Source organism: Chanodichthys erythropterus, chromosome 14, assembly GCF_024489055.1.
Source record: "Chanodichthys erythropterus isolate Z2021 chromosome 14, ASM2448905v1, whole genome shotgun sequence".
Lineage (NCBI taxonomy): Eukaryota > Metazoa > Chordata > Actinopteri > Cypriniformes > Xenocyprididae > Chanodichthys > Chanodichthys erythropterus.
Window position 1 is genome coordinate 1488732 of NC_090234.1, and position 72089 is coordinate 1560820.

Genomic DNA, 72089 nt, shown 5'->3' on the forward strand with positions numbered 1-72089 from the left:
GGTGGGTTCTGAGCGTTTCAGGCGTAAGGGTGGGTTCTGAGCGTGTCTCAAGCGTAAGGGTGGGTTCTGAGTGTGTTTCAGGTGTAAGGGTGGGTTCTGAGCGTTTCAGGCGTAAGGGTGGGTTCTGAGTGTTTCAGGCGTAAGGGTGGGTTCTGAGCGTGTTTCAGACGTAAGGGTGGGTTCTGAGCGTGTTTCAGGTGTAAGGGTGGGTTCTGAGCGTGTTTCAGGCGTAAGGGTGGGTTCTGAGCGTGTTTCAGGCGTAAGGGTGGGTTCTGAGCGTTTCAGGCGTAAGGGTGGGTTCTGAGCGTGTCTCAAGCGTAAGGGTGGGTTCTGAGCGTGTTTCAGGCGTAAGGGTGGGTTCTGAGCGTGTCTCAAGCGTAAGGGTGGGTTCTGAGCGTGTTTCAGGCGTAAGGGTGGGTTCTGAGCGTGTTTCAGGCGTAAGGGTGGGTTCTGAGCGTTTCAGGCGTAAGGGTGGGTTCTGAGCGTTTCAGGCGTAAGGGTGGGTTCTGAGCGTGTCTCAAGCGTAAGGGTGGGTTATGAGCGTGTTTCAGGCGTAAGGGTGGGTTCTGAGCGTGTTTCAGGCGTAAGGGTGGGTTCTGAGCGTGTTTCAGGCGTAAGGGTGGGTTCTGAGCGTGTCTCAAGCGTAAGGGTGGGTTAAGAGCGTGTTTCAGGCGTAAGGGTGGGTTCTGAGCATGTTTCAGGCGTAAGGGTGGGTTCTTAGCGTGTTTCAGGCATAAGGGTGGGTTCTGAGCGTTTCAGGCGTAAGGGTGGGTTCTGAGCGTGTCTCAAGCGTAAGGGTGGGTTCTGAGCATGTTTCAGGCGTAAGGGTGGGTTCTTAGCGTGTTTCAGGCATAAGGGTGGGTTCTGAGCGTTTCAGGCGTAAGGGTAGGTTCTGAGCGTTTCAGGCGTAAGGGTGGGTTCTGAGCGTGTTTCAGGCGTAAGGGTGGGTTCTGAGCGTGTCTCAAGCGTAAGGGTGGGTTTTGAGCGTGTTTCAGGCGTAAGGGTGGGTTCTGAGCGTGTTTCAGGCGTAAGGGTGGGTTCTGAGTGTTTCAGGCGTAAAGGTGGGTTCTGAACGTGTTTCAGGCGTAAGGGTGGGTTCTGAGTGTTTCAAGCGTAAGGGTGGGTTCTAAACGTGTTTCAGGCGTAAGTCAGTCAAGTCAAGTCAAATTTATTTATATAGCGCTTTTACAATTGGTAATTATTTCAAAGCAGCTTTACATATTAGAAGCACAGAAAAAAAGGGAAGTGGTTAAAACTGTACAAACAAGCGTGGTAATATGTAACATATACAAGATGGTGCTACATTAAGCCAATGTCGGCTGACTTCCAGGGGTGGAAAAAAACCCCTATGAGAAAAACCCAGCGTGCTAGCACTGGGAAAAAAGTCCTAGGAGGGAAAAAACCCCTTGGAAGATATATATATGTAAATGTATATGGAGATCAAAATCTGAATTGTACATTTTTATTATAGAGATTAAAAATCGATTATATATAAATATATGTAAGCGGATACGGGGATTAAAAATCTGAATTATAGATGCAGCCAGAATTGGATCTTTAGGCCCATTGTCTCCTGGGCTACGTTGTAGTCAGGTCCAGACGCAGGTTCTCCATCTGACCTGGATACGGCCTGGATCCAGCACCCGGCAAACCTCAGGATAAGCAGAGAGACAGATATTAGCGTAGATGCCATTCTTATTCTGATGTACAGGTATATCTAGTGTTATAGGAAATGTTCTCGGTTCCGGCCGACCTAATTATTGCAGCGTAACAATCCTTTAACGGATTTGAAAAATGTTAATGTATTGATAATGTGTTATGTGTATGCAAGAGCAAAGAGATGTGTTTTTAGTCTAGATTTAAACTGACAGAGTGTGTCTGCTTCCCGAACAATGCTAGGAAGATTGTTCCAGAGTTTAGGTGCTAAATAGGAAAAGGATCTGCCGCCTTCAGTTGATTTTGATATTCTGGGTATTATCAACTGGCCTAAATTCTGAGATCGCAATAAACGTGAAGGACTATAATGCATTAAGAGCTCACTTAGGTACTGGGGAGCTAAACCATTTAGAGCTTTATAAGTAAGTAGCAAGATTTTAAAATCTATACGATGTTTAATAGGGAGCCAATGTAATGTTGACAGAACTGGGCTAATATGGTCATACTTTCTGGTTCTAGTAAGAACTCTAGCTGCCGCATTTTGGACCAACTGTAGTTTGTTTAAAAGCCGAGCAGAACAACCACCCAGTAGAGCGTTACAGTAATCTAGTCTTGAGGTCATGAATGCATGAACCAACTGTTCCGCATTTTTCATTTAGAGCATATGTCGTAATTTAGATATATTTTTTAGATGAAAGAAGACGGTTTTACAGATACTAGAAACATGACTTTCAAATGAAAGATTGGTATCAAAGAGCACACCCAGGTTCCTAACTGAGGACGAAGGTTTAATGGAGCACCCGTCAAGTGTTAGAGAGTATTCAAGGTTTTTTCGTGAGGAAGTTTTTGGTCCAAAGATTAGGAAATCAGTTTTTTCTGAATTTAATAATAAGAAATTTCTTGTCATCCAGTTTTTAATGTCAGCTATGCATTCTGTTAGTTTTGTGAATTTGTAGGTTTCGTCAGGGCGCGAGGAAATATAGAGCTGAGTATCGTCAGCGTAGCAGTGAAAACTAACACCATGCTTCCTAATTATCTCTCCTAAGGGCAGCATGTACAGAGTGAAAAGCAACGGTCCTAATACTGAGCCTTGTGGTACCCCATATTTAACCTGTGATCGATACGACATCTCTTCATTAACTACCACAGACTGATAACGGTCAGATAAGTATGATTTGAACCATGCCAAAGCAATTCCACTAATGCCAATATAGTTTTCAAGTCTTTTTAAAAGAATGTTATGATCGATAGTGTCAAAAGCAGCACTGAGATCTAATAACACTAATAGAGAAATACAGCCACGATCGGATGATAGGAGTAGATCGTTTGTAACTCTAACGAGAGCAGTCTCAGTACTATGGTATGGTCTAAATCCTGACTGGAAATCCTCACAGATTCCATTTCTTTCTAAAAAGGAACACAGTTGTGTTGAAACTGCCTTTTCTAGTATCTTTGACAGAAAAGGTAGATTCGAGATTGGCCTGTAATTTACTAAATCTCTCGGATCTAGTTGAGGTTTTTTAATAAGAGGTTTGATAATAGCCTGCTTAAAGGTTTTTGGCACGTGTCCTAGTGTTAAAGATGAATTAATTATATCAAGAAGTGGACCTACGACCTCTGGAAGCATTTCTTTCAGTAGTTTAGTCGGCATTGGGTCTAACATACATGTCGTTGATTTTGATGATTTGATAAGTTTAGATAATTCTTCCTCTCCTATAGCGGCGAATGATTCTAGTTTTACCTCAGGGACACTACAGTGCACTGTCTGAAGCGAAACTGTAGACGGTTGCATGTTTATAATTTTCTCTCTAATATTATCAATCTTGCAAGTAAAGAAGTTCATAAAGTCATTACTGCTGTGCTCTATGGAAACGTCAGCAGTTGAATCTCTGTTTCTAGTTAATTTCGCCACTGTGTCAAATAAATACCTAGGATTATGTTTGTTTTCTATTAAGAGATTTGAAAAATAAGTAGATCTAGCATTTCTTATGGTTGTTCTGTACTCAATCATTTTTTCTTTCCACGAAAGGCGAAAAACTTCTAGTTTTGTTTTCTTCCAACTACGTTCAGCTTTTCTAACAGCTCGTTTTAGAGCCCGAGTGTGCTCATCATACCATGGCGTTGGATTAGTTTCCTTAATCTTCTTTAGACGTAAAGGAGCGACTACATCTAATGTGCTGGAAAAGAGAGAGCCAATAGTTTCTGTTGCAGCATCGAGTTCTTCTAAGTTGTCAGGTATACTAAGGCGATGAAACTGCTCGGGGAGATTATTTATAAAGAAATCTTTAGTTGCAGACGTGATTGTTCTACAATATTTATGGCTGGGTGGTGGTTTTGTAGCCTTGGCTAATTGTATTATACACGAGACTAAATAATGATCTGATATATCATCGCTCTGCTGTAGAATTTCAACAGCATCAATATCTATTCCATGCGACAGTATTAGATCTAGGGTATGATTACGACAATGAGTGGGTCCTGACACGTGTTGTCTAACTCCAATAGAGTTTAAAATATCTGCAAATGCCAATCCAAATGCGTCTTTATTATTATCTACATGGATATTAAAATCACCAACAACAAGGACTTTATCCGCAGCCAGTACTAACTCTGATAGAAACTCAGCAAATTCTTTGATAAAGTGCCCTGGTGGCCTGTATACAGTAGCCAGCACAAATGTCAACTTACATAATGTTACATAAAGCACCATCACTTCAAAGGAATTATATTTGAAATTCTTTTGAATGATTCTGAATATATTACTATAAATTACAGCAACACCTCCCCCTTTGCCTTTCTGTCGAGGATTGTGTCGATAATCATAACCTTGAGGACTAGATTCATTTAAAGTAATGTAATCGTCTGGTTTTAGCCAGGTTTCTGTCAAACACAGCAAGTCTAGTTTATTGTCTGTGATAATTTCATTTACAATAAGTGCTTTTGAAGAAATAGATCTAATATTCAGTAACCCAAGCTTTATCATTTGTTTATCTGATTTATCTGTGATTTTCATTTTTTGAACATCAATTAAATTTTTACCCTTAAAAGGTTTCGGAAGTTTTTTGTATTTACTAGTTCGAGGTACAGACACAGCCTCTATGTGATAATATCTAGGTGAAAGTGTTTCTATGTGCTGTGAATTATCTGAGTTCTGTGACGTGAGGCGGCTAGCAGACGGTCGGTTTAGCCAGTTTGTCTGCGTCCTGATCTGGGCCCTGGTTTGTCATGTTTCAGCTCTAAGACTATTTGCCAAATTTCTAGAGAGAAGAGCAGCACCATCCCGGGAGGGATGAATACCATCTCTTTTCAACAGATCAGGTCTGCCCCAAAAGCTTTTCCAATTGTCTATGAAACCTATATTATTCTGCGCACACCACTTAGACAGCCAGCCATTGAGTGATGATAACCTGCTAACTATCTCATCACTCCGACGATCAGGAAGAGGGCCAGAACAAATTACTTTTGCTGACATTGAATTTGCGAGTTCACACACCTCTTTAATGTTAATTTTAGTGATCTCCGACTGGCGAACATCATTTGTGCCGACGTGGATAATGATTTTAGAATATTTACGTTTAGCATAAGCCAGCACTTTTAAATTTGCTTTGATGTCAGGTGCTCTGGCCCCCGGCAAACATGTGACTATGGTGGCTGGTGTCTCTATTTTCACGTTCCGTGTAATAGAATCGCCAATTACTAGGGCACTTTCAACAGGATTCTCAGTGGGTGCGTCACTGAGTGGGGAGAACCTGTTTGATGTTCTAATCGGAATGGAAGAGTGGTGTTTGTTCTTGCCATTATGCCGCCTCACAGTCACCCAGTTAGCCTGCTGCGTGGCTTCTACAACCGGAACCGAATGTGTAGTGTTTACTAGGCTAGTCGCATCCAAAGCAGTATCTAAGGCCCTTTCATTCTCACTATCCTCAATTAAAGTTTGGATGCGTGTCTCTCATTCTGAGATTCTCTCTGTCAGCCTGACAATATCCCTGCATTTATCACATGTGTAAGTCTCACTGCTGACAGAAAGAGCTAAGCTGTACATGTTGCATTTACTACACATGATAATCGTCGGACATGACTGACCGTGAGTTTGATGAACGCCGTCCGAAAAACTGCAACGCACACGGGACTCGCTGGCTGGATGTCTCGGTCGCTTGCCGGTGCCTGGGGTGAGGGTGATGTGCGGGACGCTGTACCTCGTGGTGGATCGATGAATGCCGGGCAACAACGTCTCCACAGCTTCCCGATCTGGCGAGGACAGATCAGAATAACATACATCGGATAAATCCGCCATTCAATCGACAAGGAAGGTTGGTTTAGAGGAAAAAAAGAAAGTAGACGGTAGCTAGCAGGCTATGGCTAACACTAGGAGGTTACGCTGGTGGATTACTAGTAATAGATCGTTCCGTTTAGTAATACTATGCAATAGGTTAAGTAATATAGTGAAAAATAAGAAAGTTATATTATGTGAATAGGAATAAAGAGAAGGATTTAGGATAAACTCCACGAAGCTCCGAGCGTAGATCAGACAGCTGGCAGGCAGCAGCGTTGAACCGGAAGTCCAAATCTCCAAGGATGTGACCACAGTCACAAGGGTGGGTTCTGAGTGTTTCAGGCGTAAGGGTGGGTTCTGAACGTGTTTCAGGCGTAAGGGTGGGTTCTGAACGTGTTTCAGGCGTAAGGGTGGGTTCTGAACGTGTTTCAGGCGTAAGGGTAGGTTTTGGGAGGGTTTCAGTGCAGTCTGTCATAAAAAGATGAATATAAGAAGTAAATAATAAAGAATTAGGTATGAGGGTTGAGTCTTCTTGATGCACAAAGTTAATGATGAAGCGTGATTTTCCCCCAAACCACTTCACAAGAAATCCCAGCCTGCAAGTAATTGCATTGTGATGGGTAGGTTTACATCAGTGTTTGGTAGGAAATCAGTGTCACCAATAAAATCTGCAGCTGCAGGGTGGCATTACTTGCTGATGTCACACTTGGATGATGCTCATCTCAGTCCAATGCAGTGACCGCAGGCTGCAGCGAGCCCTACTTGAATGACACTGCAAGTCTGCTGCCAGACCCCCCCCCCCCCCTTACAGGAGTGAATCTGCTATTTAGTCACAGACAGTTCTGTCCAGTGCAGTCGACAGCAAGACGCAGTGCGAGTCTGACAGTGCAAGTCTGCATCCAGATCCTTCTCGACGGTTCTGTTTCCTTGTGGAAAGGTAAGGATGTGTTATTGTTCTCTGTGTCATCTATTTAATTTTTTTAAATTATATTGGCCAATCATGCTAGTTAAAGAAATATAATGTTTATTTATGTATATGTTTGCTTATTTTTGATGAATGGTTTCGTATTTGTAATATTATTTAATATTTTGTAAATTCATCTGACATTTATCTTTATTTGTCATATGTTCTAGTTAATTTTTTAGTCAGTTCCATGTGATTAGTATTCATTTAACTGCAGCCACAACTATATTATTTCCTTTTATAATTTGCAGTGCACTGTAAATCTTTGATCTTGATTGGTAACTTATTCTGCTTACACATGATCGAAAATTTGATAATTCCCACTTCTGAAGTCGTTATTACGAGCTCAGTGCATTCATGTTTCAAAATGGGAGGGCGTTCATGGACACTCTGATGTCGTGTTTACCACTTGGAAGTTCTGAAATAATTTTGATACCCAAATTGCTGGCCATAAACTTTAAATGGTGTTTTATTGGTCCCACTTTATATTAAGTAGCTTTAACTACTATGTACTTACATCAAAAAATAAGTACAATGTACTTATTCGGTTCATACTGAATTGCAAAACACTTTTGCTGCTATTGAGGTGGGATACGGGTAAGGATAGGGAAAGCTTTGTTGATATGGGTAGGTTTAAGGGTAGGGGTAAGGTGTAAGGGATGGGTCAACAGTGTAATTATAAATGTAATTACAGAAATTAATTATAGATGTAATTACATGCAGGTGTTTTTAAAATATAAGTACAATGTAAAAACATGTATGTACACAATATGTGCATTGTATCAAATGATTAATTTAAATGTAAGTACATAGTAGTTAAGGCCACTTAATATAAAGTGGGACCGTTTTATTTCCCACAACAGCTAGATCGTCTTGTCTTATCATTAATGTAGTACATCTAGATACAGAAAAAAATGTTTGTGAATGTTTATATGGTTGTCAATGCCTATAATATTGGTTTTAATAGGATTTTCCCAATAAACAGGCAAGAATAAATCTGGTGTCCTCCATGATTCCTGTTCATTCCGACAACAAAGCAGTTGAATAGAAAAAGAGCTCGTAATCATGACTTCTGAAGTGGGAATTATGAAATTTTGCTGTGTCCTTTGAATGTGATGAATGTGGGAGATGTTGCTGATTGCTGTTTGCCGCATAGTCTGTCGCCACCCATTAACCCCCAACCCCCCAACCCCCTCCCTCCTCCCTGCCCCGCCTCGCCAGGCCCCGCCCAGTCCCAAGACCAGAGCCTTATATGATTTTGTGGGAGTTATGAATAAAAAAATAAATAATAGAATTATTCACATATTCTCATCTCATTTGTCTTATCCTATCCTTATCCTAGAATGAGTAAATTAAGGCTAATGCTAAATTTAGTTTAGACTTATGCTAAATAGCAGGCTAACCAAACTAAATATTTATTTATCGTAGAGGGGCTCTAACTCTGACGCTTCCACTACCAACATCTACACAACTCGGAAAAGACGCAGCTTACTCTGCATTAGGTAGGCCTAAGATGTTTTTTACTCTTTGTCATTCATTATAAATTTTAAATGTTGAAGATATGATACATATAACAGTATGAAATGTAGAGTATATGCTGTAACCACCACAGACATTTAGAAGTCTCTCCAAAAACAATTGTGATGTTGATGTTGAGGAAACCCCATTCTCATTCAAATCAGAGTTGTGGCGGCTTTCCAAAGACTAAAAATGATAGTGGTGAGGTGGTAACAGACAAAACAAAAACTGTTTGCAGACACTGCAAGAAGATGTTAATATACACTAACAGCACAACGGATATAATGCAGCACATAAACCGTCGACACAGTGAAAAGCTCACAGCCGTCTGTATGTAAAAAGCTATTAATAAGCCAAAGCACACTGACCGGAGGAATTGCAGCCCCACTTGCAATGCTGAGTCTGAGAGCTGCGGAGACTCACCTGCAATGGTGTTTTCATGGCAAAAGATATGAGGCTGTTTTTTGTCATAAAAAAAAAGGATTTTGGCTAACAGTGAACACACTGGAACCCAGATACGCCATCCCATCATCTACATGACATCGATACTTTGGATGGCTCAGACATCCATGATGCGGACGACATAGTGAGGCTTCTTAAGCCACTAAAAATGGCCACCACTGTGCTGTGTGATGAAAAAAATCCAACTGCCTCTCATTGTGCCCTTGAAGGATTAGTTCACTTTCAAATGAAAATAAGCCCAATCACACGTAAACATTCAGCCATGCTTCAAAAAAGGGAGTTACATTTCAACATTATTAATTAAGCATTATCATGTGAGCATAACACATCAAGGACAAGGAATGACTGTGAATGAACTCCGGTCCAATGGCATATGGATTTTAGCATGCAGTAGTGCAGTCTCTTCTCATATCTATAAATGTTTGAAATGCAGGAAGTTCAGAATGTGTACAGAAGAACAAACAATGGTTGATCTCCCTGAAGATCGCACGCAGATGACTCTGCCTTTTCTGTTTTGTGGGATGGATTCTTTTGGCCCATTCTATGTCACAGATGGTAGAAGAGAACTCAAGTGTTATGGCTTGTTGCTAACTTGCCTATGTTCCAGCCTATGTTGAAATGCTTGATGACTTATCTACTGATGCATTTATTAATGCCCTACGTTCCTTCATTGCTGTTCGTGGAACTGTTCGCCAAATCCGATGTGATCAAGGCACAAACTTTGTTGGTGCAAACCGAGAGTTTATGGGTGCAATAGAAGCAATGGATCAAGAGCAGTTGAAGAAATTAGGATGTGAGTTCATTATGAATGTCTCATTTGCAAGTCATATGGGTGGTGTCTGGGAAAGACAGATACGAACAGTAAGAAATGTCCTGACCGCTGTTCTTGATCAGTCATCTAAAAGACTTGATAGCACCTTCCTGCGAACTCTGCTGTAGGAAGTTATGGCTATTGTGAATAGTCGGCCCTTGACTGTTGAACATCTAAATGACCCACTGGATCCAGAGCCTCTTACACCGAATCACATCTTGACTATGAAGTCTACGATTATTGAGCCACCCCCTGGAGAGTTTATTAAAGAAGATCTTTATCCCCGTAAACGATGGCGTAGGGTGCGATATTTAGCCAATAGCTTCTGGTCACGTTGGAAGAAGGAGTATCTTTTAAATCTTCAGCACAGGCAGAAACGGAGTAAGAATCGAAGGAATGCTAAAGTAAATGATATTGTTATCTTGCAAGATGACATCACACCACGTAACAAGTGGAAATTGGCCAAGGTGATCCCAGGAAATGATGGCAGAGTGAGAAAGATGAAGCTTTTAATGAGTGACTCTTCCCTGGAGGAGAAGGGTAAACGTTCATCTAAGCCTAGCTACCTAGAGCGTCCAATCCAGAATACAGTTACACTCTTGGAAGCAGACTGAAGATTAATGAAGTTTTGCCTATGTTCTCTATCATTCCATGGCTTAGTTGACATTTCATGGTTATATTTCAAGTGTTACTTAATACCATACTAGTTACTATAAAGAAATCACAAGTGATTGGTGGAAGTGTAACAGATGTCTAAATATGGTCATGAGACACCATTGGTTAAGCGGAACTAATCATGGTGTTACCGGGGGCCATAAACAGACGCAATATAACCAAGAGGGTCATATTGAGAGGTTAGCACTCTATAAATATTGCACATGGTGGGCTCCTCTGTGGATAGTGGGTGGTTTTCAGTTGTTATTGTTATGACCACGGACGGTGCACGTGTGCATGCGCCGAACGCGTCTTTCTGCGCTTACGGGCAAAGGAGTTTCTTTGAAAGGCTCACGCGCGAGACTGAACGGAATGCGGTATACCAGGGCCCTAAATTGTAATGGACAGGAGCTCACGGTTCACATCGAGAGAAATGGGAACTTTCGTTTCACTTTTAGATATCTCTTTTATAGATGCCATCAATGCTTTTAACTTTCTAGATGTAATTACCGAAATCAAAACAGTCCATAAATTACAAATCCTCACGAAAACTTCAGTCAAGCCAGCTCGCACGTCAACCTGAGAGATCAGCCTCCTTACCTTAAAGTGCCAAATTTCTCGGTTTCTAAATGGACGGTTTGGCTTGACTGACAAACTCTAACGTTCGGCCACAATTTATATACCATCGACCTGTCCTAAAACGTTAGCACGCTCTGATCGATTGCTTGGAGATCGCGTGTTTCTCCGTTCGAGAGCACATTTCATGTTCACATCTGCGACAAAACAGTTGATTATTTACGAATAAAAGCTCACAGAAACGTGAAAATGGTCTCATTTGAAAGAAAATATCCTAAGCAAAAAGATGATATATTGTGACTGATTGAAGCAGCCCTTATCAACTGTGCGGGGGAGAATGTTGCCGATTTCTCCCTGTACCAGTTGTGGGGTCTGTCCATAGCGCTGTTTCAAAGCTTGCATGGCTCTTGTACCATGCTTGGAACTTGAACTGGCTGTACAGTGGAGGGGAATGGTGCAGAATATGACTGGCTGAGGTATTGCGTCTAGGAGTCTGGTAGGTCTATAGCACTGTGTGTATGGAACTGAATAACTTACAGATTACAGTGGGGAGGTTACTGAGAACTGAGACATCAGAGGCTGCGCTGGAGCAAATACTGGTAATGACTGTGTGAACTGTGGTTGTATGTAATTGGGATTCACTTAGGCAGTCAACAGCAGTCCATCCAGCAACATATTGACAGCTTGCCTCTTCTCTATGCAGACACTAGACCAGGTTCACAAAGCCCTGAAAACATAGCAACATACTCTTCTCAAATTATACCTGCACATTCATCAACCACAGCATTACTTTAGCTACACAGTAAGCCTCCAGTCCAGCTAACATCAGGGTTATTGCCTCAGGCTCAACAGTCCTTGTCTCGTACAGCATCTGTCCCTGTTACAGAGCGTCATGTAGCACAACATGAGTTGGTAGGCATGGTAGTAGTCCTGATGCATGCGTAGTGAACCTTTGCCTTGCTCAAGAGACATATGTAATGTGCTTTCTAGTTCCCTGATTTGCTCTTGAACATTCCAAACACACTCCTCCACTCTACGTAACCTTGTAGTCTCAGTGTACTGCTCTGTCCAACGTCTGTCAGGTGTAGAAGTTCTATAGTCCACATCTGGAGCAGAGACAGTCATATCACTAATATGCATATGCTGTAAATCCTCTCGCATAGAGGGTGGAATGAGTTGCCGTGATTGGGAAGTAAGAACAAAGTCCTCCAGATGTCCAGGAATTCTTCAGATCCTGCTAGGACAGAGACTCTGTTGTTCTTCAGTGCAATCTCATGATGCTGCCATGAGGATGAGATGTTGAATCCAGCTCGAAGGACGACTTTGTTAAAGATGCATGTGCGTGGCTGCACTGGCTTGTCAACATCTATTCCTCAACTTCGATCAGAAAGTTTACAGGCAAAAGTTCACAACAACTTCTGTTTCTAAACATTGACTTATTCCTATCAATCTTCAAGCAATTTGTTTTGATACAGTGTATATGTGTGGTTTCTGAAATAAAAGAATAACAATGAATAAATAAAACTTCTCAAATACTAAATGCAATGCTTGCAAATATTTATCACAATAAATAAAGCAACACTGAATTGGGAACTGAGGAATACAGATTGAAATTACACTAATGCTAATAGAACGATCACCACAACATGATGCTGGGCACAATCAAATAGGCCTACTTGTTAAACATCTTGTAAACAACACAATCAAACTGTAATACTATTATAATAGCAGCACAAATATTCCAGCGATCCATTTCAGCATCATTAATGTATGTATTTGCAGGAAACACAGAACTTTATCACGTATTTGTACATCTGTTAATATAAATATCATGGCAAAACAACAATATATAGTATATGCACACGTACATCTATATACATTCACATGGCAATGTTTTAATCATGTAAACTTACGTTGTCAAGAAAGCACACACACTAAAACAAACTATGATCTGTCTCATTGTAGTGGCAGAACAGTCTTTGAACTGAACTTGTTTGTGCATGACCCTGACTCTGCCCATATGTGATGTGACTAACTAATTCAAAATAAGAGTTCAACAGGGATTTTATACAAGACAAGTATACCTAAGTGCAAATTTAAGTATATTCAGTGAAGTACATAAAAAGTAAAGTATAAATTTTTATTTTTAGTTTAAAAGAAGTATACTTATAGCACATTTGAATAAACTAGGGATATAAAGCTGTTTTGGTAAATCAGTGAGCTCAATCTATAGAAGGACTTTAATAACAGCTTTCATTGGGTGTGGAGATTGAATCTTTATCTTATTTCTGTGTTGCAGGTTCAGGCACGATGAACATCATTATTCCCAAGAGCAAAACAAAAAGCACTGACATCTGTGGAGCGGGCAAATACTATTATATAATACGCTCTGATCTCGGATGCTATATGAAGATAGGTAGTGTCAATAGAGGTTCAGACATCTCTGTTTTCAGCCTGCACCCTGCCTGCAAAAATGGAGACCATTACCTTGGAGGTGAAGATGGCTCCTTTTACATCATCAAGGGCAATTCCTACCGCAGAGTCACCAACCTGACGACAGACAGCAGTGCTAAAGTTTACAGCCTTCATCCCAACTGTCAGGGTGGAGACCACTACTTCTCAGCCTCTGACAAGTTTTTCATCATCTTCCAGGAAAGGGGAACTTTTCGAATAACAACAGACATGAATACAGACTTGGATGCTGAAGAATACAAGCTGCATCCCAACTGCAGAAACGGGCTCTATTACTGGGGCCTGTCAAACGACTGCTTCTTCCTCAAGCCAGTCTCAGAGTGGGGAGTTGAGTATTACAAATGTACCGACCTCGGCGAAGATGAGTGCATTGGTGTCTATTCTGTTCATCCTGATGTTCTTAACTTCCTTCCTGGTGGGCTGACAGTAACTATAGGCCCATCCTTTGGCAATTGGGAGAATATTAAAGCTACTAATGACAGCAATACACCAGTGACATGGCAAAAGAAAATCAATAAAAAGGTGGGATACAATAAGGAGCAGATGTCCCAGATCACGCACAACTGGAAGTTAGGAACATCAGCCTTGATTGAATCTGGAGAACATGCAAAGTTAATTTTGAAGTTGCACCTCTTCTTTTTTGGAGATTCTCATGTCAGCACTAAAAAGGAAAGCTGTAATGAAATGATTGAAGTGGAAGAACAACTCATATTTGAGCTGAAGCCAAATGAGTCTGTATATCTGTGGCAGTAAAAAATGGGTCTTGGTGAAGAAGCAGTGTTGTTCTGCCATGATTTAAAGATTGACGATGAGCCAAACCCTCCAACTGAAGTCCCGCTGCCACCCGCACAATCATGAAAACACATCAGGATGCTTTAACTCCAAGGATAACCAAGTGCTTCAGTTAAATGCCTTAATTATAACTTCTCTAGTGATTATTTAGAAATCTGCATGCATTGCTTAAAATGAGGCTGGAATTGTGTAATAGCAAAGAGATTTTTCAGTTAAAGTCAATTTAACTACAAATGACAACACTATCCATTATGGTATTATTGAAACTTGGTGTTTATGATTAAAAGAAACTGACAGAAACCTACTTTAAATCTCATGAAATTTCTTCTTAAAATCTCACACATGCAACACAACTGCTGATCTTTCAATGTGGAGTACATATAAACAAATAAATCCTTTACCCCGATTCACAACATTAGGTTTATAACAAAATCTGAGCTGTCAGATTTCACAGAACATGTCCGTTTCATGCTTCTTTCTTAGGAGGGGCGAGATTCTGTAGACGCGTCTGCTATTCTCATACAAGTCTCAAAATCACAGCTGATGTATTTGTCACTAGGTTCTTTCAGCTTAATATGAAACAGCTCTGGTGACCTTCATCCACCAAGATTTACAATGTGCACAGCATTTCTTGTGGTTTGGTTATAACTTTTATGCCAAACCCTTGTGAAAAAGAAGTGCACTTTAGTATACTTTTTTAAAGTGTACTTATTGCACAAATAATATACTGTAAAAGAATTGAATTAAATGTAATGTTTTCACCACTTAACAGCATTTTGTTTGTAATTAATTTAAAATTTATCACAGATTACGTTCATATTAAATGCACTTAGTTGAACTTTTGAGTGATTTTTTTTAAAACCACTTAAGTGGGACTTTAATACAACTTTATTTATACATTTATAATTGCTTTTAATGTATTTAAAATATAGTTAAAGTGTACTGCTCAATGTACAGACAAGCAATTAATGTGAACTAAAATATACTTTAATGTCAGTTAACAATACACTTAAAGGATTAATTCACTTCTGAATTAAATTTTCCTGATAATTTACTCACCCCCATGTCATCCAAGATGTTCATGTCCTTCTTTCTTCAGTTGAAAAGAAATTAAGGTTTTTGAGGAAAACAGTGTCTGCATTGTCGGAATTCTACAAGAAGAAGAGGAAGAAGAGAGCAGTGCAAGATGAGCATTTGTGGTTAAAACGTATATAATTTGAATAGAAAATGACAGATCGTATCTCTAGATAAGACTCTTATTCCTCGTCTGGGATCATGTAGAGCTCTTTGAAGCTGCACTGAAACTGACATTTGGACCTTCAACCCGTTGAACCCCAGTGAAGTCCACTATATGGAGAAAAATCCTGGAATGTTTTCATCAAAAACCTTCATTTCTTTTCAACTGAAGAAAGAAAGATATGGACATCTTGGATGACATGGAGGAGAGTAAATTATCAGGACATTGTCATTGAGAAAGTGAACTAATCCTTTAAGTATTAATTCAAAGTAAGGTTTCAACTAACTAAATACATTTGTAAATGCATTTAGTTAGTCGAAATGTAAATGTATCACAGATTAAGTTCATATTAAATGCAATTAGTTGGAACTTTTGAGTGATTTTTTTAACCACTTAAATGGGACTTAAATACACTTTTACATGTACTTTAAAATATGTTTAAAGTGTGCTTCCAAATGTACTGACAAGCAAATTAATGTGAATTAAAATATACTTTAATATCAGTTACATGTACATTATTATACAATTAAATACATTTGAAAGTGCATATTTTCTAATGATGAATTTGCAATTTAGTACATTTCAAATGGTATTTAAAAAATCTCTTACCAAGTTACAATCAACACAAATGCAAGTTGAAACCCTCTTCATTTATTGACAAAACAATTTCTAAAACAAATACACAAAAACCTTTTTGTTGATGCACAAACCCCCCCAAAAAACACTATACACAAACAGTTATAACACTTTAAATCTCCTTTAGAAAGAGTCTGGAGGACAATGAGGATTATGTACAAATCATTTTCTCCCTCACATACAGGTACCTAAACTTAAGCCTACCCATCACACAAAACTTTCTGCATTTGGACATTTTCAAACAACATTCTGTATGTCTTATGTATTATGATTTATAAGACTGTTTCCTCGTGGAGACCTTAAAAATGTCCCTACAAGGTCAACATTTACTGGTATTACTATACTTGTGGGATAATACCAGTATGTAGGGAATAGCAGTACACACACACACACACACACACACACACACACACACACAAAATCATAGAAGCAAAAACACAGTACCTCACTCACACACACAACCCATCAATTAATACAAACAAAATGTAAAGAAAAGTATGATTCCATGTACAACACTAAGATTCAAAACTTAAATGCTTTACAATAAGGTACATTTTATTAGTTAACTACTTCAGTTAACAAACTAAGAATGAATAATACTTTAAGCATTTATTAATCTTAGTTCATGTTAATTATAACATTTACTAATGCATAATTAAAATCAAATGTATATAATTGTTTGTCACCAACTTTTTTGAAGTTGTTGGAAAGTGCTGTTTGTGTCAATATCCCATAAGCTCTCCATCAGCACAACTTTAAATGTCTATGAAGCTGCACACCATCTCTCCACATTATACAGTATATGTCAAGTAACCTTTATTTATATAGTACTTTTTACAGTGCAGAATGGACATGTATAATATGTGAATGGACATGTTCCAAAGAGGGAGGAAAGTCAGAAACACCTTGAGGGGGGAAAAAAACAGAAAGAAAACAATTGTGTATAAAAACTGATCCAGTCCATTAACATCTCATATTCTGTGTCGTCACACATCTAAGAAATGATCGAAAGATCTAATTTAGGACGCTTTCCTCATTTTATAAATGAGGTCCCTGGATTCCACTGACCACACATCTTCACTGACGCTGGCCTTTAAAAATAGATTTTTATAAATGTTTTTATTCCTACTTTACAGAGAATTAAACATAACTTATTTAGATTCTACACTGTTGCATTGTATCTCCAATAACAAATTTGGGTAACACTTTATAATAACTGCACACTATGAAGCATTAGTTAAGCATTAGTTAATAGTTATTTCATCACTTATAAAGCATTAATAGACATTTGTAAGTAGTTTATAAATACAGCTATAATTGCTTTATTCTTGATTTATAAGCATATCTATAATGTGTTTAATAATTGTATTTTCATACTTTATTAATAATCAATGTATCATTTCTAAATTAAGTATTACATTATTTACAAACCAGTTATTTGGGAGTTGTCAGTGGTTCATTTAGGAAGTGTAAGTAAATGATTAATAAACTATTTAAACATTCATTTATACATCTTATTATTTAGACACATAGTAATAGTTACTTAGTGTGTTTTATTAACACACATTCCTACTGCAATTCATGATTAATTCAGGTAATTATAAAACATTTAGAAGTTGTCAGTTAACTATTTTTGTGAGCTCATCTAAAGTGAGGACTATTTATGCTCTGTAAAGCTTTTATAAATTAGATTTAAAGGTTCAGTGATCTTCTGCACTGCTGTTCTCTAATGTTTTAAAGTTAGTACCGTGGAAGTTTTGACACTAGGAATATGTTAATAAAGCATTTATTAACACACTAAGTAACTATTACTATATGTCTAAATAATAAGATGCATAAATGTACATTTAAATATTGTATTAATCATTTAGTCACACTTCCTAAATGATCTTATGAACCACTGACAACTCCTAAATAACTGGTTTGTGAATAATGAAATACATAATTTAGAAATGATAAATTAATCATTAATAAAGTATGAAAATACAATTATTAAACTCATTATAGATATGCTTATAAATCAAGAACAAAGCATTTATAGCTGTATTTATAAATGGCTTACTAATGTCTATTAATGTTTTATAAATGATGAATTGACTATTTACTAATGCTACTAATGCAGGTGAAGAGATGAGATGGTTGAAGCTGGCGGAGACACTCACACACACAGGCAGGTAAGCACACAAGGAGAAGGGGAGACGAAGGAGATGGAGGAGACGACTGGAGCAGGTAAGTATGGCGTTTGGAGTCCTTAAGGTAAGCATACATAGGTAGTAGTGCAAACGAGACCGGACAGTGAGTGTGTGTGAGTGTGGCGGCTTTATACTGGTGCTGATTGCGGTGCTGATGAGTCACAGGTGGCGGTGATCAGTATGCTGGTGATTGAGTGCGTGGGTAAGGGAGTGAGGTGGAACCTGACGTGTCTGTGACAGTACCCCCCCTCCCACGGCCCGCTCCTGAGGGCCGCGGACCCCGACGTTGTGGTGGTCTTCCTCTAGGGCGTGGGGCAGGTCTGTCTGGGTGGTTGGCGTGGAAGGTCTGTAACAGGATAGGATCAAGGATATCATTCTTGGGAACCCATGAGCGTTCCTCGGGACCATAGCCTTCCCAGTCGACGAGGTATTCTAGCTGACCACCACGGCGCCAGGAATCCAGGATTTCATGAACCACGTAAGCTGTGCCGTCCTCCAGGATGAGTGGAAGGGGGGGCTCGGCGGCTGCCACGTCAGGTTCTGTGGAGGGAACAACAGAAGGGTGGTGAGGCTTAAGCAGTGATACGTGGAATGTAGGATGGATTCTACTGTACTGTGCTGGGAGTTGGAGACGGTAGGTGACGGGGTTGATCTGCCGGATGATGGTGAACGGGCCAATGAAGCGGGGACTCAGCTTCTTGCAGGGCAGACGCATCCTGATGTCCCTGGTGGACAGCCAGACCTTCTGCCCCCGTTGGTAGACAGGAGCTTCGGAGCGCCGAAGGTCGGCAGTCGTTTTGCGTCTGCGCAGGGCTCTCTGCAGTTGGTGATGAGTTGAGTCCCAAACCCTCTCGCTCTCCCGGAACCAGTAGTCGACTGCGGGGACGTTGGAAGGTTCCCCATCCCAAGGGAACAGCGGGGGTTGGTAGCCGAGTACGCACTGGAAGGGTGTCAGTCCAGTTGTGGCTTGGCGGAGGGAGTTCTGTGCGTACTCGGCCCAACCCAGGTACTGGTTCCAGGAGTTCTGGTGGCCGTGACAGAAGGTACGCAGGAAGCGGCCTATCTCCTGGATCTTGCGTTCCGTCTGCCCGTTCGACTGAGGATGGTATCCAGATGACAGGCTGACGGTCACACCCAGGAGGGAGAAGAAGGCTTTCCAGACGTGGGAGACGAACTGTGGTCCTCTGTCGGAGACTATATCTTCAGGTATTCCATAATGACGAAAAACATGATTAAACATCAACTCAGCAGTGGCCATGGCGGTAGGTAGACCCTCCAGGGGTATCAGGCGGCAGGACTTAGAGAAGCGGTCTACCACCACCAGGATGCATGTATTACCGTCAGACTCAGGGAGATCTGTGACGAAGTCCACTCCCAGGTGTGACCAGGGTCTCTCAGGAACGGGCAGAGGTAGGAACTTGCCGGTGGGAAGATGGCGAGGGCTCTTGGAGATGGCGCACTCCCTGCAGCCCTGCACGTACCTTCTGACATCGTTGGCCATGTTGGGCCACCAGAAGCGTTGTTTGAGCAACGAGAGGGTCTCATTGACCCCCGGGTGACCAGTGCCAAGTGAAGAGTGGGTATTGTGCAGGAGTGGAGTGCCCGAGTGACGTATTGCAAGCCTTGGGGGCAACCCGGCGGAGTGCGTGTGGAGGCATTGGAGGAGGGAATGGTTTCTTCGGACCACTGGATGGGGTTCACGAAGATGGACTCTGGCAGGATAGTTTCTGGATCTTCGGGCTTTTCCTCAGGGGAATGGAGGCGAGAAAGGGCGTCAGCTTTAGTGTTCTTTGAACCAGGACGGTAAGAGATGGAGAAATTGAACCTTGAGAAAAACATGGCCCAGCGAGCTTGGCGAGGGTCGAGTCTTTTGGCAGCCTTCAGATATTCAAGGTTCTTATGATCAGTGAGAACTTGGAATGGGTGAGCAGCCCCCTCGAGGGCAAGCTTGACGGCCAGGAGTGCGCGGTCACCGATGTCGTAATTGACCTCCGCCGGGTTGAGCTTGCGGGAGAAGAAGGCGCATGGATGGAGTCTACTTGGTGTCCCCTGCTGCTGCGATAGGACCGCTCCCACTCCGGTGGTGGAGGCGTCCACTTCCACGATGAATGGGAGATCCGGGTTAGGGTGGACGAGGAGGGGAGCGGTGGTGAAGGCTCTTTTGAGGGTCTTGAAGGCGTTGGTGGCTTGTAGGGACCAGGACAGAGACTTGGGCTGATTACGGAGTAGGCTGGTGAGTGGACTGACGATAGTACTGTAGTTCTTGATAAAACGGCGGTAAAAGTTGGAGAAACCTAGGAAGCGTTGGAGTTCTTTGATTGTGGATGGAGTGGGCCAGGACTGGATGGCGGAGACCTTCCCCTCGTCCATCCGGATGCCACTGTGATCTATCATGTACCCCAGGAATTGGACGGAGGGCTGGTGAAAGGAGCACTTTTCAGCTTTGAGGAAGAGTTGGAATTGCCGTAAGCGTTGGAGGACCTCCGCAACGTGGTGGCGATGTTCGGCCAAGCTCCGGGAGTAGATGAGGATGTCGTCAATATACACCAAAACGAACTTGTGGAGAAACTCCCGGAGCACCTCGAGTATGAAATCCTGGAATACGGAGGGGGCGATGACCAGGCCATACGGCATGACGAGATACTCGTAGTGTCCGGTGGGCGTGACAAAGGCGGTCTTCCACTCGTCCCTCTCGCGTATCCGGATGAGGTTGTACACGCTGCGGAGGTCCAGCTTGGTGAACACAGTGGCACCACGGAGATGTTCCAGGGCCGCTGGGACGAGGGGAAGCGGGTAGCGGAATTTGACTGTGATTTTGTTGAGAGCACGGTAATCAATGCAGGGCCTCAAGCCTCCGTCCTTCTTCGCCACAAAAAAGAAGCTTGAAGCAGCAGGGGAAGTAGACGGGCAGATGTAACCTTGGTTGAGGGCCTCTTTGATGTATTCCTCCATGGCCTTCTCCTCCGGTATTGACAGGGGGTAAATGCGTCCCTTGGGCACTGGTTCACCCGGTAGCAGATTGATGGCACAGTCCCATGGCCGGTGTGGAGGAAGCTTGGAGGCGCGTTGCGGGCAGAAAACGTCACTGAAGGGGGCGTAGTCCGGGGGAACATCCACTGTGCGCTTCTCTACAGGGCTTTCGATAGAGGTGGCGTTGATGGAGAGAGACTTGGAGAGTGGAGACTTCTGAACAGGAAGCGTCGGGAAGCAATCTGGAAAGCAGTGGTCGCCCCACTTCAGGACTTCGCCCGTGCGCCAGGAGATGGTGGGATCGTGTTGTTCAAGCCACGGGCGCCCTAGAACCACGTCAGCGGTGGACTCCTCCAGAACCAGCAGATGTATCTTTTCTGAGTGAAGAATGCCCACGCAGAGTTGTGTGGTCCCACACAATGAAGGATGTTTCTACGGCTCAGGGGTTTGCCCGTGATGGAGTGGATTTGATAGTTAACCGGAGACGGGGAGATCTTGAGCTTGAGTTGTCGACAGAGGGCGCCTGAGATGAAATTTCCTGCTGACCCTGAGTCGAGGAGCGCCACCACTGGAACAGAGGTATTTGCAGCAGTAAGAATTACAATAGTCGTGAGTGGTTTCATTTTCTGAATGGAGGGGAAAATAGCACTCACCACGGGCCGAGGAGGACGGGTTGGGCATGTGGAGATGACATGCCCCGGAGATCCACAATATAGGCATAAGTTCAGGGTCAGCCTTCTCTGTCTTTCACTTGAAGTGAGGCGTGAATGGTCAATTTGCATGGGCTCGGTGGCTGGTTCTGGGGAGCTGACGGGTTCTGACCGGCGGAGGAGATTGGTGGTAGCTGACTGGCCCTGGTGCTCAAGGAGACACGACTGCATACGAGAACCCACGCGGATGGCGAGTTGGATGAAGCGTTCGAGTCCCATTGAGTCCTCGTATGCAGCGAAATGCAGCCGCACGTTGGGTTCCAATCCCTGACGGAAAGTGGTGATGAGGGCTTGTTCATTCCATCCGCTGGTGGCGGCTAGCGTTCGGAACTGCAAGGCATATTCATTGACTGAGAGATTTCTTTGCTTTAGATTATAGAGTTTCTCACCAGTGGAAGAATCCGTCAGAGGTTTCCCGAAGACCTCACGGAAGTGAGAGACGAACGCCGAATATGACTGGACAACAGGGCCTTTCTGGGTCCACAGGGAATCTGCCCATTGCAGGGCCTTACCTTGCAGTTGCGAAATGATGAACGCTATTTTAGCCGTGTCGGTGGTGTAGAGGTGCGGCTGCATCTCCAGGACCAGTTCGCATTGGAGAAGGAATTCGCTGCATTCCTCCGCCGATCCTGAGTAGGGCGCCGGTTTGGCCATGGGACTGGCGGTGAATGATGGTGAAGGAGCGGTGATGGAGGGTGCGGAAGCTGCAGCGTTGGAGGATGATGGTGACGATGGTTGTGGTGTGAGTGCTCGGCGCAGTGCGTCCACGAGCTCTTGAAACGGGTCGTTGGTGCTCATGCTGTGAAGTTGTTATGGTCCGGTCTTCTGTTACAACAGAGACACGGAGGCAGAGGTATAAACAATCCAGGTGAGTTTATTTACATTAAGCAGAGCACTGGGTTATGGTAAGCAGATAAAGAGTTCTTGAGAGATGAAGGGAATATAATACTGTCCTAATTTTGTCTTGCAGATGCAGGTGAAGAGATGAGATGGTTGAAGCTGGCGGAGACACTCACACACACAGGCAAGTAAGCACACAAGGAGAAGGGGAGACGAAGGAGATGGAGGAGACGACTGGAGCAGGTAAGTATGGCGTTTGGAGTCCTTAAGGTAAGCATACATGTGTCGTAGTGCAAACGAGACCGGACAGTGAGTGTGTGTGAGTGTGGTGGCTTTATACTGGTGCTGATTGCGGTGCTGATGAGTCACAGGTGACGGTGATCAGTATGCTGGTGATTGAGTGCGTGGGTAAGGGAGTGAGGTGGAACCTTACGTGTCTGTGACACCGACAAGCAGCGCAGCAGATCCAGCTGGCGATCCAGTGCTCTACGAGCGGATTTCAGCACTCTGTTCATGAATCACCTACAGTGTCTGCAAGCAGCTGGTTCACAAGTCCCCTGCCACCATCCCGCAAAGAGCAAATTTCACGGCATTGTTTCAAATGTCGCTCCACTCCTTCACCTAACTAATAGCCAATCATTTTTACAGTTTAGTCTGTTTAAAATTTAATGTATTTTAACTTACTCTGATTTCAAATTAATTTTGTTTAGATTTGATAAACTTTTGCTTACAATTAATGTAATGGAATGTGTGGAAAACACATTTATTTTAGGGTCATTGTGAGCCAGATACCCGTGTCAAGACAGAAGTGGGTTGAGTTTGCAGACGCAACAGCAAGTGACAGCATATTTCAGGAAATCATTTGTAAAATAAACTCACCTGGAGATGAGAAGCTACCAAGCCCATATCAGCATTTCAGAGATGAGCTTTCGGTCATTGACAGAGTTCTTCTAAACGGAAGTAGGATTGAAGTCCCTAGTACAAAGAAATAACAAATGACTGAGCTTGTACATAAGGCCATATGGATATTGAGAAATGTAAACGGTGTGCCTAAGATGTGATGTACTGGCATTATATGAAGAGAGACATACTGTAGAGACGCAAGTACAGCGCTGTGAGATTGGTCAACAACACAGATACAAACAGCAAAAAGAGCCACTGTTACCTCATTTAAACCATGTGAACCTTGGAGGAAAGTCGGAGCTGATTTGTTCCAGCTAAATGGGAAAGATTACCTGGTTGTCATGGATTACTTTTCCAACTATCCAGAGTTTGCATTTTTGATAGACACCTCCACAAACCATATGATCTCATATTTGAAAACAATTTTTGCGAGACATGGAATCCAGTTACTTTAGTTAGTGACAATAGACTTCAATTCAGTGGGTTGACATTCAAAGAGAGTCATGAACAAAACTCATGTGCCATTTAAAAAAAAACAAGTTTAAAAGATTGTCAATTAATTCCTTTGTACTCACCTCAAGAAAGTAATTATTATAATGAAATGTTTGGTTATATGTTCAAATAATTGATAATTGTGATTATCAATTCACTTTATATTAAGGCAAGATGCATTTTAATAAAAACCTCAAAGCCATTGTTTCATTTAAAAAAAGACAGAAGTGTAGAGTTAAGTGGCTCTAACTTAACAAATAAACACAGAGAGACATATCCAATGTGTGCTCTCTAAGCATGACTTTATTACAGTGCCTGGTTCACCACTTCCCCACCTAACCACAAGGGGGCAACGTCAGAAGAAGAAGAAGAAGAAGAAGAAGAAGAGGGAGAACAGATAATAAAGCGTATGTGACACATTGTTAAGTTAAGAATGTTAAAATAATAATAAAAAAAAAATGTTGAAAGAAGTTTTATTTCATTTACTATAGTTGATTATTACATGGGAACATAAAAAAGAAAAAAGAATAAAGAAAAAAGGGAGATGTACTGATGAGTGCCACTAGGTGGCAATAATGATTTAGTAATGCAAGTGCAACTGTTCGAGTGAATAAAGCTGCACATGGGTGTGGAAACTATGCAGGAGTGTCAGTGGTCTGTGCACAAGATAGATGAAACAGTGTATTGGTCAATCTCAGGCAACTTTATTTAATCTTTTACAAGGTTTCTAAGCAGAAGTTGGAAGCATGTTTTCTCAGTCCTGTTACCAAAACTCATGTGCCATTTAAAAAAAAACAAGTTTAAAAGATTGTCAATTGATTCCTTTGTATTCACCTCATGAAAGAAATTATTATAAAGAAATGGTTGGTTATATGTTCAAATAATTGATAATTGTGACTATCAGATCAATTATATTAAGGCAGGGTTTATTTAATAAAAACCTCAAAGCCATTGTTTCATTTAAAGAAGACAGAAGCCTCAAGTTTATCATTTTTTTAAATTATTTAATTTATTTAACAACTGTATAAATGATGGGCCAAACAAAACTGATAAAAACAGTGGTTTAACTTTATTTTTTAGTAAAAGAAATGAGCGCTTGTTAACAGGAATGAACACTGGGTGACAGGAATGTGTGTGTGTGTGTGTGTGTGTGCGTGAGAGATTTCTGTGTTGAAGGGATGTGTTGTGTAGTACTTCACAGTGAAGGGATGGAAATAGAAAGAAGGAGAGCGAGGAGAAGAGAGAGGGAGGGAGAGAGAGGGATGACACTAAGCAAATTCTAATGACTTATCTAAAGTTGATATTTTTTAAATAAATAACATCTAAGAAATAATGTCGGTAACAGGACAGTACGTTGAGATTCACCTTCTCAGTCATAGCTACAATTTCATCAAATATAATTAAAATGAGACGGCCATTATGGCCATGAACGTATCACACTGCAAATGAACAGATACACTTGGTGCATAGATCATAAACCATCAGACTATTACCCGCCATGGTGCCCACGGCCTCTGATCCGCCATGGCTACCCGAACTCCTAGACCCGCCCTGAAGACCTCCGTTCCCGTCCGCTCCTCTCCCTGCACATCTGCACTCCCTTTATAATGGACACACTCCCTGCACTCCTTGTCTGATCTACTGTTTGCATAGCTTACTTATGTGTGATTGTTGCTTCTGGTCTCCTTGGTCAATTAAAGTACCCGTTTTTGTGGAAGTCCGTGCTTCGACTCATCTCTGCAGCACTCACCGTAACAATTATATGAAATATATTATTTCATTTTATTTTAATTGATATATTATGTAAATATGTTGTATATTTTATCTCAACAGACTGCTAGAGCAAGAAGCCGTTCAGAGGTGAGAGTGCTTTAGTGATGTTTCTGTTTTATTATTTTATTGATAGCTGATAAAAGTGATCGTTATGTATGACTTTAATATCTTAAATACATGTCAGATCTGGTTTCCTGGTTGAACAGATGGAAAGCTGAGTCCTATAGCAGAATGCTCTTCGTGGGATTTCTGGAGTCTGAAGCTGGATCACAGACAAAGAACAATATGCACTGCAAAAAATGCTGTTCTTACTTAGAGTTTTTGTCTTGTTTCTAGTCAAAATATCTTAAAGTTCTTGAATCAAGAAGCATTTTCTTGACAAGTAAAAAATATTTTCTTGTTTTCAGGAAAAATAAGTCAAAATTGAGTGAGTTTTTCCTTGAAACAAGCAAAATAATCTGCCAATGGGGTAAGCAAAATAATCTTATTTCAGACCAAAAATAAAATATATAATCTTGTTTTCAGTTTGGATTAAGATTATTTTGCTTACCCCATTGGCAGATTATTTTGCTTGTTTTAAGGAAAAACTCACTTAATTTTGACTTATTTTTACGGAAGAGGATTAGGGCCTGTCACAGACACGTCAGGTTCCACCTCACTCCCTTACCCACGCACTCAATCACCAGCATACTGATCACCGCCACCTGTGACTCATCAGCACCGCAATCAGCACCAGTATAAAGCCACCACACTCACACACACTCACTGTCCGGTCTCGTTTGCACTATGACATGTGTATGCTTACCTTAAGGACTCCCAACGCCATATCTACCTGCTCCAGTCGTCTCCTCCAACTCCCTCGTCTCCTGTTCCCCGTGTGTGCTTACCTGCTTCTGTGTGTGAGTGTCTCCGCCAGCTCCTTCCATCATCTGCATCTGCAAGACATAATCAGGACAGTATTATATTCTCCTCATCTCTCATCATTCCATTATCTGCTTACCATCACCCTGTGCTCTGCTTATACGTGAATAAACTTACCTGGATTGTTATTATCTCTGCCTCCGTGTCTCTGTTGTAACAGAAGACCGGACCATAACAACTTCACAGCATGAGCACCAACGACCCGTTTCAAGAGCTCGTGGACGCACTGCGCCGAGCACTCACACCACAGCCCTCCTCACCATCACCATCCACCGCTGCAGCTTCCGCACCCTCCGTCACCGCTCCTTCTCCAGCATTCACCGCCAGTCCCATGGCCAAACCGGCGCCCTACTCAGGATCGGCGGAGGAATGCAGCGGATTCCTTCTTCAATGCAAACTGGTCCTGGAGATGCAGCCGCACCTCTACACTACCGACACGGCAAAAATAGCGTTCATCATTTCGCAACTGCAAGGTAAAGCCCTGCAATGGGCAGACTCCCTGTGGACTCAGAAAGGCCCTGTTGTCCAATCATATTCGGCGTTCGTCTCTCACTTCCGTGAGGTCTTCGGGAAACCTCTGAAGGATTCTTCCACTGGTGAGAAACTCTATAATCTAAAGCAAAGGAATCTCTCTGTAAATGATTATGCGCGTGGGTTCTCGTATGCAGTCGTGTCTCCTCGAGCACCAGGCCCAGTCGTCTGCCACCAACCTCCTCCGCCGGTCTGAACCCGTCAGCTCCCCAGAACCAGCCACCGAGCCAATGCAAATCGACCATTCACGTCTCACCTCCAATGAAAGACAAAGAAGGCTGACCCTGAACTTATGCTTATATTGTGGATCTCCGGGGCATGTTATCTCCACATGCCCAACCCGTCCTCCTCGGCCCGTGGTGAGTGCTATTTTCCCCTCCATTCAGAAAATGAAACCTCTCACTACTATTGTAATCCTTACTGCTGCAAATACCTCTGTTCCAGTGGTGGCGCTCCTCGACTCAGGGTCAGCAGGAAATTTTATCTCAGGCGCCCTCTGTCGACAACTCAAGCTCAAGATCTCCCCGTCTCCGGTTAACTATCAAATCCACTCCATCACGGGCAAACCCCTGAGCCGTAAGAACATCCGTCATTGTGTGGGACCACTTCAACTCTGCGTGGGCATTCTGCATTCTGAAAAGATACATCTGCTGGTTCTGGAGGAGTCCACCGCTGACGTGGTTCTAGGGCGCCAGTGGCTGGAACAACACAATCCCACCATCTCTTGGCGCACGGGCGAAGTCCTGAAATGGGGCGACCACTGCTTTCCAGATTGCTTCCCAGCGCTTCCTGTTCCAAAGTCTCCACTCTCCAAGTCTCTCTCCATGAATGCCACCTCTATCGAAAGCCCTGTCGAGAAACGCTCCGTGAATGTTCCCCCAGACTACGCCCCCTTCAGTGACGTTTTCTGCCCGCAACGCGCCTCCAAGCTTCCTCCACACCGGCCATGGGACTGTGCCATCGATCTGCTACCGGGTGAACCAGTGCCCAGGGGACGCATTTACCCCCTGTCAATACCGGAGGAGAAGGCCATGGAGAAATACATCAAAGAGGCCCTCAACCAAGGTTACATCCGCCCGTCTACTTCCCCTGCTGCTTCAAGCTTCTTTTTTGTGGCGAAGAAGGCCGGAGGCTTGAGGCCCTGCATTGATTACCGTGCCCTCAACAAAATCACAGTTAAATTCTGCTACCCGCTTCCCCTCGTCCCAGCGGCCCTGGAACATCTCCGTGGTGCCACTGTGTTCACTAAGCTGGACCTCCGCAGCGCGTACAACCTCATCCGGATACGCGAGGGGGGCGAGTGGAAGACCGCCTTTGTCACGCCCACCAGACACTACGAGTATCTCGTCATGCCGTATGGCCTGGTCAACGCCCCCTCCGTATTCCAGGATTTCATACACGAGGTGCTCCGGGAGTTTCTCCACAAGTTCATTCTGGTGTATATAGACGACATCCTCATCTACTCCCGGAGCTTGGCCGAACATCGCCACCACGTTGCGGAGGTCCTCCAACGCTTACGGCAATTCCACCTCTTCCTCAAAGCTGAAAAGTGCTCCTTTCACCAGCCCTCTGTCCAATTCCTGGGGTACGTAATAGATCACAGTGGCATCCGGATGGACGAGGGGAAGGTCTCCGCCATTCAGTCCTGGCCCACTCCATCTTCAATCAAAGAACTCCAACGCTTCCTAGGTTTCTCCAACTTCTACCGCCGTTTTATCAAGAACTACAGTACCATCGTCAGTCCATTAACCAACTTACTCCGTAACCAGCCCAAGTCTCTGTCCTGGTCCCAACAAGCCACCAACGCCTTCGAGACCCTTAAAAGAGCCTTCACTACCGCTCCCCTCCTCGTCCACCCTAATCCAGAGCTCCCATTCATCGTGGAAGTGGACGCCTCCACCACCGGAGTGGGAGCGGTTCTTTCACAGCAGCAGGGGACACCAAGTAGACTCCATCCATGCGCCTTCTTCTCCCGCAAGCTCAACCCGGCGGAGGTCAATTACGACATCGGTGACCGCGATCTCCTGGCCGTCAAGCTTGCCCTCGAGGAGTGGAGGCATTGGTTGGAGGGGGCTGCTCACCCATTCCAAGTTCTCACTGATCATAAAAACCTTAAATATCTGAAGGCTGCCAAAAGACTCAACCCTCGCCAAGCTCGCTGGGCCATGTTTTTCTCAAGGTTCAATTTCTCTATCTCCTACTGCCCTTCAAAAAATACCAAAGCTGACGCCCTGTCTCGCCTCCATTCCCCTGAGGAAAAGCCTGAAGATCCAGAAACAATCCTGCCGGAGTCCATCTTTGTGAACCCCATCCAGTGGTCCGAAGAAACCATTCCCTCCTCCAATGCCTCCACACGCACTCCGCCGGGTTGCCCCCAAGGCTTGCAATACGTCACTCGGGCACTCCACTCCTGCACAATACCCACTCTTCACTTGGCACTGGTCACCCGGGGGTCAATGAGACCCTCTCGTTGCTCAAACAACGCTTCTGGTGGCCCAACATGGCCAACGATGTCAGAAGGTACGTGCAGGGCTGCAGGGAGTGCGCCATCTCCAAGAGCCCACGCCATCTTCCCACCGGCAAGCTCCTACCTCTGCCCGTTCCTGAGAGACCCTGGTCACACCTGGGAGTGGACTTCGTCACAGATCTCCCTGAGTCTGACGGTCACACGTGCATTCTGGTGGTGGTAGACCGCTTCTCAAAGTCCTGCCGCCTGATACCCCTGGAGGGTCTACCTACCGCCATGGCAACTGCTGAGTTGATGTTTAATCATGTTTTTCGTCATTATGGAATACCTGAAGATATTGTCTCCGAAAGAGGACCCCAGTTCGTCTCCCACGTCTGGAAAGCCTTCTTCTCCCTCCTGGGTGTGACCGTCAGCCTGTCATCCGGATACCATCCTCAGTCGAACGGGCAGACGGAACGCAAGATCCAGGAGATAGGCCGCTTCCTGCGTACCTTCTGTCATGGCCACCAGAACTCCTGGAACCAGTACCTGGGTTGGGCCGAGTACGCACAGAACTCCCTCCGCCAAGCCACAACTGTACTGACACCCTTCCAGTGCGTACTCGGCTACCAACCCCCGCTGTTCCCTTGGGATGGGGAACCTTCCAACGTCCCCGCAGTCGACTACTGGTTCCGGGAGAGCGAGAGGGTTTGGGACTCAGCTCATCACCAACTGCAGAGAGCCCTGCGCAGACGCAAAACGACTGCCGACCTTCGGCGCTCTGAAGCTCCTGTCTACCAACCGGGGCAGAAGGTCTGGCTGTCCACCAGGGACATCAGGATGCGTCTGCCCTGCAAGAAGCTGAGTCCCCGCTTCATTGGCCCGTTCACCATCATCCGGCAGATCAACCCCGTCACCTACCGTCTTCAACTCCCAGCACAGTACAGTAGAATCCATCCTACATTCCACGTATCACTGCTTAAGCCTCACCACCCTTCTGTTGTTCCCTCCACAGAACCTGACGTGGCAGCCGCCGAGCCCCCCCTTCCACTCATCCTGGAGGACGGCACAGCTTACGTTGTTCACGAAATCTTGGATTCCGGGCGCCGTGGTGGTCAGCTTGAATACCTCGTCGACTGGGAAGGCTATGGCCCCGAAGAACGCTCATGGGTTCCCAAGAATGATATCCTTGATCCTATCCTGTTACAGACCTTCCACGCCAATCACCCTGACAGACCTGCCCCACGCCCTAAAGGAAGACCACCACGACGTCGGGGTCCGCGGCCCTCAGGAGCGGGCCGTGGGAGGGGGGGTACTGTCACAGACACGTCAGGTTCCACCTCACTCCCTTACCCACGCACTCAATCACCAGCATACTGATCACCGCCACCTGTGACTCATCAGCACCGCAATCAGCACCAGTATAAAGCCACCACACTCACACACACTCACTGTCCGGTCTCGTTTGCACTATGACATGTGTATGCTTACCTTAAGGACTCCCAACGCCATATCTACCTGCTCCAGTCGTCTCCTCCAGCTCCCACGTCTCCTGTTCCCCGTGTGTACTTACCTGCTTGTGTGTGTGAGTGTCTCCGCCAGCTCCTTCCATCATCTGCATCTGCAAGACATAATCAGGACAGTATTATATTCTCCTCATCTCTCATCATTCCATTATCTGCTTACCATCACCCTGTGCTCTGCTTATACGTGAATAAACTTACCTGGATTGTTATTATCTCTGCCTCCGTGTCTCTGTTGTAACAGGGTCAAGCAATGTTAAAAAAAACATCTCGAGATTAAAGTTGTTAAATTATGAGAAAAAAATGTCGAGAAAAAAGTCGAGATAAAATGTTGAGAATAAAGTCATTAAATTATGAGAAAAAAGTTGTTACATGTGTAAACAACCTGCGTGACTATAGCAACCTGGAATTAAGAATGATAAAATAATTGTAGAATTAAGAAATTATTATTATTTGAACGCTGTCTATATAGTCAACATCGCGCGCAATGTAATAAGCTATAAATAGCCTATTGCGCGCGATGTTGCTACTATAGCATTCAAATGAAGTTTATCAATTTGATAACAATCTTCATTTAATGATAATGAACATTTATCCATCCCATCTCACAGCCTTTTAATCTGATCCTGTCTTTATTATAATAACAATAATAAAAATAAAGATTATTATTATTAATATGCCTATTAAACCTTAATAAAATGATGAACAAAATTAAGTTTTGTCTAGGCTATATCAGTGAATGGATTTTTTTTTTTTTTTGTTAAGCTTAAATATTCTTTTAACAACTAATTAATAATAATACATTATTCGAACTTCATTCAAATGCTGTCACAGGCACGAGGGGCTACAAATGATAACAGATGCTCATTTATCCTATCTTCACGACTACAATACAGTCATAAAGTCACATTTTATTGGCATGATCTGGCATTTAAAGTATTTACAAAATATAGCTAACATAATATAGGCCTACAGAAAGGATACATGAAATGAAGGGGAAAATAAAGCAAATAGCTAACATAACAATGAATAAAAAACATTTAACCAATAATGATAGCCTAATAACAAATAATATAAAAATATGAAATAAAAAAAAATTAACAATCAGTGAATGGATTTAAAAGACTGTTGGATGTGATAAAAATATACATGGCATATTCTAATATTTATTGATAAACTTCATTCGAATGCTGCTGTAGGCATCGCACACAACACAATAGGCAACACGTTAATATAATAACTTCTTAATTCCGTGCTTTTTCTTAATTAAAAATAAATGTTATTATAATCTTATCCATTTCTGATAGTTCCAGGTTGCTATGGTAGCGCAGGATGTTTACACATGTAACTCGTGGCCACGAGAAAAATATCTCGTTCCCTCACCATATGATCTCGAGGCCACGACTTTACATCGCATGGCCTTATGTCACATCCTTATGTCGTGGCCACGCGATGTAAAGTCGTGGCCTCAAGATCATATGGTGAGGGAACGACTTATCACGTTCCCATGAGTTTATATGTCGTGGCCACGACAAAACTAAGTGAACCGAACATGTCCCCTCCTGGTCACCGTAGTTTTTGACACTCTCGATGCTTTGAATCTTTTCCTGAAACAATCATGGGAATGCTTCAGTGATTCGTGAGAACTCATTTGCCCATCTCTAGGGTCAAGCACATATACTCAGTCCAGGGCCGGCCCTAGCTTTGATGGGGCCCTAAGCAGAATTTCATTTGGGGGCCCCTCGGCTACAATAACTTATGATAAACCATATCCTTTAATATAAAAAATAAATGTAAATGTATAGAATGGACAATGTTAATATAAATACTTAAATAATTACATAAAATGAACAGTTTAGATGGACCTGTAAGAACTGAAGATAACAATAATAAATATATTATTAACATTAAAGGGATAGTTCACCCAAAAATGAAAATTCTGTCATCATTTACTCACTCTCATATTGCTCCAAACTTGTATGAGTTTCTTTCTTCTGTTGAACACAAAATAAAATAAGATATTTTGAAAAAACCCACCAACTGTTTGGTTATACACCCACATTCTTCAAAATATCTTATTTTATTTTGTGGGAAATAAAAGGTTAAAAATCAAAACCTCCCACAGCTGAGTGTCTCAGTGCATCTGCTGAGGTTCAATAATCCTGATCCTCCTGGATCTTCTGGAGTGAGAGCAGTGTCAGTGGAGCTCAAGCGTATAACATGTCTTTGACACACTTCACGTTTTCTTAATCGGAGTCCACTTAAAACACCACAGTGATGATGCTCCGTCCGTCCGTTCGACAGGAACTTTCCAGACATACTGTAGAAGAACAAGCAGAAGATCTTTGACTCTACCATCAATCAAAGGATAATTATAATGGGAGATTCCAATATGGCACAGATTCCGGAAACACTTTATTTTAGGGTAACTAGTTTCTTATTATCATGCATATTACTAGAATATTGACTATTAGTACTTATAAAGCACATATTAATGCCTTATTCTGCATGAACATATTCTACTTTCTTAATCCTACCCAATACATAAACTTAACAACTACCTTACTAACTATTAATAAGCAGTGATTAGTTTATTGAGGGAAAAGTCAGAGTTAATAGTTTATACGTGTTCCCTAAATTGTTACCCAGATTCCCATTCAGACATGCAATTCAATAGTCTTATGTACGTTCTGTCACCTGTAAGAAAAAACTTCAACCAAACCCTGAACAGAAGTTCTTTCAGCAGATGAAACCACTGCAGAGCAGACAGGAGAAGATGACCTCAAGACAGCAAATTCAACACTTGTTGAGAACCTGTAAGGAAAATTTTTTAGTTTTTATTCCTCTCATCAATTTCTCGGATAGATTGAAGAAGCACTTGATACGCAAATAGAAAATAAATGCTAGCACTTTACCTGATCTAAACAAGTTTACATGTTTCTATGAAATCCTCGCATGAAATCCTCGCTCAGTGCTGACCTGCCAAATTTCATTGCAATGCTAGTCTTGTCCATTATCTGATATACATAAAATATAATATACACATATCTCAATGTTTGCATAGTATATGGTGTGACCGCTATTTGCACAGCAAGACATGTATCTCCAGAGCTGCTACAGGATGGTGCAGGAGAGCTGCAGCCCAGCGGTGGCGGTAACTCGACGCTGTCATCACTGTCGCTGATGGAAGATAATTCTGTAAACAAAAGCAGGACAACAGTGCTTTAAAAATCATTCTTGTCCACTACACGTTATACAATGTTCTGTGATTCTTTATAGATTGAAATCAGAGATACTACAATCCCAGCTAGCCTAGAGAGCAATATTACGAACACTGATATGAGAAATTAGTACTTCGCTAAACAGCTAAGAAATACATAGCTGGCTGAGAACAAGCGAAAAAAAAAAAAAAAAAAATAGAACTTACCAGGATCAGTGCATCTCTGCTGCAGCGAAACATCCACCATAGACTCGAGCGTAATCGTAGCTGAGTTCAGTGTCCCGGTCACCTGGCATGCCGGTCTATCACCGAGGACAGCTTCGAGAACATTGAAATGTGGATTTCAACATGGCCGGCCATTATGCTTCGACCGAGGTCCTTTTTTTGGTCCCGGTACTCTGTGTTGAGTTTTTTAGTTTATTGGTAACCTGTTTGACATTCCTGTTGAAGACCGCTGCGGGCATCTCACCGGTTTCGTCCATGAAGCTCCCTCTAATTTATTTTGCACTTTTGCAGAGGACCAGAGTGCAAGAAAGCAACTTATTTCCTCCTTGGATCACTGATGTTTTTGCCTAATCACGTCCATCCTGTTTAGCTAGCTGCTATTTCGAAAATGGCGGTCAAAAGTTTCTGTTTGTCTCATTGGTCATGGTAACCCCATCCCCAGCCCCTGATGCAAGCAGTTCTTCCTTCTAGACCAGCGATGTATTGGTGCTACTTATGAACCACTTTTCCTGGTTCAGAGCTGGTGCTTTGGGTGTCAAAAGATAAAGAATCGTTTTGGAACTATAGGCTCTTCCTCTGAACTCAAACTGCTTTGGTGGAAAAGGGGTATGGGTGAACGTCGTACACCCAATCACTTAAAAAAAGATATAGCACACTTCTCCTCAATTTGACGCTTCATTCATGGGTCAAAAAAAGATTTTCAGCGTTACTTGTGCCCTACCACAGTGGTTCCCAGCATTGGGGTCCGTTCTTCGTACCTCGCTTAATACATCTGAGATGATTTGACAGATTCCAGATCTTCTATTGGTGATAACTGATCTCTGGCTAATTTGGTTCTTTAAACAAAATTGTGGATTGGATTAAAATATCTGGATTAAGTCTGAGATTACTGCGCGTTCTTGTGATACTCGAAACCATGATCAGCAATGCAGCGATTGGCTGGCGGCAAGACAGCAACGTAATGACATCATATAATTAGAAAAGACACCTGATGTCTCTGGACCTATATAATGAAACAGCCAAGCAAACAAAATGACAGAACGACATAAATGTTATAATAGATAAATGAAATGTGCACTGTTTTTTATTTATTTATTTTTTTTACATGATTCCCAATTATTTAGATTCACATTTGTACAGTCATTCTATTTTTATTTCAATGTTGTAATTCGCAATTCAGTTAATTTTATCTTTGAAGCAGATTTGTTACGTGACAGCATTAATTAAAGTTTTAATTAAAAATGAATTAAAGTCAAGATCAAGTTCTTCTGCATCTCCTGTGCAGCATCAAGTCACTCCCATAATAGCGTCACCATTCAAATTAATGCACGGCTCAGAATAACTGTACAGCATGTGTGTAAGACTCCAATACAATAAAGTAATTATTGCATCACGAATAAATCTTTCAATGAGTAAAACTGGCTGTGTCTATAGTATTAAAGACTACACAACATTATAATATTATTTTCAAATTAATTTGTAAATTATTATCATTTTAAATTATTGTCCCTGGATAAGTAGAGTACTCTTGAAATAAATCAGCAGTGGCTGGGACAGACTTTACTTAAAAAGATGCAATCTAATCCTGTTTACATGAAATAAGCTCCTCCCAAGCAGGTTTAAATTTATGGACCTGTTGCTATGGCAGCAAACCCAGGATGAGCGTCGAAGAACCGAACAATCCAAGATCATGCCAAATCGTCATCAATCAAATCCAGCTACTGTAAATGAGCTCAGTGTTGCTCAAGAACAGCATGACTATGCTGCTCCACTAGCTAGACCAGCATAAACCAGCACTATACCAGCACTAGACCAGCATAAACCAGCACTAGACCAGCATAAACCAGCACTAGACCAGCATAAACCAGCACTATACCAGCATAAACCAGCACTATACCAGCACTAGACCAGCATAAACCAGCACTAGACCAGCATAAACCAGCACTAGACCAGCATAAACCAGCACTATACCAGCATAAACCAGCACTAGACCAGCATAAACCAGCACTAGACCAGCATAAACCAGCACTAGACCAGCATAAGCCAGCATAAACCAGCACTATACCAGCACTAGACCAGCATAAACCAGCACTATACCAGCACTAGACCAGCATAAACCAGCATAAACCAGCACTATACCAGCACTATACCAGCACTAGACCAGCATAAACCAGCACTATACCAGCACTAGACCAGCATAAGCCAGCATAAACCAGCACTATACCAGCACTAGACCAGCATAAACCAGTACTAGACCAGCATAAACCAGCATAAAACAACACTATACCAGTTTAAACCAGCACTATACCAGCATAAACCAGCACTATACCAGCATGAACCAGCACTATACCAACATAAACCAACATAAACCAGCATAAACCAGCACTATACCAGCCTGGAACAACATGGAATCTGATTCTGTGCTGGGGTTTTTTTTCAGCAGGACAATCACTAACTAGATCTTTACTGACAGAAAATGTTATGTTTTATGAGGTACTGGGTACAAGCCAAATGTTACCCTTGGTCATGGGTATTACATATTAATAGAGTCAGACTACACCATCTCGGGGATATTACCGCCCAGGAATATTTAGATTGAGAGACGTGACTTCCAAACAATAGATATGTGTTTCACGTCAAATGTCAATGTTTGTAATAGAAAAAGATTCCAAATCATAATTTCTGCCAGATCTATCTGCTGCCTTTGACACGGTGAATCATCAGATCCTTCTGTCCACCCTCTCATCACTGGACATCACAGGAAGTCCACTTCGCTGGTTTGAGTCCTATCTCACAGGCAGTGTTGGGTAAGTTACTTCAAAAAAGTAATTAATTACTAATTACTGTCATGGTTCAGGGTGTGACCTGGGCAATCAGTGCTGATTATTGTGCCCAGGATGTCTAGACGAGGAGTATACAGCTGGCCATGCGCTCGTTCCCCGTCCCGTTGGTTATCGCACCTGAGGTGGTCTCCACAGCCTGTGTCCGCAGGTGTCTGTACGGACGGCTCTAGAACTCTCTCAAATTCCTTTGTTGCTTGCGTGTGTGTCTCTACACTTTGGATGTTTGTTAAACCCAGAAGTGTCAAATAAACTGTTGCACTATCCTCTGCTTTTGAGTTCTCTCTTCATGCACCCTGACAATTACATCATCAATATTGTATTTAAAATACTTTTCTAATTACTCTGTCTGAAAAGCAATTTAATTACTCCATAAGTAATTCAACGCATTACTAATTACGTCTTAAAAACCTTGACAGGATAGACAATAGAAAGGAAACTCTTTTAATAATTTAAATATGAGTCAAACATGGACTAGTTTAGCCTTTTATAGCTTTTTAAAACATTTAACTTTATTAAAACATACTATAATACTTAAAACATTTTTAGTAACAAATAGGGATGTCACAACACCAAATATCTAGTAGTCGGTACCAGTACCACTCGATACTAAAGTCGATATCATGGTAAAAATATATAAAGATACAAATAAAACAATACTATATATTTTTTCATATATAGGTCTAATAGTAGTAAATAAAAATACCACAGAAATTGAATAATCAAATATAAAATAAATCTGCATAGTCATAACCGTATAAATTAAATATAGATTAATTCTTATTAAAGCTTTTCTTTTGTTGATTGATTATCATTTATAATACAGACCACCAATAGTAGACCTAATGGACGGACACATTATGCTGTTACACATGCTGTTCACATTCATATAACCAACGCGAATATATGCCAAGACGGGCATTTTGACATAACTGTGTGCATTTGAAGGTTTGTGTAATAAACCGCGAAAATCTTACACTTGTGAGAGGTGGCTATGTGTGTGCTTTGGTCGAGAGCGCACTGACTGAAGACTGCACAGTTTTTTTCTCCCTAGGACATAGTTTACATTTTACCGTAATGTTCTTGCCTACCTGTGTCAAAAAAGTGAAGTAATTGGAATATTTCCATTCGGCAAAACAGCGACTCGCTTCTGCCGCTTCTTCAGTCAGCGACTACACAGCCAACTGGTGCGAAGCTGCTAACTATACCAGCTAACGATTTTAAAGAGGCAGCCTTCACTTTTACCTTTAGACAACAAAATTAGATTTTAAATTCAATATTGATTTATACAGAACTGTTGAACTAATTTACAGTATGTAACGCAAGTACATTATAAGTAACTGTAATTAAATTACCTAAAAAAGAACAGTAATCATTTACTTTACTTTTTCAGTGGATAAGTAATTTAATTACAGTAACGCGTTACATCCAACACTGCTCACAGATAGGACTTTCAGGGTTGACTGGAGAGGGGAGGTATCCAAAGCTCATCAACTGACCACAGGGGTTCCTCAGGGTTCAGTTGTTGGACCCCTCCTCTTCTCCATATACACTACATCACTGGGTCCCATCATTCATGCACATGGTTTCTCCTACCATTGCAATGCTGATGACATGCAGCTCTTCCTTTCCTTCCAACCAGATGATCCCACAGTAGCTGCTTGAATCTCAAGCTGTCTGGCGGACATGGATGAAGAAACATCACCTGCAGCTCAACCTGGCAAAGACTGAGCTTCTCTAAAGCATGATTTCACCATCCTGGGGTGCGTTTCCCAAAGCAAGTTCCGTCGTTACCAATAGAGTTCAATGGGACTTACGACCATAGTTGGCTAACGATGCTTTCGGGAAACGCACCCTAGCTAGGTACATCCTCACTTACCTCATCAAGGTCGGACAGAAATCTCAGAGTAATCTTTGATGACCAACTGAACTTTATGCCAAGTTTACACTACACGATTTTAAGCCCGATTTAAGCCTGATTTGCCAGTTAACAAGCTCGCTGACAGGTCGGGCTGTGATCGGGGGAAAATCAGCGAGTGATTGGCGCTCGCTAAACTTTATGCGAGACTTAACATACTTACATATGACATAACTACTTAAAGCATCAAAGAAGCTCGCTGACCCATCGCTGACACCTCACTGACGCCAGACACATATCTAGCATGCTAAATATCTGGAGCTGTCAGGCGACTCGATCTCCTGTGGTGTCATGTGTCGCGACGCAACAGCCAATGAAATACACACTGATGTTGTCATGAATCCTGTCAAGTTCCGGACTACATCTCCCATCATCCTCTCTGCCACTCACCTGCACACACTTAACACTAATCACTAATCATCACACCCAGCTGCAGCTCATTACCAGGACTATTAAAGACTCTTACACACATCACCTCACTGCTAGGTCTTGTTTTCCCAAGTGTTGCATTTCCAAGCGTTACTTCCTGTCTGCCTGTCCTGTGTTACCGTTCCTGCCTGTTTCCTGTTTGTTGACCCGTTGCTGCCTGTCCTGACCATCGCCTGCACCTTGACTACGATTCTGCCTGTTCGTTGTTGTTCCCGTTTGCTCCCGTTTGACCCTGCCTGTATGACAACGCTCACTGTAAATAAAGCTTTGCATTTGGATCCCTACCTGAGTCCCGCCTTCGTTACAGAAGACCTAGCCATCCTCAGATCCAGCAGCTTGGTGAGTGTTCCAGTCTCAGCTATCATGAATCCGTCTGCTCAATTAATGTGTCTCCGTCAGGGAGAGAGAACCATTGAGGAGTATGTCATGGACTTTATAGAACTGGCACCGTTAATTTGTTTTAATGAGGTGTGCCTCATGATATTCTTCCGCGGTGGACTATCTGACCTGCTCAGTTCCGTCATGCCATTGCATCAGCCTGAGGGGTCGTTGGAGCAATATATTGTCCTCGCATTGCAGCTGAGTGGCTCTAGTTTTACCGTGGGTGTCGCGGAGGAACACGACACCACGTTGCATCACATAATGGCTGCCGCTAAAGAGGACATTCACAAGATGGCGTCTACAACAACAACGCCAGTTCATTCCCCCCGCTGATCGCCCAGAGTCAAGTCACGTCTTCGCTGATCACCTAGAGCAACGTCACGCCTTCGTTGATCGCCCAGAGCAATGTCACATCGCCGCTGATCGCCCAGAGCACCGTCATGCCTTCGCAGATCGCCCAGAGCAACGTCACGCCTTCGTTGATCGCCCAGAGCAATGTCACGTCGCCGCTGATCGCCCAGAGCACCGTCATGCCTTCGCAGATCGCCCAGAGCAACGTCACGCCTTCGCTGATCGCCCAGAGCAATGTCACGTCGCCACTGATCGCCCAGAGCCACGTCACGTCTCTAGATCAGTCAGAGAACGGCAAGGATTACGTTCCAGTGTGGTTGACCCACCGCTGATTTCAGCACGGGCGGCTGGTATTCCCAAGCATACACCAGCCGTCTCATTCTCAATCCCGCCGGCCGCGCCGCTCTCAAGCCAGCCGGCCGCTTCGCTCTCAAGCCAGTCTGCCGCTTCGCTCTCAAGCCTGCCGGTTGCTACGCTCTCAAGCTCGCCGGTTGCTACGCTCTCAAGCTCGCCGGTTGCTACGCTCTCAAGCTCGCCGGTTGCTACGCTCTCAAGCTCGCCGGTTGCTACGCTCTCAAGCTCGCCGGTTGCTACGCTCTCAAGCTCGCCGGTTGCAACGCTCTCAAGCTCGCCTGTTGCAACGCACTCAAGCGCCCTGGACGCGATGGACAAAATGGCTGCTTTGCCAGTGCCCACGGGCAAGATGGCCGCCCCTTCGGTGTCTGTGGACGTAGGGGTCGTTCCAGCCGTTGAGTTGGCTGCAGCCAGTGAGTCCGCTCCAGAGCCCACTCTCCTTGTTAGTCCTGCCATGGCCAAGAGGGCTGTTTTCACTTTTTATGTTCTGGCTGTCCTACGTGCGTGGAGGATGCACTCGAGCGCAATTGACTTTGAAACTGTATGCCAGCCCGAGCTCGCTGCCGTCCCAGAGCAGTACGAGCCCGCTGCCGTCCCAGAGCTGCCCGCTCTCCCTGATACAGACACAGAGGTCGTCACCGAGCTGCCCGCTCTCCCTAATACGTCTGCCCTGCTGCCGGCGCCACCCGAACTCCTTGCCCACGAGCCCGTTACGGACCCCGCTGAAATCCCCAATAACTTTTTGGGGGGGGGCAGTATACCTGAGGGTGGGGAGCTTGTGGGTGGGGACCTTGCCTGGACACTGCCGTTTTCAGACTTTGAACTACTAGGGCCATTTATGGACTCATTGTTGCGGCTGCCCAAGCCGCCTAACCTGCCGTGGCTGCCCAAGCCACCCGACCTGCCGTGGCTGCCCAAGCCACCCGACCTGCCGTGGCTGCCCAAGCCGCCTAACCTGCCGTGGCTGCCCAAGCCACCCGACCTGCCGTGGCTGCCCAGGCCATCTGACCCGCCGTGGCCGCCCGTGGCACCTGACCCGCCGTGGCCGCCCGTGGCACCTGACCCGCCGTGGCCGCCCGTGGCACCTGACCCGGCGTGGCCGCCCGTGGCACCTGACCCGCCGAGGCCGCCGGCCCACTATGGCTGCCTGAGTTCCTGGACCTGCCCTGGAGACCTCCGTACCCGCCTGCACATCCAGTATCTCCTGCCTGTAGGTCTCCAGGGCACCCACCCCCCCTCCCCAGTTGTGCCATCTACGGCGCGAGGACGCGCCTTCCGGGAGGGGGACATTCTGTCATGAATCCTGTCAAGTTCCGGACTACATCTCCCATCATCCTCCCTGCCACTCACCTGCACACACTTAACACTAATCACTAATCATCACACCCAGCTGCAGCTCATTACCAGGACTATTAAAGACTCTTACACACATCACCTCACTGCTAGGTCTTGTTTTCCCAAGTGTTGCATTTCCAAGCGTTACTTCCTGTCTGCCTGTCCTGTGTTACCGTTCCTGCCTGTTTCCTGTTTGTTGACCCGTTGCTGCCTGTCCTGACCATCGCCTGCACCTTGACTACGATTCTGCCTGTTCCTTGTTGTTCCCGTTTGCTCCCGTTTGACCCTGCCTGTATGACAACGCTCACTGTAAATAAAGCTTTGCATTTGGATCCCTACCTGAGTCCCGCCTTCGTTACAGATGTCTATGGAAGCAGCAATAACAATCCATTCAAATATAATTTGCTGACGTTTATTGTGTAAGTTACTGTACAGCTCACTCACTCTACTGTTCTCCAGCTTCACCGGCCACATGTATTTCAGGATGAATGGATGAATTCACGTTATATATTAAGATCAAGGACATTATAAAGGTTTTTAATTGACAAAACACTCACTTGCACATATTTGAGAATCGGAATATCAGATAGTTGATGACATGGTGAGAAAAGCAATACATCTGTCATACAGTGTGGCTGGCTGGCCACGGTGTGTCACGTGACAAGCATGACGCATCATCATGGAAACAAGAAAGGGAAACGTTCTAAAATAACAATTGCCTTAACTCTGGGAGGTTAGCCAGAATATTTTAAACTTTTAATATACTGTTATTTTAATTTTAATTTTAATTAAATTTAATTCAAAATGTAATCTAATTTCTTCCCAACATCCATTTTCAAATAAATCCGTTGGGTGACAGTTGTAAGCTCATGTAGCTCATGTAGTGTGTAACCTCCTGTTGCGGATCATTTACATAGTGTAAACACCACAACGACAAGTCACGTAGTCTGAACAGCACAGCAATCTGCCGACGTTTAAAGTCCTGTAGTGTAAACTTGGCATTAAAGAACACATTGCAAAGACATGCAGTCATGCAGATTTGCTCTACACAACATCAGGAAAATCAGGCCCTTTCTAACACAACATGCAACACAACTTCTGGTCCAGGCCCTGGTCATTTCTAGGCTTGATTACTGCAGTGCTCTTCTGGCTGGACTGCCATCATGCACAATCAAGCCTCTACAAATGATTCAGAATGCAGCAGCACGTCTCGTCTTTAAGGAGCCCAAAAGAGCCCACGTCACGCTTCTCTTCATCTCTCTGCACTGGCTACATAAAAAGCTTTTTCTTTTTTCTTTAATCTCTCCCTATTCTCGCTTATGCTACTCTAAGGAATTTCTGAAACTTGTATTGTGAGCACTTATTGTGTCTATTTTCCTTGCTTGTATTCCTCACTTGTAAGTCGCTTTGGATAAAAGCGTCTGCTAAATGAATAAATAGTAAATTTAAAAATAAGTACTTACCAATGGATTACCAATTAAATACCCACATAGTTGGTAACAGACACCATAATAAATCCAGCGTCAACAAAAGTGAACAAGCTACACACATCTGCACATTCAAGCTTTAAAAACAAATGTGATATAACCAAAAAAGAAAACAAAACACCAAAAACACTAGCAAACTTCGGGGTCGACGTTCAACAAATTTTTTTCTATATTGTGGCGAGGGGGGCGTGGTTTAGCGGGGTCTGCAACAGGAGGGAGTGTCTGGGGATGTGCGGTGATTGAACGGGTTGAATGTAAATCACGAACACCTTTTTCTCGTTCCAGTAATTGGCGTGGAGACAGGATAAAACGCCAGGAGAAGCAGGAGCGTGGGAAAGAGAGAGGGACTGCTGACAGTCGGACTGAGTGAGCTGTGCTCGTTTCGTGGAGTGAAGCCCGTCCTTGGATGTGGAATTATTGAGTGTGCGTTGCACCGTCTTTTTGTTTATGTGTTTGATATTTTTCTCTGGTGAGAATAAAGACTGTCAGCAGCCCAAAGCCGATCCCTGTCCTCTTCCTTCCTTCGATACAAGAACTTTTATTACACTGGTGCCGAAACCCGGGAAGGAAGACGGAAGCCGCCGCCATGCAGGCAACCTCTGCCGCGGGAACGCCGTTTGCGGACATCATCTCATCCCTCGCGGCCCTTCATCAAGAACAACACCGGGCCCTGTTAGATCTCAGGAACGATCAGGAGCGCCGCTTCGAGGCGATCGTACGGGGCCAACAGGAGGAACGCGAGAGGTTCCGGAGCTGGATAGACCGGGAGGTTCCCGCGGAGACCAGCATGGCAGTTGCTGGATCCTTCCAGCTGCCACTACAGAAGAAAACACTACAGGTGTTTGCGAAGTCGGCTGAGGTGTCAGGTTGGCCCCGGGACCAGTGGCCCATGCGGCTCGTCCCGCTGCTTTCGGGCGAGTCGCAGGTGGCAGCACAGCAGCTGCCCATCCAGAACCTCCTGGTCTTCAACGACCTCAAGAGGGCCATCCTACAGCGGGTCGGCCGCTCCCCCGAGCAGCATCGTCAGCGTTTCCGGTCTCTGGAGCTGGGGGAGGCGGGCCGGCCCTTCGTGTTGGCCCAACAGCTCCGGGACTCGTGCCGCAAATGGCTGATGGCCGACGGAGGCGATGTGGAGCAGATGATCGATCGTGTGGTGCTGGAACAGTTCACCACTCGGCTCCCGAAGAAGACCGCCGAGTGGGTCCAGTGCCACCGGCCCACGTCGCTGGATTCGGCCATCCAATTGGCGGAGGACCACCTGGTGGCGTGCCCAGGGGTCGGCGAACCCCTGCCATCTGTCTCTCTCTCTCCCTCTCTTCCTCCCCTCTCTCTCTCCAGACCTGTACCTCTACCTAGGTCCCGTCCGCCCGGCCCGCCTCGTGTTCCGCCCCGGGGGCGGGGTGGAACGGATCATCGGCCGTTCGTGGCGCCGAGAGGCCCGCCCAGGGGGGCGGGACTGGCCACCGCCGGGCTGGACCCCGCGCCTGCTTCTCCCCTCTCTCCACGCCAATCATTCGACCCGTTCTCCGCCACTGGAGCGGCGGGCAGGTCTGGGCCGGCCTGTTGGCGTTGCGGGGACCCGGATCACTTCATAGACCGGTGTCCAGTGATGGAGGTGGGGACATTGATCCGGGTCCCGGACGACCTGCAGGTCGCCCCCGGTCAAGCTGGTCAGTACCAGATACCAGTGAGTATCAAGGGGGGTACATATCAGGCTTTGGTGGACTCGGGTTGTAACCAAACCTCCGTGCATCAAAGCCTGATTTCATCCGGGGCATTGGATACAGGCCGCGTGGTTAAGGTACGGTGTGTGCACGGGGATATCGCGAGTTATCCGTTGGTGTCAGTCGGGATTCTATTTAGGGGTCAAAAGCATAGTGTGGAGGTGGCAGTTAATCCGCACCTCCGGCACCCGATAATTTTGGGGACGAATTGGCCCGCATTTAATAAATTATTGGGACATTTATGCTCGGGTGCCTCTTGGAGTAAATGTACGCGGGGAAAGGAAGTGCGAGTGCAGGCGGGGGAGACTGACCGGGGACCAGTGGTGACTGCCTCAGGGGAACAGAGCGGGATCGGGAGACTGATTCTCTCGGACCGTGATGATTTTCCCCTGGAGCAGTCCCACGATGACACGCTGAAAAATGCGTTTGAGAGGGTCAGTACGATTGACGGTCAGCCTCTCCAGCCCGGACGACCACTAACTTATCCCTATTTTGCGATTATTAAAGATAGGTTGTATCGAGTGACCCAAGACACTCAATCAAAAGAAGATACAACCCAGTTGTTAGTACCAAAGAGCCGCAGGGAAATGCTTTTCCATGCGGCTCACTCTAACCCAATGGCTGGACACTTAGGACAAACAGCGACACTAAATCGCCTCATGACCCGATTCTTTTGGCCGGGCATTCACGAGAACGTGTGCAGGTGGTGCGCGTCTTGTCGTGAATGTCAGCTGGTAAATCCTCCGGCCACTCCAAAAGCGCCTTTGCGCCCCCTTCCATTAATGCAGGTCCCCTTCGAACGAATTGGCATGGACCTCATCGGGCCATTAGAGCGATCAGCGAGAGGGCATCGTTTTGCATTGGTCATTGTGGATTATGCAACACGATATCCAGAAGCAGTGGCTCTCCGCAACATTTCCGCTAAGAGTGTTGCGGACGCCCTCTTCAGTTTAATCTCCCGAGTGGGGATTCCGAAAGAAATCCTCACTGATCAAGGCACGGCGTTTATGTCACGTACGCTACGCGAACTGTATGAATTGTTGGGCATTAAATCGATTCGAACCAGCGTCTTTCACCCACAAACGGACGGGCTGGTCGAACGGTTTAATCGCACGCTTAAATCCATGATTCGTAAGTTCGTTCAAGAAGACGCCAAAAATTGGGATAAATGGTTGGAACCCCTGTTGTTCGCTGTGCGAGAGGTCCCGCAAGCCTCCACGGGGTTTTCCCCCTTCGAGCTTCTCTTTGGGCGCCACCCCCGCGGGGTGTTGGATGTCCTAAGAGAGTCTTGGGAGGACGGACCGTCTCAATCGAAAAATGAAATTCAGTATGTGCTGGACTTGAGAACAAAACTCCACACTTTGGGGCGGCTATCTATGGAGAATTTGTTACAAGCCCAGGACAGACAGTGCCGGTTGTATAACAGGGGAACTAATCTGCGTAAATTTGCACCGGGAGAGAAAGTGCTCGTATTACTCCCCACATCAAGCTCAAAATTACTGGCGAAGTGGCAAGGACCATTTGAGGTCACACGGCGAGTTGGTGATCTCGATTATGAAGTAGTACGGTCCGATAGGAGAGGGGCACGTCAAATTTATCACCTCAACCTCCTGAAAAAGTGGACTGAGGCGGAATCAGTGATGCTGGCGACGGTGATTAGCGGGGAGGATGATCTCGGGCCAGGGGCGAATGTAAAAAAACAATCCCTCGCTCTGGCCCCGGGGGGAGATCACCTTTCGCCCTCACAGCTCACTGATGTTTCCAAAATACAGGCTGAATTTGCCGACGTGTTCTCTCCCCTACCGGGCCGTACTGACCTCATTCAGCACCACATCGAGACAGAGCCGGGCGTGGTGATTCGCAGCCGGCCTTATAGGTTACCTGAACACAAAAAAAAGTGGTTCAGGCAGAATTAGAGGCAATGCTTGAAATGGGGGTAATAGAGGAATCCAGCAGTAACTGGGCGAGCCCGATAGTTTTGGTCCCCAAAACAGATGGCTCAGTGCGGTTCTGTGTGGATTATCGCAAGGTGAATGCAGTGTCGAAATTCGACGCGTATCCAATGCCGCGTGTGGACGAATTGCTTGACCGGCTCGGTACAGCTCGCTTTTATTCGACACTGGACTTAACAAAAGGGTATTGGCAGATCCCCTTGTCTCCATTATCCAAAGAAAAGACCGCTTTCACGACGCCGTTTGGATTACACCAATTCGTGACCCTTCCGTTCGGGCTGTTCGGGGCACCGGCTACCTTTCAGCGACTCATGGACAAGATCTTACGGCCCCATGCTGCGTATGCGGCTGCCTATCTGGATGACATTATTATTTTTAGTAATGATTGGCAGCAGCATATGCAGCATTTGAGGGCTGTCCTGAGATCGCTGAGAGGGGCTGGGCTCACGGCCAACCCGAAGAAGTGCGCAATTGGGCGCGTGGAAGTAAGGTATCTGGGCTTCCACTTGGGATATGGACAGGTGCGTCCCCAAATTGATAAGACAACAGCAGTTGCAACCTGTCCGCGTCCCAAGACCAAAAAGGAGGTAAGACAGTTCCTCGGGCTGGCTGGATATTACAGAAGGTTTGTTCCTAATTATTCGGACCTCACCAGCCCGTTGACTGATCTGACTAAAAAGGATGCACCAGATACGGTCCAGTGGACGGAGCTGTGCCAGCAGGCCTTCACCCAGGTGAAGGCTGCTTTATGTGGCGGGCCGTTACTTCATTCCCCTGATTTCTCTCTCCCCTTTTTGTTGCAGACAGACGCGTCGGACAGAGGGCTGGGTGCGGTCCTGTCCCAGGAGATAGAGGGTGAGGAGCGGCCGGTGCTGTACATTAGCCGCAAGCTCTCTAAGAGAGAGGCTAAGTACAGCACCATGGAGAAAGAGTGTTTAGCCATCAGGTGGGCCGTCCTCACCCTCCGCTATTATCTCCTGGGGCGGGCATTCACCCTCTGTTCGGACCATGCCCCTCTGCAGTGGCTCTACCGCATGAAGGACACCAACGCGCGGATCACTCGTTGGTATCTTGCTTTACAGCCTTTTGAATTCAAGGTGATCCACAGGCCGGGTGTTCAGATGGCTGTGGCCGACTTCCTCTCCAGAAATGGGGGGGGGGGCGGGGGGGGCGGCAGGCCGGACGGCTCCCCGGCCTGAGTTGGGCGGTGGGGGTATGTGGCGGGGGGGGGGGGGGCGTGGTTTAGCGGGGTCTGCAACAGGAGGGAGTGTCTGGGGATGTGCGGTGATTGAACGGGTTGAATGTAAATCACGAACACCTGTTTCTTGTTCCAGTAATTGGCGTGGAGACAGGATAAAACGCCAGGAGAAGCAGGAGCGTGGGAGAGAGAGAGGGACTGCTGACAGTCGGACTGAGTGAGCTGTGCTCGTTTCGTGGAGTGAAGCCCGTCCTTGGATGTGGAATTATTGAGTGTGCGTTGCACCGTCTTTTTGTTTATGTGTTTGATATTTTTCTCTGGTGAGAATAAAGACTGTCAGCAGCCCAAGCCGATCCCTGTCCTCTTCCTTCCTTCGATACAAGAACTTTTATTACATATATACAAACATATTGTTTCAATATATTTGGCACAAAAAGGCAAAGGGTCAAATACCAAACTATTTGGGAAGCAGACACATCTGTCAGTTTAAATCTAAACACATCTCTGTAACCTGCCATACACATTACACACTATCACATTTCTATAATTCAAATCCGTTAAAAGATTGTTAGGATGCATAAATTAGGTCAACTGGAACTGGGAACACATCCCATAACACCTGATGTACTTGTTGATTTTTTGGATGCTGAGGTGTCACATTGTAGCAAAGGAGAGAGTTGGTAAGGATCTTAATGCAGCTGTTTATTTCACGAAACAAGATGATAATCCAAGAAAATGTCACAAGATGAAGAAATAAACTCCAAAAACATAACCGCTAACAACCAATGCATAGACAATACTGGAGTCCAAACTGAAGAAAAAGCAGTATAAATACATTAAACGGCTCAGGTGATGAACATAATCAGTAACTATGGAAACAAATGAGGACACTAGTGGAAACCTAGGAAACACAGGAAATGGGAACTAAACACAAAGAGACTGAACAAAGATACCACAGAACAAAAATAATATCAAAATAACAGTCCCTAAACACAATGGAACCCAAAACACACTGAATACACATCACATGAGGGGGAGAGGAAGGGAAGGCAGTTAAAATATATGTAAATTGTGCCATTTTCATTTTTAAAACCCTTAATGACCAAGCCCCATTATATTTTAAACATCTAATCATCCCTTATTCATCAAGCAGATCATTCAGGTATTCTATTAAAGCACTCTTGCATGTCCCACAATCACATTTCAAACAAAAAGGTGATAGAGGTTCACTATCCCCACACAGAACTCACTCATCCACTGTAAATAAATTGCCATCCAAAGGCATTAGCTTTATTACTGACCTGCCATGCAAATTACGAATGCAAAGCAGCTACTATCTGAATAGGGCTTTTGTGTGCAACATGTCAGAAAGTTTCTATAAAGTTCCTTAGATATGATTAAAACAATAAAATAGTGTTTGGAGTCTGCTTTACAACCAGCCATTAAGCTTCAGTTAGTTATTTAGCAGATTCTAATCAGATTGATTATATTGCTCACAAGCCTCTTCCAAGTGTATATGTGTAAAACACTTCAGAAAGTTCTTTTAGTTTTTACGAATCTCATTAGAAAGCTATTAAAGCTATGATAAAAGCTACAGTGTTTGGAGTCTGCTTTATAGCCAGTCATTAAGCTCCATTCAGACGGATTATACTGTACATAAGCTTCTTCCATAGAAGTCTATATGTGTAAAAAAGTATTCAGGCTATGAATGGAAAATAAAATGTTACCCTCTATAGATAAATAATGCTTTCATTTCATTTTATAAAACTGAATCATCTGATTTTATTGAAGACCGCTCTCAGTTTCTCAATGATCTTCAGCTTCCACACATTTTAGATGAAGGTCAAAATTATTTAGACAAAATATTTGAAAAAAGTGAAACCTTGGAAGCTATACCTAAGCTAGAGAATGTAAATCAGCAGGCCCTGATGGATTGTCAACTGACATACAGCATATAAACTATTAAAAGACAAACTGGTTGGTGTTTTGAAGGAAATGTGCAGTCATTTCAAAATGGTTATTTACCACCCATGCTGAGAAGTGCTCTGACTTTAATTCTGAAACCAGACAAATCTGCCAAACGTGAGTCATACAGACCAATCTCCTTACTCAAAAGACATGACAAACATTCTGTATGAAATAAGGGAAGCCCCTGACACTTGTTTCCTATCACTCAATGCAGAAAAAGCATTCGATAGGGTTGAGTGGCTTTATATAAACAGTCTGATTTCTGACTTGTAATGCAGCTTGAATCATATTCACACTGTTCATTCGTTGTCTAGAGGAGAACTGGTTTTGGGAGAATTGGACTCCCCTTACAAAAAAAGAAGTTTATTCAATTGTGCTATTAGTATACTTCTTTCAAACTAAAAATAAGGAAGTACACTTTCAGTCTACTTTTTTATATACTTCACAGAAATATACTTTATGTACCTCTCAGAAATATGCTTAAAATTGATACTTGACTTATACTGACAGAAAAGTCTCAGTATATTTGGCCTATACTTGTACTCTGTATTTTGATCGAGATAATTAAGTATTCCAAATATACTTGGCTTGTAGTTGTTTAATCTTTTGATTGAGTAGCCTATTAAATACTTTTTTCACATAGTTTTACATACTGTCTTATAAAGTTACAAGGACTGAAAATATTGATTTATAAAGAAAACATATAATTTTCCAGCTATCAATGTTTTCACTGTTATACAGTGGGGTTACACATCTTCTAAAAGAGTACAGAATCTCCAGATCAAAACACAGGTGAAGAAGAAGTTGAAACAAGAGATGGAAGATTGTTCACACACATGTAAAATAATGTTAACATCACACATTAAACAGCATGTAAATCACAACAGCCTAATATTACTGAATGAAATGTCGACCCAGGACAAGCTATAGGACTGTGAAGCTTTGGGGGTGTTGATGGACTCAATCTACTCCATCTGTGTTTTGAAATCTGCATCATTGTTCTGAATCTGTTCCAGGCAAAGTCTTTGACAAAAATGCAATTTTTAAAAAAAAAAATGTTGCCTTTCTTTATAATACTTACCCAAATACAAGTGTTGATAAAAAAAAGAATGCATGAAGCTATAATAAAATGTTTATTAAATTAGTTAAAGTACATTTAAAGGTAACCTATATTTCAAGTATAAAAAAATTAATGCCTAAATTGAAACATAGTAGTATACTGAAAATGCAAAAATAATATATAAACAGGAAACTGTAACTATGATATGTTCACTTAAAGAAAACTAACAAGTATAATTGCTATTAGTTCATTAAAAGTACACTGAAAAGTGTACTTTCATAAACTAAAAAATGTACTACTTGTATTAAAATTGTAAACTACTAGTATACTTATATGTTCACTTGTAGTAAAGATGCAGTACAAATGAGAAACATAGTTGTAAACTAGTTGTGCACTTTAAGTTTACTATACTTTTACACTTATAGTACACTTAAACATATACATTTATTTACAAAAAAAGTGGGCAAATGTAGTCCCAAGCAGTATTGAAATAGTACACTTACAAGTTTACTACTAGTACATTGATATTAGTATACTTTATAAGTAATCTTCCTGATCAATTCCAACTTCTAAGCTGAGAAGTTGAAACTGATCAGGAAGATTATTTATAATGCAATCTGTTGCAACAGTAACTATTGACCCTCTCTTTTCCAGCACTTTAGACACAGTTGCAATTGCAGGCCTGGAGCACAAATGCAACATGGAACAAACATTCTCTCTCTCTCTCTCTCTCTCTCTCTCTCTCTCTCTCTCTCTCTCTCACACACACACACACACACACACACACACACACACACACACACACACACACAGTGAAGTTAACCTTCATATTCTCCTCATTCCCCTTTTACACTCATGGTAAAGAAAATTAAGGAAAATAGTCAGACACCATGGTATAATGAGCACAAGAGAGCAGCCCGAAAAATGGAGCACAGTCAGATTAAAAATAAAACTAAAGGTATTTCACATTTCATGGAAGAACCGTGTAACTGCATACAGAACTGCCTTAAAAACAGAAAGATCTGCTGACTTTTCAAACAAATAAACACAACCCTTGGTATTTATTGGATACAGTGGCTAAATTAACAAGGAATAAAGCTTTAACTTCTGATGTTTCAAAACAGCATAGCAGTAATGACTTTATGAATTTCTATGCTTGCAAGATTGATACTTTTAGAAAAAAAGTTCTAACCATGCTATCTTCTATTTCAGTTTCATGTCAGAAGTTGTGCTATAGACCCCCTGAGGGGTCAGTTCCATTCCTACAGTTCCATTCATTCATTGCTTCAGGACATGAAGAACTGTCTAAACTTGTTAAATCATCAAAATCAACAACATGCATGTTAGACCCTATACCGACTAAACTATTGAAAGAGATGCTTCCAGAGGTCATAAATCCTCTTCTTAATATTGTTAATTCATCTTTATCACTAGGATACATACCGAAAACTTTTAAGCTGGCTATTATTAAACCTCTTATTAAAAAACACAACTTGATCCTAGAGAATTAGTCAATTACAGGCCGATCTCAAATCTCACTTTTCTGTCAAAAATACTAGAAAAGGCAGTTTCATCACAACTATGTTCCTTTTTAGAAAGAAATAGTATCTGTGAGGATTTCCAGTCAGGATTTAGACCGTACCATAGTACTGAGACTGCTCTCATTAGAGTTACTAATGATTTGCTCTTATCATCAGATCGTGGTTGTATCTCTCTATTAGTGTTACTGCATCTTAGTGCTGCATTTGACACTATTGATCACAATATTCTATTAAATAGACTTGAAAATTATGTTGACAATTGCATTGGCATGGTTCAAATCATACTTATCTGACCGTTATCAGTTTGTAGTAGTAAACGATGAGATGTCATATCAATCACAAGTTAAATATGGAGTACCGCAAGGCTCAGTACTAGGACCGTTGCTTTTCACTCTGTACATGCTGCCCTTGGGAGATATCATTAGGAAGCATGGCGTTAGTTTTCATTGTTACGCTGATGATACTCAGCTCTATATTTCTTCGCGCCCTGACGAAACTTACCAATTCACAAAAATAACAGAATGTATAGCTGATATAAAAAACTGGATGACCAGTAATTTCCTACCAGTAAATTCAGAAAAAACAGAGATTCTAATTATTGGACCAAAAACTTCTTCACGCAATAACCTAGAATATTGTCTAACACTTGATGGCTGCTCGGTTAAGTCTTCGTCGTCAGTTAGGAACCTGGGTGTGCTCTTTGATACCAATCTTTCATTTGAAGGCCATGTTACTAGCATCTGTAAAACTGCATTCTTCCATCTTAAAAATATATCTAAACTACGACATATGCTCTCAATGAAGAATGCAGTACAGTTAGTTCATGCGTTCATGACCTCAAGGTTAGATTACTGTAACGCTCTACTGGGTGGTTGTTCTGCTCGCCTGAGAAATAGAGTTAGAGTTCTTACTAGAACTAGGAAGTATGACCATATTAGCCCAGTTCTGCATTGGCTTCCTGTTAAACATTGTATAAATTTTAAAATCTTGCTAATTACTTACATAGCACTAAATGGTTTAGCTCCCCAGAACATGAGCTACATTGTAGTCCTTCACGTCTATCAGTCTGTATTTTATAAAGCGCTATAACAATAAAGGTGACTTGACATTCTGTCACCTGATGGGGTTTGGGTTCTTGCTGCTGTCACCTCTTGCTTGCTTAGTGTTATGAATACGGCTCCCGCGGCTCTTCATCCCGGCCGCCGGAGGGAGCCGTCACCGGAATATTGACTTGTTGCTATCTGGACTACATTTCCCATGGGCCCTCATTCCTGGGACTGATTGCGCACACACCTGCACCACATCACACTCACTCCATAAAACACTCACACACGCATCCATGCACCGCGAAGTCTTGATTTGCCTTGGTGATCATTTCTGAGCGTTTTCTTGTGGACTGTTACCCTGTTATCGATTGGACTGCCTTACCTCTGTGAACCTTTGCTGCCGACCCCGATCTCTGCCTGTTCCCTGGACTCTGTTTGTTTGCCGCCTGCCACGATCCCAGCCTGTTGTAAGACCTTGATTTATTGCCGCCTGTCTCGACCCCAGCCTGTCCCTGTTTACGCTACTGTCTTGTCCCTGTTTGCATTGTGCTGTCTTGTCTTAATAAAGACGCTGCAAATGGATCCTCACGTTGTTGACCCATCATTACACTTAGTTGGGGACAGTTAATATTCAACAGTATTACTGATTTGACTGCACTGATACTATTGGATGAGAACTGAACAGAGCTGAGCTAGACAATGACATCACTGTTTTCTGCAGAACTGCTTTATAGATTAAATGAACTAAATTAATAATTGATGATCTTTACAATGGAACTGAATCAATACTGAACTGACTTCAGCTGGACATTACACTGTTTCTTTCTTAGAGCTTTTCAGCAGAATTGAACTCTGTTCGTATCATTAAGCCATTTTCATATTTTTCACTGTAAAGCTGCACCGTGAATATCGGATTGTACACAGACAACAAAGCTTGAGAGATCTGCTCCAGCATTGCTCAAATTGACTGATAGTTTTTTTTAAATGTTCTCTGGCTATAAACTTATAATAAAGACACCAAACAAATTCACTTTATAAATGCAATCAATGGCTTCAAAGATGTGGGCATATGTATTACTCCTACAATCAACAGGTTAATTCTTGCCAATTACAATCTAATTACAATTGAATCTGTAGACAGATGATGCTCCCTAACAATCTCATTGATTGGCTGTATAAACATTATAAAGATGGACATTCTTCCCAAATTTGAGTATTTATTTTGCTCTTTATTTTCCCACTTTCCCACCATCCACTAGGCTTTTTCTCTAAAATGAAAACATATACTGTATATTATATGCTATATAAAAACATTTGACATACTTGCTTATTTAACAAAAAAAGATATCAGCCCTGTATAATATAGTGAATAGTGTTTTTATTTATTTATTTTTTTTGTCTACTTATATGATATTTTACAGTCTATCCCCCGGTTTCATAGACAAGGCTTAAGATAGTCTAAGACTATAGTCTAGACTAAAAAACATGTTTGAGCTGTTTTAACTGAATGCAACTTGTACTGACATATTTTAAAATATGTCAGAGCCATTGTTTTGTCTCAAGATGCACACCAGTAATGTTTTTTCTAAGGCACATTTCTAAAAGCTACTTAAATGTCCTAATTGAACTAAAGCCTAATCCTGGTTTAGTTTAAGCCCTGTCTGTGAAACTGTGCCTATGGCTTGACAATTTAATACACTGTATAGTGTTACAAAACAGAATAGTTGACAAAATTTGGTACAATTATCTTATCTCTGAATATAATGAATCTCAGGTGAAAAAGACGTACTATTAAATGTATTAAAAATGCAGTATAGTATATTTGTTTTGTACTGAAACATACTCAAATACATTTTTAATACATTTAATTGTACGTCTTTTTCACTTGGAATATTGTGAGCAAAAGACAGTTTTGCAGTTTTTCCCCAATTAATTAATGCAATAGTATATGTACTTGTATTATTTTATTCCCCCACGCTCTGCTTATATACTACAGAAAACAGCATAAACAGAGAAAACTGGAACTGGGAAAAATACCATTTCACATTAATGTAGAAGCCAATTGCAGTGTCCGGTCTGAATTGAGGCTTGTGGGTGTGTTTGTCCACCCCTCTGAGAGCTTTATATAAGACAGAAATCTGTCAGACAGACATCTCTCAGACTCGATCGAGGTGAAGCTGCTCTTCTGACTCCGTCTACAGTCATCCAGGTGAGTGTGTTTCTAATAAAGAGCACTTTTGGGCTCATAGTTCATTTGAACACCTGTACTCTCTAGTCAAGATTATTCTGTATTACACGCATATTAAATATGATAACTAGTAATTAATATACGGTAACACTTTAAAATACTGTTCAAGTATTTTACTGAACAAATACTAATGCATTATTAACACTCTAGTAACTACTATTAACTAAAAATAAACTGATTAATGAATTAATAAGAAATGGTGCTTAGTTTAATGTAGTAGTTTAATATTAGCTAGTCAATAGCTACAATTTTTTCATACCTCCCAGAGAACTACTAAGCTTTAGTAATTAATTAACATGAATGATGCATAATGTATAATTAATTCTAAAGTAAAGATCATGATATCTCACTAGGAATGACTCAAGTATTACCAAATACTTCAGGAAGAACTACTAATTATTTGGATCAGTACTCTTAAGTGAAAAACATGATAACTGTTTAATAATGACTGAAATCATTGTAAGCTTTTGAGCTTTTTGTAAGGTTTTGGATAGTAATTCCTTCTGAAGGATTTGGTAGCATTTGAGTCATTAGTAGTGGGTTACCATGATCTTCACTTTAGAATACTGTTCTGAATAATTAGTCATTCCTTTGGAAGGATGTAAATGTTATGTGTAAAAATTCCCTGTCATCAGTTGAATTACCTAGGCTAAAGAGTGCTGTTAAAACTGTATTATACAAAACTAACCTCTTTTTTTTTTGGTAAATAAGAAAGTAAGTAAAATGATACCAAGCATTGTTAAATGGGACGGTCTAACCTACGGAGGATTGCTTGTCGCCTAGCAACTGTGACAGCTGCCATTGATGAGCGGCAGAAATGTTGTGCTGGACTATATTGAAAGTTATATTCAACTGCCTAAAAACAGAACAGGGTTCATCGCCCATCTAAAAATGTTCACCATGGTCTATTTATGTACATAATAAAGAGTATAAACAAAAATCACCTCTTGGTATGATATAAGTCTACATTTGAACAGCATTAAACTGTTTTGTAAAACTTTAACATTAGACATCATTATAACTCTAACTCCAAACTATTTCTTCTAATTTTCACATTTTTAAAATGACATTCATAATTTTGACAGATAAAATGCTAGTCTCCTTTACAAACAGTCATTATGCTTCAGTTAATTATTTCATATTAAATATTTATAAATTCAAATATACATTCATTCTGTATTGCATTAAAGAGTATTGTTTGGAAAGGCAGTGTAATGTTAAAAGCAGCTCATGTCAGAGAACAAGCAGAATTAATCCAATCTTCTCAGAGCCGGCCTTCCCTATAAGCAAACTAAGCGGCTGCTTAGGGCCCCGCCACCACCAGGGGGCCCCCAAGAGCAAATTAAATGACAGCTTGATTTTGACAGGGTTGGGAAGGTTACTTTTAGAATGTATTTCACTACAGATTACAAAATACATGCTTTAAAAAGTAATCAGTAACGTATTTCGTTACATTACTCAAGTTTAGTAAATTAATCTAAATACTTTGGAATACTTTGAAATACTCAAAGGGCCATATTAACTTGATGATCGGTTTTAAGTTTACAGTTTTTTTTAGACATAAGCTATGTGTTGGTAAAGAATTTCAATATCTTGATAAATAAATTATGAAAATATTTGTTTCTTTTAAGATCACATCCATATAATTACTATTGATATCATTCCTAAATTATATTTGTAAAGATGTGCATCACAGGGATAACAAAATATTAAATAACAACAATAAAATATTGTTAATAATATAGGTTGTTTTATCGGTGTATAGAGTCGAATTGACACAGTGGTTTAAATTGTTTAATTAACAAAGTTTGTTTGAAACATTTAGAATGTTTATAAAGAAAATAAAATGAAATGATCTACCCAATAATCTGGAGAGAAGGCATATATTTAAAGCTTTCTCAACAGTTTTTTGCATCTCTCCACCACATTTTACAGGTTTGGGAAAAAATATGATCATTTTGTGTGAACTATCCCTAGTACAAATATGTTTATACAAATATTTAACCTTGGTGCACTGATAGCTGCATTAATCTTAACCATATAAACAACAAACAGCGGAGAAAAAAAAGTGATGCATCTATTTTGATTTTTCATGGCCAATAGAAGAAAATTGGCCGATTCTGATACTGGTTGCAGATTTTTTTTAAAGCAAATTTATTTGTTTATTTGTTCAAAAAATATGTGTAGCTCTTTGATATTATAGGCAAACACTGCATTTTTATCACAGTCCGAACAAAGATGTTATGCATGAGCACGAGCAGTTGTTTTTCATTTAAATTATTGTATAATTTTAAGATTAACAGAAAAAACAGCATGTTCTGAATTTAGCTTTGTGAAATTATGCTACATAAGACACCTGCACAAAACACTCAGCAGACGCACTGAATGAAATGTAAATTCACTCTCTGGTGGCACTTATGGAACAGCAGCGATACAGCGTTTCCATGGTTACCACTATACACAATGCAGCTCTGCTCTGGATATAAGAGGAAAAGCCATCAAAACTTGTCTGAAGACCGTTCCCTTCAGAGATACAATTATATCAACCCCAATTCAATATTTATATTATTTGGCGAATAGTGAGCTTGTGCATGCTGCAGTATTTTCTCTGCTGGCGCGTCTGTTCTCATTGTGTCCGTATTCAGCATCCTGTTGACAGGCTTAGTAAATATTTCCTGAAATTTTGGGAAATTATTACAAAGCAGTTTGTTTGCAAGCCCGAAATAAAGATAGACCAAATTAAAACTAAAAAAACCTTTGGATTAATGACCAGTGGACTAGGCTACTGCATCTCTATTTTTGATCATGAACTCGAGTATGCGCCATAAACCTAAACATTTGGAAAGAATGATTAAGATTTAAAGTTTGTCTGTAAAGTACACCAAGAAATTGGCTTTATAAAACATTATTTAATGCATGTGGATGTTAATTCTATGAGGATTTTGTGTTATTTTTTTCAAAGACCTAATAAATTCTTAAATATTAAACGTAGGCTAATGATAACCATATAAAGCTCAACGTACGAGTAAATGGAAAAATAAGGAGTAAATAAGGAAAATAACATTTTCAAAGACCAAGAACAGCTTATAGGCCTACCTCAAGATGCTTTTTCAGATTAGATGTCAAATCCTGAAGCCGATAGAAGTTTTGTTGCAGGTAGACATAGCTTGCATTGCACTATGATGTTACTGTACGTCCTTCTTCACGTTTATAAAAAAGTAAAACTGTCTTTCAATTTCCACTAGAGAAATGCGTTATGCCCTTTTTCCCGTCTATTCTTTGCGTGTGATCTCATGTCTGCACTCTGCAGGTTGCTGATATCTGAACAGACTGCGCGCGCGTTTTTTTAAACAGAGTCGGAGAATCATCAACATTGGCTCGTTGGTTAAAAGCCCTCAAACAGCTTATGTTAATAGTCTATTAAATGAAATAAATGACATAAAAATTCAAAGTAATCCCTTTAGTAATCTAAAATACTTTTTGAAAGTAACTGTAATTTGATTACCATCCATTTAAAATGTAACTGTAAGGAAATACAGTTACTCAAATTTTGTATTTTAAATACGTAACTTCGTTACATGTATTTCGTTACTCCCCAGCCCTGGATTTTGACATTGTGTAATCTATCAGTTGCAGTTCTGACGCATCCATCTCAATACTGTAAAACCTTACGTAGCCTACATTTGCATCACATGTTACACTTACTCACAGGACACTGCACTTATTCGCAATAACAAAAGTTCATTATTTGCATGTGCTTTAAATCATTACCGTTTAAACATTTCATTCGCGTGCTGTTCTTAACCAGAAGCACGCACGCACGCAAAAAGCCTGTCAAACAGCCTCCGATTAGTGGACTTTATCTTTTGCATCTGCACTAATACTGTCAAATACACACACAGTTTAAACAAACAGAGTTGGTTATGTCTAAAGTGAAAGTAATAAATTGAGAGAAAATCGGATGCGTGTCTGTATTTTATATGCGTGCCGGTCTTAACCCTTGTGCATCCTTAAGGACATTTTTGTCCATTTCAGTTTTGTTTTTTGTTCTAAGTGTGCCTTTGTTAATGCCAACTACATGAATTTTGGCTCAGGTGTTTATTTTTATTGGAATTTTAATATTTTACCCTCATTTCCTTCAAAAAATCAATTTTACCCTCCGTACAAAAAATACTCACACTTAGGACCTTAAGGACAAAAATGTCCACATTGAAACCCATTAAAACTGCAATTTTTTAACCCAGGGCCATTTGACTATAAAATGATAAAATATTTGCAAATAGGCATTCATTCTATCGGCAAGGCTTCAAATTTTACATTTTTACCATTTTTTACTAGATTGTGCCATATTTTCAAATTTGGCATATAAAAGAAATACTCGCTTTATTTGAGTTTTCTGCTTATGCATATTATAGTCTATGATAGAGTCAATTTGAAAAATAATGCAGCTATAATTGTGTGGGTATACTGGTAAGGATGTCAGAGTGTAGTTTGCAGGTGTTTACTGAAAATTTAATTTGTGTAATTAGTTTGAAAGAAATTATATCATACTGGCAATCAAAAATCCCACTCCATGTATGAGTCACACCCTTGGCAGGGTCATAGGGTCAGGTGAAAACTATGAAAAAGGTCAAAGAAGGCTTTAAGGTTCTTCTTTTTGACCAAAAACGCATCTTAACCCTTGATTGCACTTTTTCACTTGTTATTGTTTTTGTACGGAGATAAAAGTTACGCTTGAATTTGAAGTAGACGTTCAGAAGCCCCTAAACACATTATTTTAGTTTTCACCACAAGAAAATACTGATTTTTCAGTCTGGTAGATTTTATACAAAGTTTGAGTTCACACAGGTGTCCTCACAGCCAAACCTATACATATGTGGTGCTTGAGGGGTTGATAATTTCATTGTTTGAAGAGACATTACTCAGCAGAGGAAGCTCTGAAACTAGTGCTGCCCACTGACACTGAGCACACAGGTGCATTAGAAGCCGAAGATGTAAAGAAACCGATTTGTAAAGTGTTAAAATTCTGAAAATGAATGAATGTTTGGTATCTATGGATAGAACAGATGCTGGTTAAAAAATTGACATCAGTGAAAGTGGAAAAAATATTAATATATAATATTTCTATGACAGTTTTTTGTCATGGACATTTTTGTCCATTATCGACCTAAGTGTTATTTTTTGTAAAAAATCTGACACTACATAAAAAATATAAATGCCTCAAAATTAATGTTGTTGTTCTTCATTGACCCACCCAAGAATCTAATAAGCAAAGAAAAAAAATTCTGCTTAGCATTTAGTTTATGAAAATTAACTACTATTTTTAATTTTTTCATAAAAAAACACCTATGGCATTATGTAAACAAACCAGCATTTAAAGGGTTAAAGTTCTTAAAATTAATGAATATTTGGTATCTATGGATTGAACAGATGCTGGTTAAAAAATTGACATCAGTGAAAGTGGAAAAAAATATTAATACATCATATTTCTATGACAGTTTTTTGACATGGACATTTTTGTCCATTTTTAACCTAAGTGTTAGTTTTTTTAAAAAATTGACACTACAAAAAAAATATAAATGCCTCAAAATTAATGTTGTTGTTCTTCATTGACCCACCCAAGAATCTAATAAGCAAAGAAAAAAAATTCTGCTTAGCATTTAGTTTATGAAAATTAACTACTATTTTTAATTTTTTCATAAAAAAACACCTATGGCATTATGTAAACAAACCAGCATTTAAAGGGTTAAAGTTCTTAAAATTAATGAATATTTGGTATCTATGGATAGAACAGATGCTGTTTAAAAAATTGACATCAGTGAAAGTGGAAAAAAATATTAATAAATCATATTTCTATGACAGTTTTTTGGCATGGACATTTTTGTCCATTTTTAACCTAAGTGTAACTTTTTTTTTTGAATGCACAAGGGCTATAGAAACAGAAGCCTAAAGCCCCGGGTATACCAAACTTTCCGCGCGCAGTCGCGTCCGTGCGTCCTTCAAAGGCCTTGTCCAAATATCCACACTTGCGGTCTTGGCCACTTGAGAGCTCACGCATGCGACAGGGAGTAAGTGTGCAAGACTGTATGTCTTAGAAATGCCCAAGTGCAGTGCCCTTAATGTACACTAAACCCACACTACCTTGAATACCGATTCGGAGCGCTATTCGAGGCTAAGCGTATCCCATCATGCATTATGTTTGGAACCTCACATGCCCTGAAATAACGAGATGTCAAGGAAAACATACGACTGCAAGTTAAATTAATTATATAATACATATAATTTGGTAGTAAAATATAAAGTGGTTTTTTGTTTGTTTGTTTGTTTTTTTAGCATTTTATTGATGCAAAGATGAGTGGAATATGTGAATTTTGTACATCATTTGCAACTGCTTTTTATTCACTAAGCAGGATTGGAGAAGAAAAATAGTGCATCCACCATTGCAACATAGTTCAGAAGATACACCAAGAGAACAAGAAACAAAAACGATGGAGAAGGCATGCTTCTGAGTAACAGTAAACATGCTGCCCTTGTCCTTAAAGGGATAGTTCACCCAAAAATGAAAATTATGTCATCATTTACTCTCATATTGTTCCAAACCTGTATGAGTTTCTTTCTTCTGTTGAACACAAAATAAAATAAGATATATAAGATATTTTGAAAAAGCCACGAACTGGTTATACCCACATTCTTCAAAATATCTCATTTTATTTTGTGTTCAGCAGAAGAAAGAAATTAATACAGGTTTGGAACAATATGAGAGTGAGTAAAAATAATGATGACAGAATTTTCAATTTTCACTGTCCCTTTAATGTTATCTTCAGTTCTTACAGGTCCATCTAAACCGTTCCTTTTATGTAATTATTTAAGTATTTATTTAACATTGTCCATTCTATACATTTACATTTATTTTTTATATAAAAAGATACTGTTTATTATAAGTTATTTTAACCAAGGGGCCCCCAAATGAAATTCTGCTTAGGGCCCCATCAATCTTCTGGTCTTCAGTATAATGTATTATTAGTTGTCATATCCATTTTTAGGACTGGATGTTTTTCCAGACCAGTTTGTCATTGTCAATTTGACCCCAGCACCATCAATGCAACCAAAAATTATTAGCCTTTCCAAAACACATCTATGTGTAAATATATTGTTTAACCAGTGTTTCAAGCAGTTAATTGTGGCCAAGTGGTATAAATATACAATGTTTCTATTTTGTATTAAAAATGTTGTGGCCCCTTTAAGAAATCTCCTCTCTCTTCTCGCGATACTATTCGTGTGTTTTGGATGCGCGTGCGCAACCAGAGAAGTCATTCTGACTGTACACGAAAGCTCTGTGTGGTCGTGCTTGCTTCAGTCTAAAGGCTGGTTCACACTGTGCGATTTTGGCCACGATTTGGTCGTCTGAGACAAATTTTGCAAATCCTAAAAGATTCCTAAAATCCTAGCCTAAAATCTGTTGTCTTTGATCGCTATTTTGACATGTTCACCGATAGCCGATTAATGACCATTGCGATCAAATTTTACCTCAGATGAAATTCTGGCAGTGTCAGAAGATTTGCACAATCCTCCAGTGTGACTTCTCCTACGACGAACGTCAAAATGTCTTCGTTTTTCAAGACAAGCCGTGATCAAAATGAATGATAGAGATGTCGTTGTTAGCCACCATTTCAGTCCCGTGTTTAACGCAGCTCACTGTCATCGAATGTGTATGAGTTGACGTAAAACTCCAGACAAGTTCTGGAGTTCAAGTTCGGCTCGGGACGACACATTGATGTCCTAAGACACGAAACGATCGGTTTGTGTGAGAAACTGAACAGTATTTATATAATTTTTTACCTCTAATACACCACTATGTCTAACTGCCTGGAGCATCCGGTGTGTGAGGTCTGAAAATGCGCTCCGATGCTGGAAGTGATCGCTCGCACGTATATGTCAATAGCCCTATTTGGAAGGGATTAGTTTTACATGGGGAGATGGAGTAAAGTAATTTTACCTCAGGATGTCTGTAATATTAATTGGCCAATTCGCACAGGACAAGACATCTCAGTAAAACTAGCAGAAGTGAGAGGGGTAACTCTATTTACGCACCCCCGTCACCTCCCTGTCATCATGTGGGTATACGTTGCTTCCTGATACCATGTACGCAAACACATATAATCTAAATACATAAACTATATATAACAGTTAGTTCCGGTCAAATGATTTATTAATTAAATTCTGATTGTATTATGATGGTAATAGGCACTTTGCTACTGTGCCTCTGAGAATTGCTTCGATCTTCTTTTTGGTCTGAATGGTATGGAAAATAACCTAACGTTACTTGAGGTTTGCCATAGATTTGTCCCACCACCTACTACAACACAAATTAATCTTTCTTCAAGTGCTTCCATGCTTGAAAACTAGTTTTAAACAGGAAATGAAAGAATTTTACCGTACATATTTACAGCGGGTCTATTCGAACGGGATTAGCATTACCTGAGGTAATTTTTCCGGACATTTTTACAGAAGGTAAAAGTCGCCGTAATCTTTACTGACATTGTCCATAATGATTACTGAGATGGCACATTCGGACGGGACTAAAATCACTGAGAAGCTCTGGTAATTACTACTTTACCCCCACCTCCCCAGGTAAAACTAATCCCGTCCGAATAGGGCTAATGAGTGTGAGCATTCATTTCAGTTGCACACATTGTCTAGTCTCAACTTGGACCTCAGAGATCTTCTAATGCTATTGGACTGTTTATACCTACCTCAGGTGTTTATTCTCTTAACTTGTTACTGGATTACCTGCACCTGAGATTCTTCTTCACTGTCTCTCCAATGTATTCTCCATTCCCTGTAAGAAAAAGACATTTCAGTTACTTCAAGTTCATCAGCAACAATAAGAAGTGTGTGTGTGGTTGTACTCGATTCAAGTCTCCAGCTCATCAGTCTCCTGTTGTTCCATTGTCTATCATCTACTAAAGTGTTTTCCTCAACCATTATCATTCACTTACCTGTGTGATAATCACCTGCAAATAAAACATTGTGTTGACCTCATCTCTCTCTCCGAGTCTGTCATATGCAAACAGAAGACTAGACCAATAAATATGGACACAGCAGCTGCTCCATCCTTCATTTTTACAATGTAATCATCTTTCAACTCAGTAGGACCATTTGTCGATGGACCTATTTTGGAGTGGATTGGACAAACACATTTCTCACTGGATACCAGGTGGCAGCTTGAACATTTCACCCCAACAGTATTGGTCATGGTGCTGTGGATGTGTGGCTATCCCTACACAGTAGGTGAGGTTAGTGATGAAGACATCATTGCACCTCACTCAAAACCACTCCAGTTCTCCAGGTGCCAGCGGTCTTTGCCACCAAACCACCAGCTGTCTCGTAACTCCCATGTTCAACCCGTTCCAGAAAAGTTCATTCCAGAGCTCACTACTTCAGAATTTGCATCTGCGGTCGTCGGGACTGTCATACCAACATCTCCAGCCTTTCCCCAGTCCCAGAAGGCTGTGTCCAACAGTGCAGATCTGACAGTGAAATTATCAGACCCTCCCATCATGTCTGTTAATTGGGGAGGCTCTAAGGAAGAACTCCATTCTTCGTTCCCCATGAGTCTGTTCCATAAGAGAGAAATTCCCGAATCCATTCCAGAGAAAGAAATCCCAGAGCCCTTTCCAGAGAAAGATATTCCAGTGACTCTAGACCCTAAACCCTCTCCAGAGTCTGCTCCAGCCCATGAGCCTACTCCAGAGTCCACCCCATTGCCCAGACAGGAGTGGGGATGGATACCGAAACCCAGTATTAAATGAGCCCCGGGGATAATTTAGGAAAGACCGCAATATCAATAAGCGCAAATACAAAGTTCTGAAGTTCTGGCATGAAACTCTAATGGGCAGGCTAATAGGTCCTTTAACTCAACCTGCTCATAATCACATCATTATCTGTAGGACAGAGATGATTGGTTCCTGCTGTATTATTAGTCAATGTGCTTGCATGCTCAATCTTCAAATACATGCTAGACACATTGCTAGACTAAACAAACACAAACATACAATTCACGCAAATGAGAGAGTGGAAATTAATTTGAAACGTATCATAACAGGGGAATGAAGCAATGGAAAGGGTCAAAAATAACAAGATGGATGAGCCATTAGTTTCAATACTATAAAGCACGTTTGTTAACAAAAGGGGTTCACAATATTAATACTAATTTGCCGTTTAGAGTTCAAACGATACTTGCAAATGCCTTAACTGTTGACCGTCCGGATCTGCAGGTTCAGGAGAAATCCTTGATGGTTAGGTTCGATGGTGCTGAAATATCTTCTGCATTGAATGAAGAAATTCATACAAACATGCACTGTTACATTGACTCTCAGAGGTCGAGGAGGTTGTGCATGGTGTGAGGCCTACCCGCCCGGCTCAGGGACCAGGTTGGTTCTCACGTGACACAATCTCTAGTATCAGCAGGAACAAAGAGAAGAACCAGAAGAACTCCAATGTGATCTGCTCAGAGCTATTTAACTTCTCCAGACAGTCGACAACTTCGAGTCTTGGCTTAACCAATAAGAAAGGTGCAAAGGGAAGCCAGACGTTACGGGCTCTGGCATGCAAGGCTGGAAGAGTAACTTTTACAATTGTGTGTTTGATTGCTCCAGATTCTACATGACGGACACCCTGGAAAACCATGAGGGAACCATCAGCATAGGTGGTAGAATCCCAAACCTTAATTTTGTGAAAGACATTGATGGGCTAGCTGGGGAAGAAAAAGAACTGGGTGGCTTGGTAGAAAGACTTGACACAACCTCTCATGCGTATGCAATGGAAATCAGTGCAGAGAAAATGAAAATGATGACCAGTAACATCAATTGCATCAATATACACATTAATGTCAATAGGCAAATACTTGAGACTGGACGGAGGAAATCCTGGATCAAGAATGGTTTAAGATGTCCTTGGTGGCCACCCATGATCTGTCCTCTGGACCATAGCCCTCCCAGTCCACCAGGTATGGCAAACGGTCCCCATGACGCCTGGAATCCAGGATCTCATTTACCAGGTAAGCCGGAGCTCCATGTCCAGTGGTGGAGGGGCTTCTCTCTCCTCAGTAGTGGGGCCAGATGCAGGGTGGACCGGTTTCAACAGAGATACATGAAAACAAGGAGAAATACGGTAATGAGCAGGAAGCTCCAACCTCTAGGTTTCTGGTTTAATCTGTTGTAAGATATGAAACAGGCCTACATAGCATTGGCTGAGCTTCCTGCTAGGCAGCCGCAACTGTTAATCTTGAGACGAAGTAGTAGTTCGGATGAGGCCTTGATTCTCTGGGCTCTGATTGCCCTCTTAAGCCTCACATGGGCACTGTCCCACACCCGTTCACTTCTTCTGACCGAGTCGCCAACCGCAGGCACTTCAGAAGGTTCTCCAGACCAAGGGAACATGGGAGGCTGATAACCTAGATCACTTGAAGGGGGTGAGTCCTGTAGATCAGTGATTCCAAACCACGTTCCTGGAGGCCCCCCAACACTGCACATTTTCCATGTCTCCTTTGTCTGACACACCCATTTCTGGTCTTGGGAGTCTCTGCTAATGAGCTGTCAGAGACTATAACCCCTGTCAGAGACTATATCCTCAGGTATTCCATAGACATGAAAAACATGGTGAAATAATGCTTGTGCAGTTTCCATTGCTGTGGGTAAGCCCTTTAGTGGGATAAGATGACTTTAGAGAAGGTATCAATAATTAGATTAGGCCACCAGAAAGAGTTACACACCAGTTCATTTGTCTGTTGAATGCCAAAAAACAGGCCAAATGAAGGATGCAATACAAAGACTGCCTTACAAGGATCCTTGAAATTTATCGATAGTACTGTGGGGCTACTTACAGCAAAAAAGGTTGTAAAACATACTGTAGTAATGAAATTTCTGCTGCTTGGATCTCGATGATTGCCATTATAGGGCTATATTTAAATAGTGTGTTTCAACGGAAACCTAATCTTACCATTAATTCTATTTGCCAAAAGCACTTAGAATCAGCCTTAACAGGTTAAACTGAAATTTAAGAAATTTCAACAACTTCTGTCCACAAATTTTGCCTGCTATTGGATCATTGAAAGTTAAGTCATATTATGTTACTACACATTATGGAAAGCTTACTACCTGCGAGTGACATTGTGCCTTAAAAATAAACGGTGCAACAAAATTAAGTTGGTTACAATCTAACTAGCCTCTAGTGTGGACTTTGTTCCATTTTAATAAGAAGTAACCCTACCCTGGACTTCTATCCCACAGGCTGCAGGTCTGCTTAAACCAAGACTCATGTAGCCTTAAACAAGACACTTAACCCTAATTACTGCAGTGTAAATATCCAAGAGGTACAAGTTTGGTTGGAAAAAGTATTTGTTATGGACTTCATAACAACACATTATTTATTAGTTATGCATTTATACATTTAGAAGAATTGCTGCTTCTGTTAGATAATTAAAAGCATTGAAATAAAAGCTCAGGATTATATCATCATTTAGGTTTAAATTTCCTCCCTTATATATAAAGCTGTTTTGGTAATCAGTGAGCTCAATCTAAGGACTAAAATAGCAGCATTTCATTAGGTGTGGAAATTGAATGTTTGGTTTATTCTGTGTTGCAGATTCAGGCAAAATGAACGGCATTGTTCCCAAGAGCAAAGCAAAAGGCACTGACTTCTGTGGAGTGAACAACTACTATTATATAATCCGCTCTGATCTCGGCTGCTATATGCAGTCAAGTAATTTCAATAAAGGTTTAGACATCTCTATTTTCAGTCTGCATCCTGCTTGCCAAAATGGAGACCATTACCTTGGTAGTGGAGCTGGCTACTTTTACATCATAAAGGGCAATTCCTACCGCAGAGTCACCAACCTGACGACAGACAGCGGTGCTGTAGTTTACAGCCTTCATCCCAACTGCCAGGGTGGAGATCACTACCTTTCAGCCTTTGGCAATTTTTACATTATCTTCCAAGGAAAAGGCACTTACCAAAGAACAACAAACATGAATCGAGACTTGGATGGTGTAGAATACAGCCTGCATCCCAACTGCAGAGAAGGGCTCTATTTCCAAACCACTACTACTTCCTCAAGCCAGTCTCAAAGTGGGGAGTTGAGTACTACAAAGGTACCAACTTCAACAAAGATGAGTGCACTGCTGTCTATTCTGTTCATCCCGATGTTCTTAACTTCCTCCCTGGTGGTCTGTCATTAACTATAGGCCCATCCTTTGGCATTTGGGAGAATATTTAAACTCTAACTAATGACAGCAATACACCAGTAACATGGCAAAAGAAAATCAATAAAAAGGTTGGATACAATAAGGAGAAGATGTCTCAGATCACACACAATTGGAAGATAGCTGCGTCAGTCTCGACTGAATCTGAAGCCCTTGCAGGGTTAATTGTGAAGATGCAGTTCTCCTTTTCTGCAGAATATGGAGGTTCACATGTCAGCACTGAAAAAGAAAGCTGGAACGAAATGACTGAAGAGGAAGAACAACTCTCATTTGAGCTGAAGCCAAACAAGTCTTTATATCTGTGGCAGTACAGAATGGGTCTTGGTAAAGAACAAGTGTTGTTCTGCCGTGATTTAAAGATTGACGATGAGCCAAACCCTCCAACTGAAGTCCCGCTGCCACCCGCGCAATCATGAAAACACATCAGGATGCTTTAACTCTAAGGATAATCAAGTTCTTCAGTTAAATGCCTTAATTATAACTTCTCTAGTAATTATTTAGATATCTGCATGCATTGCTTAAAATGAGACTGGAATTGTTTAATATAGCAAAGAGATTTTTCAGTTACAGTCAATGTAACGTCTAGGAACGGAGACGTTACGTCGATACTGACGTAATGGGGTCTCGCTAGGGAGCCCAATCACCTCCAAGGATACAAAACAAGCCAATGGGAATTGGCCTGTGAGATTTACATGCCGGGCCCCTCCCCCGGCATCCGGGTATAAATAGGGCCGGCATACTCACCTTCATTCATATTTTTGCTGAGGAGCCGAGATAGGTATCTGGCCGCTCAGCGGTGGCACAAAGCTATGGCAAGGGAACGTAACGTAACGGGTTACATTAGTAACCTAGACGTTCCCATTCAGTCAGTCACGTTCGACGTTACGTCGATACTGACGTAATGGGGTCCCGTGGAAAACGCCATAGCAACTGAACCACGTTACGAGTGTTAGGGAGGCAGGTGCTGGCAGGCTGAGGCGTGCCAAGTGCAAATGCGGCCCATACTCGCAACCCTCCAGCGCCCAGAGTAAGCCCAGGAATGTCTTCCATACCGGTGGGATGGAGAGGACAGGGCATTACCGTGGAGAAGTCGAAGCTGCTGTTCCTATCCCATGGGGGAGAGTGCTTCGGAACTCAATCCCTCGTTTTCCAGCAACGACAAAAACGCCAGGAAAGCGTTCCCCGAGGAGGGGAAAGCTACGGAGACCACACCCTGCCCGAAGGGAGGTAACGTGTGGAGACACATATGGACTGGTCTGAGAACAGTAACGCATATGGAAGATCTCTGATGTAGGTCCTACCTTTCGGGAGGAACGACTAGCAATCAGAGATAGGGCAAAACGAAGCCGCCCAGGGAAAGACACGGGTTTACCGTCAGGGAAACCTTACCGTGGACAATCTCATATGGGATTACCCGAGGGGAATCACAGCATATGGGCATCTAGCCCAGTACAAGGGCAGACCAACTGGGCATACACACAAGTACTGGACTTAGCGCCGGACGCCTCCGCCACGTCTGGCTGCCACAAGATGCAGGAGGAACTCCACAGGGTTCGCCGTTATGGGGAACTGAACTGAGGAGCAGAAAAAGTGCTCGCATTCCCTCTCCCGAGGGAAATGGCACAGCAAGCGAACACCCATGGCTAACTACGAGTAGAAAGCACACGGATGGACACCGGTTCCACTCGGAGGTTATAATACCTCGCGAATGTGTTTGGTGTCGCCCAGCCTGCAGCTCTGCAGATGTCTGCAACAGAGGCGCCGTGCGCCAACGCCCAGGAGGAAGCAACACCCCGAGTGGAGTGAGCTCGCAACCCGAGAGGGCACGGCTTGCCTTGGGACTGGTACGCCAAGGCGACGGCATCCACTATCCAGTGGGCCAACCTCTGTTTGGAGACAGCCTTTCCCTTCTGCTGACCTCCAAAACAGACAAAGAGCTGCTCAGAGCTTCTAAAGCTCTGCGTGCGGTCCACGTAAATGCGCAGAGCACGAACGGGACACAGCAACGCAAGGGCTGGGTCTGCCTCCTCCGGGGGCAGTGCTTGCAGGTTCACCACCTGGTCCCTGAAGGGAGTGGTGGGAACCTTGGGCACATATCCAGGCCGGGGTCTCAAGATGACTTGAGAGTAGTCCGGCCCGAATTCCAGGCACGAATCGCTGACCAAAAATGCTTGCAGGTCCCCAACCCTCTTGAAGGA

The 72089-nt window shown here is 42.4% G+C and overlaps 1 long non-coding RNA gene across 1 annotated transcript; it reads right to left on the bottom strand.

Annotated features, from left to right (window-relative positions):
- Nucleotides 1-1039: 1039 nt before the first annotated feature.
- Nucleotides 1040-54953, bottom strand: LOC137035912 (uncharacterized). The gene is made up of 3 exons (XR_010897127.1): nt 54764-54953; nt 15238-15329; nt 1040-5904 (listed from the first exon to the last, which is right to left on the bottom strand). It is a non-coding gene; the product is annotated as an uncharacterized lncRNA (long non-coding RNA).
- Nucleotides 54954-72089: the final 17136 nt, after the last annotated feature.